General features: G+C 33.3%; 5 protein-coding genes across 7 annotated transcripts; all 5 read left to right on the top strand.

Annotated features, from left to right (window-relative positions):
- The first annotated feature begins 23,886 nt into the window (after positions 1-23,886).
- Positions 23,887-28,811, top strand: LOC146940242 (protein STICHEL-like 2). 2 transcript variants are annotated; one of them, XM_085753919.1, is made up of 7 exons: positions 23,887-24,376; positions 24,469-24,577; positions 24,978-26,492; positions 26,583-26,802; positions 26,949-27,143; positions 27,232-27,426; positions 27,928-28,811. In XM_085753919.1, exons 3-7 carry the CDS (start codon positions 24,990-24,992, stop codon positions 28,527-28,529), a joined length of 2,715 nt encoding a protein of 904 aa, XP_085610045.1. In that variant the 5' UTR covers positions 23,887-24,376; positions 24,469-24,577; positions 24,978-24,989; the 3' UTR covers positions 28,530-28,811. The 2 variants fall into 2 exon arrangements, with proteins under 2 accessions (XP_085610045.1, XP_085610044.1); XM_085753918.1 differs by having other exon boundaries at positions 24,144-24,577; positions 24,939-26,492.
- A 2,244-nt stretch (positions 28,812-31,055) lies between these two features.
- LOC146940241 (Peptidase C78, ubiquitin fold modifier-specific peptidase 1/ 2) lies at positions 31,056-38,822 on the top strand. Of its 2 annotated transcripts, none has more exons than XM_085753924.1 (12): positions 31,056-31,651; positions 32,759-33,018; positions 33,295-33,382; positions 33,472-33,647; positions 34,415-34,505; positions 34,695-34,817; positions 34,977-35,018; positions 35,105-35,181; positions 37,005-37,093; positions 37,386-37,497; positions 38,104-38,206; positions 38,314-38,822. In XM_085753924.1, exons 1-12 carry the CDS (start codon positions 31,111-31,113, stop codon positions 38,541-38,543), a joined length of 1,932 nt encoding a protein of 643 aa, XP_085610050.1. In that variant the 5' UTR covers positions 31,056-31,110; the 3' UTR covers positions 38,544-38,822. The 2 variants fall into 2 exon arrangements, with proteins under 2 accessions (XP_085610050.1, XP_085610049.1); XM_085753923.1 differs by having other exon boundaries at positions 34,971-35,018.
- Positions 38,823-40,680: 1,858 nt separating this feature from the next.
- Positions 40,681-45,607, top strand: LOC146940240 (tetratricopeptide repeat (TPR)-containing protein). Its single transcript, XM_085753922.1, has 11 exons — positions 40,681-40,872; positions 41,917-42,133; positions 42,387-42,479; positions 42,555-42,656; positions 42,732-42,899; positions 43,033-43,121; positions 43,497-43,618; positions 43,745-43,926; positions 44,244-44,528; positions 44,717-44,864; positions 45,040-45,607. Exons 1-11 carry the CDS (start codon positions 40,712-40,714, stop codon positions 45,411-45,413), a joined length of 1,941 nt encoding a protein of 646 aa, XP_085610048.1. The 5' UTR covers positions 40,681-40,711; the 3' UTR covers positions 45,414-45,607.
- A 659-nt stretch (positions 45,608-46,266) lies between these two features.
- Positions 46,267-49,273, top strand: LOC146940239 (Haloacid dehalogenase-like hydrolase (HAD) superfamily protein). The gene is made up of 8 exons (XM_085753921.1): positions 46,267-46,622; positions 47,067-47,137; positions 47,217-47,375; positions 47,796-47,862; positions 48,042-48,137; positions 48,313-48,359; positions 48,654-48,734; positions 48,898-49,273. The coding sequence occupies exons 1-8, from the start codon at positions 46,275-46,277 to the stop codon at positions 49,019-49,021; spliced, it is 993 nt and encodes a 330-aa protein (XP_085610047.1). The 5' UTR covers positions 46,267-46,274; the 3' UTR covers positions 49,022-49,273.
- A 1,254-nt stretch (positions 49,274-50,527) lies between these two features.
- Positions 50,528-58,938, top strand: LOC146940238 (DNAse I-like superfamily protein). Its single transcript, XM_085753917.1, has 8 exons — positions 50,528-50,975; positions 52,185-52,329; positions 52,793-52,994; positions 53,397-53,475; positions 53,824-53,885; positions 55,028-55,114; positions 57,617-57,720; positions 58,663-58,938. Exons 1-8 carry the CDS (start codon positions 50,637-50,639, stop codon positions 58,740-58,742), a joined length of 1,098 nt encoding a protein of 365 aa, XP_085610043.1. The 5' UTR covers positions 50,528-50,636; the 3' UTR covers positions 58,743-58,938.
- Positions 58,939-64,514: the final 5,576 nt, after the last annotated feature.

The raw sequence follows: 64,514 nt of genomic DNA, 5'->3' as shown, positions 1-64,514 counted from the left end.
ATTTCACATAAGTATCATTATCAAAGCATATCATTTATCGAAAACAACTTCATAATTAAGTTCGTAATCAACTTCTTAAACAAACATCATCATTAAATCATCATCAACTATAAGTTATGACGACTCTACAATGCAACAACATCTTCAACAACAACTTAGTCAACTTCAACAACAACTTAGACAACTTCAATATGCATGTGGTACCACCAGGGCATTAAGCCCCCTTCGCTAAGGTCATATTTGGACCTGTCGGGCATTAAGCCCCCATCGCTAAGGTCATAAAGAACCTGTCGGGCATTAAGCCCCCATCACTGACTATGCAACGACACAACGCTAAATGCAACAACATAACTTTCGTACAACAACTTGAATGGCATAACATCATAATATTATGCATCATACAATACTCACATAATATATTCCAACATATCAAAACCATTAACAACATATAAATTAATCAATTACATTCATATCAGAGTTCAAAACATTCTTCAAGAGCAATTCAAGTTTGATCAATAAGACGTAAGCCAAATGCTCATAAAACACCTCAACTAAATCCCTAATACTTAAGCTAAAGTTGGGAAAACCAACCATAAGTTTTTTAGTCTAACTTGGGATTAGTTATGCTAAGTTTTCTTAAAGTTTTCTGAAGACCCACTTCGACTATTTTCATCATAACTCAAAAACTATGAACCATTTTCATGTCAAACCAAAAACATTAGAAAGCTAACTCAAATATCTACAACTTTTATGTTTACACCGAAAGCTAATTCAACACGGAAAGGGGTGAAAAAGACACAAGAACGCAACAATTGAAGTTCTGACAGCACGCAACGAAAACACAACAAGCAGTCACCCATGAGGGGCTGCCTTGCTGCGCCCAGGCGTGGGAAGGCAGTAGCCCACCTGCGACGCAGCTCTGTGCATTCCCATTTTTTTTGGTTTCACCGTTTCGTCCGTAAAAACCTAACCGTTACTCCGAATCCGATTCCGTTTTCGCCTACGCGTTCTATTCGACAAATCCTATCATATTTTACTGAAAAATCATATTTTTAAATCTCCAAAACAGCTTATCCTAGAATCACTTATTTCTTAAAAAAACACTTAAAATCACTTTTTCTCAGAATCTCAACTTTTCATCCATTCTCATGTTTCTAACCATCAAACTACTTCTAATAACATTCCTATAGGATATCTAAGGTTTGTTCATGATTCTCTCATCAATTCTACGGTTCTTCATCATCTAACCATCAAAATCGCTCATAAACCCTAATTTTTAAACTCACCGACTTCTCATCTAATCATATGTTTTAAACCTCAAAACTATTCCAATAATCATTCTACGGATTATCTAAGGACTGTTCACAGTTTCTACATCAATCTAACAATTTTCATCCATTAATCCTCAATTCTTCACTCAAACCCTAATCCTCTTAATCTCACAAACTCTCCCCAACTTTGTTAGATGTAATCTAATGATTTACAACTTAATATTAAAGCAAGATAGTCTCACCCTCACCTTAGATTAATTCCTGAATCAGCAGCAGCGTTCTTCTTTCCTAAGGTATTCTCCTCTTCTCTTGACTTTTCTCTTCTCTTCTCTTCTTTCTTGTTCTCCTCTTTTCCAAAAAAGCGGTTTTAGGGTAAACTCTTTCTAACCTACGCTTCTCTATTTATAATACTAAAATATTCTTCCTAAATCTATTTAGGCCCAACAACTTACTCTTCTTTCTATTCTAACCCCCAATTCCACTCACACTAATAATCCTCATATTCTAATAAATAATATTTCTCTACTAAATATATAATAATACACCGAATAACAAATATATACCTATAACAATTAACAAATATATTATGCTAGTAAATACCAACATATAACATAACAAAATATCACTCAACAAAATATATTAACTAAATTATAAAAAGACATCTAATCTCAACAAATCATATATCCCTCATATACATCATATAAATATATAAATATATTCTAAAACTAATTAAAATAATTAAATAAAAAGGAGGGCGTTACAACTCTCCCCAACTTAAAAGAATTTCGTCCTCGAAATTCAAGCACAATAGAAAATAAATTTAGTCATTACTTCTTCAAACAAAACACAAAAACCACATCAAGTTAGTCAGTTAAACATGATCACATAGAAAACATAACTACTAACTAGAAAACATGACGACACGACACAACGACTCATCTACTTGGCCGGACGGACCGACCTGCTCTGATACCAATTGTAACACCCCGTTTTCCCAACGTAAAAATTTCATAAATAAATCAGAGTTTTTCAACTTTAAACGGAATGGTACACTTCTTAAAAATTCATAAACTGAATAAATAACAATTTATTCTTCAAAATCATTTAACATATCTTATACTCCATTAACTAGCATCATTAATCTCCTACATTAGTTATACACTTCATCTTATATCATCTTAATTATAGACGTAAGCATCATCATATAACATCAATTACTAATTCATAAACATCAGCATACATCATCAAATATTAATTACAAACATCAACACATATATTAATCACAAACATCAACACATATAATGATCATAAGCATCAACATCTAACACCAAATATAATCATAAGCATCATCATGTATTTCACATAAGTATCATTATCAAAGCATATCATTTATCGAAAACAACTTCATAATTAAGTTCGTAATCAACTTCTTAAACAAACATCATCATTAAATCATCATCAACTATAAGTTATGACGACTCTACAATGCAACAACATCTTCGACAACAACTTAGTCAACTTCAACAACAACTTAGACAACTTCAATATGCATGTGGTACCACCAGGGCATTAAGCCCCCTTCGCTAAGGTCATATTTGGACCTGTCGGGCATTAAGCCCCCATCGCTAAGGTCATAAAGAACCTGTCGGGCATTAAGCCCCCATCACTGACTATGCAACGACACAACGCTAAATGCAACAACATAACTTTCGTACAACAACTTGAATGGCATAACATCATAATATTATGCATCATACAATACTCACATAATATATTCCAACATATCAAAACCATTAACAACATATAAATTAATCAATTACATTCATATCAGAGTTCAAAACATTCTTCAAGAGCAATTCAAGTTTGATCAATAAGACGTAAGCCAAATGCTCATAAAACACCTCAACTAAATCCCTAATACTTAAGCTAAAGTTGGGAAAACCAACCATAAGTTTTTTAGTCTAACTTGGGATTAGTTATGCTAAGTTTTCTTAAAGTTTTCTGAAGACCCACTTCGACTATTTTCATCATAACTCAAAAACTATGAACCATTTTCATGTCAAACCAAAAACATTAGAAAGCTAACTCAAATATCTACAACTTTTATGTTTACACCGAAAGCTAATTCAACACGGAAAGGGGTGAAAAAGACACAAGAACGCAACAATTGAAGTTCTGACAGCACGCAACGAAAACACAACAAGCAGTCACCCATGAGGGGCTGCCTTGCTGCGCCCAGGCGTGGGAAGGCAGTAGCCCACCTGCGACGCAGCTCTGTGCATTCCCATTTTTTTTGGTTTCACCGTTTCGTCCGTAAAAACCTAACCGTTACTCCGAATCCGATTCCGTTTTCGCCTACGCGTTCTATTCGACAAATCCTATCATATTTTACTGAAAAATCATATTTTTAAATCTCCAAAACAGCTTATCCTAGAATCACTTATTTCTTAAAAAAACACTTAAAATCACTTTTTCTCAGAATCTCAACTTTTCATCCATTCTCATGTTTCTAACCATCAAACTACTTCTAATAACATTCCTATAGGATATCTAAGGTTTGTTCATGATTCTCTCATCAATTCTACGGTTCTTCATCATCTAACCATCAAAATCGCTCATAAACCCTAATTTTTAAACTCACCGACTTCTCATCTAATCATATGTTTTAAACCTCAAAACTATTCCAATAATCATTCTACGGATTATCTAAGGACTGTTCACAGTTTCTACATCAATCTAACAATTTTCATCCATTAATCCTCAATTCTTCACTCAAACCCTAATCCTCTTAATCTCACAAACTCTCCCCAACTTTGTTAGATGTAATCTAATGATTTACAACTTAATATTAAAGCAAGATAGTCTCACCCTCACCTTAGATTAATTCCTGAATCAGCAGCAGCGTTCTTCTTTCCTAAGGTATTCTCCTCTTCTCTTGACTTTTCTCTTCTCTTCTCTTCTTTCTTGTTCTCCTCTTTTCCAAAAAAGCGGTTTTAGGGTAAACTCTTTCTAACCTACGCTTCTCTATTTATAATACTAAAATATTCTTCCTAAATCTATTTAGGCCCAACAACTTACTCTTCTTTCTATTCTAACCCCCAATTCCACTCACACTAATAATCCTCATATTCTAATAAATAATATTTCTCTACTAAATATATAATAATACACCGAATAACAAATATATACCTATAACAATTAACAAATATATTATGCTAGTAAATACCAACATATAACATAACAAAATATCACTCAACAAAATATATTAACTAAATTATAAAAAGACATCTAATCTCAACAAATCATATATCCCTCATATACATCATATAAATATATAAATATATTCTAAAACTAATTAAAATAATTAAATAAAAAGGAGGGCGTTACAACTCTCCCCAACTTAAAAGAATTTCGTCCTCGAAATTCAAGCACAATAGAAAATAAATTTAGTCATTACTTCTTCAAACAAAACACAAAAACCACATCAAGTTAGTCAGTTAAACATGATCACATAGAAAACATAACTACTAACTAGAAAACATGACGACACGACACAACGACTCATCTACTTGGCCGGACGGACCGACCTGCTCTGATACCAATTGTAACACCCCGTTTTCCCAACGTAAAAATTTCATAAATAAATCAGAGTTTTTCAACTTTAAACGGAATGGTACACTTCTTAAAAATTCATAAACTGAATAAATAACAATTTATTCTTCAAAATCATTTAACATATCTTATACTCCATTAACTAGCATCATTAATCTCCTACATTAGTTATACACTTCATCTTATATCATCTTAATTATAGACGTAAGCATCATCATATAACATCAATTACTAATTCATAAACATCAGCATACATCATCAAATATTAATTACAAACATCAACACATATATTAATCACAAACATCAACACATATAATGATCATAAGCATCAACATCTAACACCAAATATAATCATAAGCATCATCATGTATTTCACATAAGTATCATTATCAAAGCATATCATTTATCGAAAACAACTTCATAATTAAGTTCGTAATCAACTTCTTAAACAAACATCATCATTAAATCATCATCAACTATAAGTTATGACGACTCTACAATGCAACAACATCTTCAACAACAACTTAGTCAACTTCAACAACAACTTAGACAACTTCAATATGCATGTGGTACCACCAGGGCATTAAGCCCCCTTCGCTAAGGTCATATTTGGACCTGTCGGGCATTAAGCCCCCATCGCTAAGGTCATAAAGAACCTGTCGGGCATTAAGCCCCCATCACTGACTATGCAACGACACAACGCTAAATGCAACAACATAACTTTCGTACAACAACTTGAATGGCATAACATCATAATATTATGCATCATACAATACTCACATAATATATTCCAACATATCAAAACCATTAACAACATATAAATTAATCAATTACATTCATATCAGAGTTCAAAACATTCTTCAAGAGCAATTCAAGTTTGATCAATAAGACGTAAGCCAAATGCTCATAAAACACCTCAACTAAATCCCTAATACTTAAGCTAAAGTTGGGAAAACCAACCATAAGTTTTTTAGTCTAACTTGGGATTAGTTATGCTAAGTTTTCTTAAAGTTTTCTGAAGACCCACTTCGACTATTTTCATCATAACTCAAAAACTATGAACCATTTTCATGTCAAACCAAAAACATTAGAAAGCTAACTCAAATATCTACAACTTTTATGTTTACACCGAAAGCTAATTCAACACGGAAAGGGGTGAAAAAGACACAAGAACGCAACAATTGAAGTTCTGACAGCACGCAACGAAAACACAACAAGCAGTCACCCATGAGGGGCTGCCTTGCTGCGCCCAGGCGTGGGAAGGCAGTAGCCCACCTGCGACGCAGCTCTGTGCATTCCCATTTTTTTTGGTATCACCGTTTCGTCCGTAAAAACCTAACCGTTACTCCGAATCCGATTCCGTTTTCGCCTACGCGTTCTATTCGACAAATCCTATCATATTTTACTGAAAAATCATATTTTTAAATCTCCAAAACAGCTTATCCTAGAATCACTTATTTCTTAAAAAAACACCTAAAATCACTTTTTCTCAGAATCTCAACTTTTCATCCATTCTCATGTTTCTAACCATCAAACTACTTCTAATAACATTCCTATAGGATATCTAAGGTTTGTTCATGATTCTCTCATCAATTCTACGGTTCTTCATCATCTAACCATCAAAATCGCTCATAAACCCTAATTTTTAAACTCACCGACTTCTCATCTAATCATATGTTTTAAACCTCAAAACTATTCCAATAATCATTCTACGGATTATCTAAGGACTGTTCACAGTTTCTACATCAATCTAACAATTTTCATCCATTAATCCTCAATTCTTCACTCAAACCCTAATCCTCTTAATCTCACAAACTCTCCCCAACTTTGTTAGATGTAATCTAATGATTTACAACTTAATATTAAAGCAAGATAGTCTCACCCTCACCTTAGATTAATTCCTGAATCAGCAGCAGCGTTCTTCTTTCCTAAGGTATTCTCCTCTTCTCTTGACTTTTCTCTTCTCTTCTCTTCTTTCTTGTTCTCCTCTTTTCCAAAAAAGCGGTTTTAGGGTAAACTCTTTCTAACCTACGCTTCTCTATTTATAATACTAAAATATTCTTCCTAAATCTATTTAGGCCCAACAACTTACTCTTCTTTCTATTCTAACCCCCAATTCCACTCACACTAATAATCCTCATATTCTAATAAATAATATTTCTCTACTAAATATATAATAATACACCGAATAACAAATATATACCTATAACAATTAACAAATATATTATGCTAGTAAATACCAACATATAACATAACAAAATATCACTCAACAAAATATATTAACTAAATTATAAAAAGACATCTAATCTCAACAAATCATATATCCCTCATATACATCATATAAATATATAAATATATTCTAAAACTAATTAAAATAATTAAATAAAAAGGAGGGCGTTACAACTCTCCCCAACTTAAAAGAATTTCGTCCTCGAAATTCAAGCACAATAGAAAATAAATTTAGTCATTACTTCTTCAAACAAAACACAAAAACCACATCAAGTTAGTCAGTTAAACATGATCACATAGAAAACATAACTACTAACTAGAAAACATGACGACACGACACAACGACTCATCTACTTGGCCGGACGGACCGACCTGCTCTGATACCAATTGTAACACCCCGTTTTCCCAACGTAAAAATTTCATAAATAAATCAGAGTTTTTCAACTTTAAACGGAATGGTACACTTCTTAAAAATTCATAAACTGAATAAATAACAATTTATTCTTCAAAATCATTTAACATATCTTATACTCCATTAACTAGCATCATTAATCTCCTACATTAGTTATACACTTCATCTTATATCATCTTAATTATAGACGTAAGCATCATCATATAACATCAATTACTAATTCATAAACATCAGCATACATCATCAAATATTAATTACAAACATCAACACATATATTAATCACAAACATCAACACATATAATGATCATAAGCATCGACATCTAACACCAAATATAATCATAAGCATCATCATGTATTTCACATAAGTATCATTATCAAAGCATATCATTTATCGAAAACAACTTCATAATTAAGTTCGTAATCAACTTCTTAAACAAACATCATCATTAAATCATCATCAACTATAAGTTATGACGACTCTACAATGCAACAACATCTTCAACAACAACTTAGTCAACTTCAACAACAACTTAGACAACTTCAATATGCATGTGGTACCACCAGGGCATTAAGCCCCCTTCGCTAAGGTCATATTTGGACCTGTCGGGCATTAAGCCCCCATCGCTAAGATCATAAAGAACCTGTCGGGCATTAAGCCCCTATCGCTAAGGTCATAAAGAATCTGTCGGACATTAAGCCCCCATCACTGACTATGCAACGACACAACGCTAAATGCAACAACATAACTTTCGTACAACAACTTGAATGGCATAACATCATAATATTATGCATCATACAATACTCACATAATATATTCCAACATATCAACAACATTAACAACATATAAATTAATCAATTACATTCATATCAGAGTTCAAAACATTCTTCAAGAGCAATTCAAGTTTGATCAATAAGACATAAGCCAAATACTCATAAAACACCTCAACTAAATCCCTAATACTTAAGCTAAAGTTGGGAAAACCAACCATAAGTTTTTTAGTCTAACTTGGGATTAGTTATGCTAAGTTTTCTTAAAGTTTTCTAAAGACCCACTTGGACTATTTTCATCATAACTCAAAAACTATGAATCATTTTCATGTCAAACCAAAACCATTAGAAAGCTAACTCAAATATCTACAACTTTTATGTTTACACCGAAAGCTAATTCAACACAGAAAGGGGTGAAAAAGACACAAGAACGCAACAATCGAAGTTCTGACAGCACGCAACGAAAACACAACAAGCAGTCACCCATGAGGGGCTGCCTTGCTGCGCACAGGCGTGGAAAACTGCGCCCAGGCATGGGAAGGCAGTAGCCCACCTGCGACGCAGCTCTGTGCATTCCCATTTTTTTCGGTTTCACCGTTTCGTCCGTAAAAACCTAACCGTTACTCCGAATCCGATTCCGTTTTCGCCTACGCGTTCTATTCGACAAATCCTATCATATTTTACTGAAAAATCATATTTTTAAATCTCCAAAACAGCTTATCCTAGAATCACTTATTTCTTAAAAAAACACTTAAAATCACTTTTTCTCAGAATCTCAACTTTTCATCCATTCTCATGTTTCTAACCATCAAACTACTTCTAATAACATTCCTATAGGATATCTAAGGTTTGTTCATGATTCTCTCATCAATTCTACGGTTCTTCATCATCTAACCATCAAAATCGCTCATAAACCCTAATTCTTAAACTCACCGACTTCTCATCTAATCATATGTTTTAAACCTCAAAACTATTCCAATAACCATTCTACGGATTATCTAAGGACTGTTCACAGTTTCTACATCAATCTAACAATTTTCATCCATTAATCCTCAATTCTTCACTCAAACCCTAATCCTCTCAATCTCACAAACTCTCCCCAACTTTGTTAGATGTAATCTAATGATTTACAACTTAATATTAAAGCAAGATAGTCTCACCCTCACCTTAGATTAATTCCTGAATCAGCAGCAGCGTTCTTCTTTCCTAAGGTATTCTCCTCTTCTCTTGATTTTTCTCTTCTCTTCTCTTCTTTCTTGTTCTTCTCTTTTCCAAAAAAGCGGTTTTAGGGTAAACTCTTTCTAACCTAAGCTTCTCTATTTATAATACTAAACTATTCTTCCCAAATCTATTTAGGCCCAACAACTTACTCTTCTTTCTATTCTAACCCCCAAATCCACTCACACTAATAATCCTCATATTCTAATAATTAATATTTCTCTACTAAATATATAATAATACACCAAATAACAAATATATATCTATAACAATTAACAAATATATTATGCTAGTAAATACCAACATATAACATAACAAAATATCACTCAACAAAATATATTAACCAAATTATAAAAAGACATCTAATCTCAACAAATCATATATCCCTCATATACATCATATAAATATATAAATATATTCTAAAACTAATTAAAATAATTAAATAAAAAGGAGGGCGTTACAACTCTCCCCAACTTAAAAGAATTTCGTCCTCGAAATTCAAGCACAATAGAAAATAAATTTAGTCATTACTTCTTCAAACAAAACACAAAAACCACATCAAGTTAGTCAGTTAAACATGATCACATAGAAAACATAACTACTAACTAGAAAACATGACGACACGACACAACGACTCATCTACTTGGCCGGACGGACCGACATGCTCTGATACCAATTGTAACACCCCGTTTTCCCAACGTAAAAATTTCATAAATAAATCAGAGTTTTTCAACTTTAAACGGAATGGTACACTTCTTAAAAATTCATAAACTGAATAAATAACAATTTATTCTTCAAAATCATTTAACATATCTTATACTCCATTAACTAGCATCATTAATCTCCTACATTAGTTATACACTTCATCTTATATCATCTTAATTATAGACGTAAGCATCATCATATAACATCAATTACTAATTCATAAACATCAGCATACATCATCAAATATTAATTACAAACATCAACACATATATTAATCACAAACATCAACACATATAATGATCATAAGCATCAACATCTAACACCAAATATAATCATAAGCATCATCATGTATTTCACATAAGTATCATTATCAAAGCATATCATTTATCGAAAACAACTTCATAATTAAGTTCGTAATCAACTTCTTAAACAAACATCATCATTAAATCATCATCAACTATAAGTTATGACGACTCTACAATGCAACAACATCTTCAACAACAACTTAGTCAACTTCAACAACAACTTAGACAACTTCAATATGCATGTGGTACCACCAGGGCATTAAGCCCCCTTCGCTAAGGTCATATTTGGACCTGTCGGGCATTAAGCCCCCATCGCTAAGGCCATAAAGAATCTGTCGGGCATTAAGCCCCCATCACTGACTATGCAACGACACAACGCTAAATGCAACAACATAACTTTCGTACAACAACTTGAATGGCATAACATCATAATATTATGCATCATACAATACTCACATAATATATTCCAACATATCAACAACATTAACAACATATAAATTAATCAATTACATTCATATCAGAGTTCAAAACATTCTTCAAGAGCAATTCAAGTTTGATCAATAAGACATAAGCCAAATTCTCATAAAACACCTCAACTAAATCCCTAATACTTAAGCTAAAGTTGGGAAAACCAACCATAAGTTTTTTAGTCTAACTTGGGATTAGTTATGTTAAGTTTTCTTAAAGTTTTCTAAAGACCCACTTGGACTATTCTCATCATAACTCAAAAACTATGAATCATTTTCATGTCAAACAAAAACCAATAGAAAGCTAACTCAAATATCTACAACTTTTATGTTTACACCGAAAGCTAATTCAACACGGAAAGGGGTGAAAAAGACACAAGAACGCAACAATCGAAGTTCTGACAGCACGCAACGAAAACACAACAAGCAGTCACCCATGAGGGGCTGCCTTGCTGCGCACAGGCGTGGAAAACTGCGCCCAGGCGTGGGAAGGCAGTAGCCCACCTGCGACGCAGCTCTGTGCATTCCCATTTTTTTCGGTTTCACCGTTTCGTCCGTAAAAACCTAACCGTTACTCCGAATCCGATTCCGTTTTCGCCTACGCGTTCTATTCGACAAATCCTATCATATTTTACTGAAAAATCATATTTTTAAATCTCCAAAACAGCTTATCCTAGAATCACTTATTTCTTAAAAAAACACTTAAAATCACTTTTTCTCAGAATCTCAACTTTTCATCCATTCTCATGTTTCTAACCATCAAACTACTTCTAATAACATTCCTATAGGATATCTAAGGTTTGTTCATGATTCTCTCATCAATTCTACGGTTCTTCATCATCTAACCATCAAAATCGCTCATAAACCCTAATTCTTAAACTCACCGACTTCTCATCTAATCATATGTTTTAAACCTCAAAACTATTCCAATAACCATTCTACGGATTATCTAAGGACTGTTCACAGTTTCTACATCAATCTAACAATTTTCATCCATTAATCCTCAATTCTTCACTCAAACCCTAATCCTCTCAATCTCACAAACTCTCCCCAACTTTGTTAGATGTAATCTAATGATTTACAACTTAATATTAAAGCAAGATAGTCTCACCCTCACCTTAGATTAATTCCTGAATCAGCAGCAGCGTTATTCTTTCCTAAGGTATCCTCCTCTTCTCTTGATTTTTCTCTTCTCTTCTCTTCTTTCTTGTTCTTCTCTTTTCCAAAAAAGCGGTTTTAGGGTAAACTCTTTCTAACCTAAGCTTCTCTATTTATAATACTAAACTATTCTTCCCAAATCTATTTAGGCCCAACAACTTACTCTTCTTTCTATTCTAACCCCCAAATCCACTCACACTAATAATCCTCATATTCTAATAAATAATATTTCTCTACTAAATATATAATAATACACCAAATAACAAATATATATCTATAACAATTAACAAATATATTATGCTAGTAAATACCAACATATAACATAACAAAATATCACTCAACAAAATATATTAACCAAATTATAAAAAGACATCTAATCTCAACAAATCATATATCCCTCATATACATCATATAAATATATAAATATATTCTAAAACTAATTAAAATAATTAAATAAAAAGGAGGGCGTTACAACTCTCCCCAACTTAAAAGAATTTCGTCCTCGAAATTCAAGCACAATAGAAAATAAATTTAGTCATTACTTCTTCAAACAAAACACAAAAACCACATCAAGTTAGTCAGTTAAACATGATCACATAGAAAACATAACTACTAACTAGAAAACATGACGACACGACACAACGACTCATCTACTTGGCCGGACGGACCGACCTGCTCTGATACCAATTGTAACACCCCGTTTTCCCAACGTAAAAATTTCATAAATAAATCAGAGTTTTTCAACTTTAAACGGAATGGTACACTTCTTAAAAATTCATAAACTGAATAAATAACAATTTATTCTTCAAAATCATTTAACATATCTTATACTCCATTAACTAGCATCATTAATCTCCTACATTAGTTATACACTTCATCTTATATCATCTTAATTATAGACGTAAGCTTCATCATATAACATCAATTACTAATTCATAAACATCAGCATACATCATCAAATATTAATTACAAACATCAACACATATATTAATCACAAACATCAACACATATAATGATCATAAGCATCAACATCTAACACCAAATATAATCATAAGCATCATCATGTATTTCACATAAGTATCATTATCAAAGCATATCATTTATCGAAAACAACTTCATAATTAAGTTCGTAATCAACTTCTTAAACAAACATCATCATTAAATCATCATCAACTATAAGTTATGACGACTCTACAATGCAACAACATCTTCAACAACAACTTAGTCAACTTCAACAACAACTTAGACAACTTCAATATGCATGTGGTACCACCAGGGCATTAAGCCCCCTTCGCTAAGGTCATATTTGGACCTGTCGGGCATTAAGCCCCCATCGCTAAGGTCATAAAGAACCTGTCGGGCATTAAGCTCCCATCGCTAAGGTCATAAAGAATCTGTCGGGCATTAAGCCCCCATCACTGACTATGCAACGACACAACGCTAAATGCAACAACATAACTTTCGTACAACAACTTGAATGGCATAACATCATAATATTATGCATCATACAATACTCACATAATATATTCCAACATATCAACAACATTAACAACATATAAATTAATCAATTACATTCATATCAGAGTTCAAAACATTCTTCAAGAGCAATTCAAGTTTGATCAATAAGACATAAGCCAAATACTCATAAAACACCTCAACTAAATCCCTAATACTTAAGCTAAAGTTGGGAAAACCAACCATAAGTTTTTTAGTCTAACTTGGGATTAGTTATGCTAAGTTTTCTTAAAGTTTTCTAAAGACCCACTTGGACTATTTTCATCATAACTCAAAAACTATGAATCATTTTCATGTCAAACTAAAACCATTAGAAAGCTAACTCAAATATCTACAACTTTTATGTTTACACCGAAAGCTAATTCAACACGGAAAGGGGTGAAAAAGACACAAGAACGCAACAATCGAAGTTCTGACAGCACGCAACGAAAACACAACAAGCAGTCACCCATGAGGGGCTGCCTTGCTGCGCACAGGCGTGGAAAACTGCGCCCAGGCGTGGGAAGGCAGTAGCCCACCTGCGACGCAGCTCTGTGCATTCCCATTTTTTTCGGTTTCACCGTTTCGTCCGTAAAAACCTAACCGTTACTCCGAATCCGATTCCGTTTTCGCCTACGCGTTCTATTCGACAAATCCTATCATATTTTACTGAAAAATCATATTTTTAAATCTCCAAAACAGCTTATCCTAGAATCACTTATTTCTTAAAAAAACACTTAAAATCACTTTTTCTCAGAATCTCAACTTTTCATCCATTCTCATGTTTCTAACCATCAAACTACTTCTAATAACATTCCTATAGGATATCTAAGGTTTGTTCATGATTCTCTCATCAATTCTACGGTTCTTCATCATCTAACCATCAAAATCGCTCATAAACCCTAATTCTTAAACCCACCGACTTCTCATCTAATCGTATGTTTTAAACCTCAAAACTATTCCAATAACCATTCTACGGATTATCTAAGGACTGTTCACAGTTTCTACATCAATCTAACAATTTTCATCCATTAATCCTCAATTCTTCACTCAAACCCTAATCCTCTCAATCTCACAAACTCTCCCCAACTTTGTTAGATGTAATCTAATGATTTACAACTTAATATTAAAGCAAGATAGTCTCACCCTCACCTTAGATTAATTCCTGAATCAGCAGCAGCGTTCTTCTTTCCTAAGGTATTCTCCTCTTCTCTTGATTTTTCTCTTCTCTTCTCTTCTTTCTTGTTCTTCTCTTTTCCAAAAAAGCGGTTTTAGGGTAAACTCTTTCTAACCTAAGCTTCTCTATTTATAATACTAAACTATTCTTCCCAAATCTATTTAGGCCCAACAACTTACTCTTCTTTCTATTCTAACCCCCAAATCCACTCACACTAATAATCTTCATATTCTAATAAATAATATTTCTCTACTAAATATATAATAATACACCAAATAACAAATATATATCTATAACAATTAACAAATATATTATGCTAGTAAATACCAACATATAACATAACAAAATATCACTCAACAAAATATATTAACCAAATTATAAAAAGACATCTAATCTCAACAAATCATATATCCCTCATATACATCATATAAATATATAAATATATTCTAAAACTAATTAAAATAATTAAATAAAAAGGAGGGCGTTACATCATTTGTTAGCAAAACCCTTATTTCAAAGGGATAATGATTTGAGTTTTTGACCCCATTGACATCCACCAAACAAAAATTGGCTATTATTACCTTTGACCCTAATTATAAGATTCTTTTGAGAATTTTTTCCCCTTTTTATAAGACCTTTTTTGGTATTTTTAATTACATTAATTATTTCTTTATCAACATACCCTTATTTATTTTGCATATTTTCCTTCAATCGACAATAAACATTATGCTGAAAACATAAACTAACTCTCTATTCTCTCAAAAAAAATAAACTAACTCTCTATCTTAAGAATAAAATTGTAAAAACAACAGTTACTAACTGAACTAAGTTCACATGAATAATTATATACAAATTTAATAATAATACCGACTTTCTTAATTTCCGTGGTTTTGGCAAAATGGTCCTATATTTAAGGACGGATGTAGTACTATATATCATTTTGGTACAAGCACCATCTACGGGGAAAACGCTTGAGACAAAGGAAGAAATCAAGGATAAAAACAAAGTCAGAGAGGGCAGAAAGTTGCAGAGAGAGAAATTCAAAGAACCTGTTAGAAGTTATTTATTTATTTTGTATAAAAGAATGTGTGTTTTCTAAATCTGCTGAACCAGTTACCCTGTAAATTGTTCTAAAATAATGATGATGTCGACCAATGATAGAGAGCGTGTTTAATAGAGTGTGTTAGAGAGTTTGTCAATAGTATTTCTCCTATACGCAAATACAACTCCCACATCTCATGTAAGGCATCATAAGCTCCAATCTTCTTAGTGTAACCTTTAATCCATTTACCATCTGAATCACGAATAAGACCGCCACAACTGAAAATGTGACCCCTCTCCTTGCATGCACCATCGTTGCTGAGCTTGATCCAATCTTCTTGTAATCGTTTCTATATATTCTACATCAACAATGTCATTCAACGTAGGTCCACTGTGAAGATGCTCCAAATTGTAATCTTCAATATCTCCGACGAATCTATCAATTTTTTTCCACATTATTCCCTCAATTTTTTTTCCCAATTGAGAGAATACACCCGCCAAGACATAGAGCACAAGTAATGTTTAAAAGTATCATCAGGGTTCATGAACAAGAAAGCAGGGTTGATATACACTAGTAATAGCATGCAACAACCCAAATTAAACTCAAAGAAGAAATGCAAACCAAAGTAAACAAAGGCAGCCGCAACAAGAAATATAACTTTTGTTTTTCTTTTCTTTTCTTTTCTGGAACAACACAGGGCCACAGGCCCACAACAAATAGCTCTATTAATTTCGTTGAAAATGAAATGTTCTTGCATCACGTGTATAGATTGGTAGCAAATTAAACTATGCTACTTGTTTTGGAATTAAAATGTCAGATAGTGAATTAGTTGAATGAATAGTCATGGAAATTGGAAAAATCTCTGCTGGCAAGGTGACCACACAAAATTCTTGTCTTACTCATAACTGTATTTCGTTTAATAAAATCACATTTTTGTTGGCAACCATAGTTTCCTAAAATGAAGAGCCGTATACTGCGATGTTTGGCTAAATTAGTGTCAAAATAAATGGGAAACCAATTTCTTCTATCAAGTTGCAACAAATGCAGGGTGAAGGATCACATGGGAAGGTTGAATCTCTTCCCACAATGGGAAAGTTTTTTTTAACTGTTAGATTGAAAGGGAACATTGATCTTACAATAAGCTGCCCACACTATATCTTACTTCTCATTGTCTTCAACCTTCCACCACCATTCTCTCTCCTTCCTCCCCTCCACCACTGCCATCCTCCCACCACCACCAACATCAAACAACCTGTAATATCCCCAATCAGATATCTGAATATCCCCAATTCCATTAGCAACCTTATCAACCGCCTTCTCCGACGCGGATTTCGATGAAGTGGCAGCAACAACTACCTTCCCACATCTCTTTGAGGCGGCGACAACCTTCTTCTGAGCCCTTTTTTTCTTGGTTAAAAATGTATATTTTGGTCTGAGGAAGAGAATTTGCAGATTGGGTTTACTCTGTACAAGGAAGCTTTGCGAAATTGTAGGGAATTTGTGCAAATATTCAGCCAACGGAGTGCCGCACAGTTGACTGCCATAAATCATTTCTACCATGGCAACAATGGTCATTCATTCAAATACAGTCAAAAGAGGGGTTGTTGGAATTGAATGTTATTTTTCCTTTGATTTTATTATGATTTATGGAGGAAGCAAAAATATTAAATTTGGGTAAACCCATGAGTTATTCTTTAAGATACTGAAAGAATGCATGAACACCAAGATTTTTGATTTGATTTTTGTTTAAGAAGTATGTTTTTATTGGGTTGTTATGGTTGAGAGGTTGAAGATGAAGTGAACACGGTTGAGGAACAGATCCTGAGAAATGGAGTGCCACCCCACATGGTAAGGGGGAGAGAAACCGTTGGTGGGGATGGTGGACGGATGGCTGTACGGTGGTTTTAACGGTGCTGTAGTGTTGCTGGTGGTGGGTTGGTGGAGATGAGGGAGAGAGGTGGAGATGAGGGAGAGAGTTGATGATGAAGACAATGACAAGAAAAATTATAGTGTGTACAGCCTATAGTAAGATCAGTGTTCCCTTCCAATCTCATGGTTAAAAAAAACTTTCCCATGGTGGGAAAGGATTCCCTGGTACCATGTGAAACGCCACCCAAATGCAGCGTATTAATTCATTGCTTTCCTTGCTTAGGTATGATGAAGTACACGAAGATAGCATGAAAAGATTAGAAGAAGAAAGGAGAGTGGATTATGCAAAATATAACATTCATTCAATGGTACAACCACTGCATATCCAAGTAGGACCGTGGCCTAACCTATCCTTCCTAATAATCCCATTAAATATTTAATTCTCTTACCTTACCTACCATAGTCCAAAGCCATGTCTCATTTCCAGAAAGTTAGTACTGATAAATGATACTGATATATGATGTAACTGTTCTAACCTCTAATAGTACTATTGTCTATGGATTTATTTTTTCCAATATGTAGTGTAGGTCTGCCCTTGCAGGTTAGCAGCCGCGAGCTACGACATTAATACATTACTATTGATTATAGTGTTTGTGATCAATGGTTAATTTGGGGAACATGATTTAAAGGTCAATGGTACAAACAAAATGTGATATAAATGATTAATTTGGGAAGAAAAAATATAATTAGAACCATGAATCTAAATTAAGAGTCAAACTTAAAAACTCATTTGGGTTGGTATGATAGGGTTGACTTCGACTTTAAAGTGTATTTCTTGTAAGATCTTAAATTCGATTATTCGTAATGCCAATTTGGTGGAATAGTTTAGTTGTTTCTTAAAAATAAGTCAAACTTAAAGACTTGCATGTGTAATTTTACATTGTATTTGTTTTGAATATAAGCATTTTTTTTTTGTGGTGTTCAGGGTTCGAACCCCAGACATGCATTGTCCATATCAACTAAGTTAAGCTATAACAAAATATTTCAAGTAAACTACGAAATTAATCTCTAACTTTACAAAACACTCTCAAATAAGTCTTTGAGGTTATGAATATTTTAAAAAGATCTATAACTATGTTAAATCTTTCTTATATTAGTGCTTCTGAAAACATGTTAATGACTTAATTGATATTAAGTCAGATAAATAGTCTTTTTGAATCTTAAATGCGTAACATGTAGCTATGATAGTCATTCAATTTCTTAAATTTTTAAAATAGTCTTTGATTGTGCATTATGTTAGTCAAAATAGTCATTGCGTTAATTTGTTTTGTTAATATTATCATATCAGTCATTCAATATATTAATTAGGAAAATGTTAACGAGTGCCCCCGGGGCACTCGTTAAGGAAACTAAAAGAAGAAAGTGAAAGTCAAAAAAGACACTTTTTAATCTTTTAATGTATTGATTACACAGCTTTCAAAACAAATATTACTATATTTGCTTCCTTAACCAGTGTCCCGGGGGCACTGGTTAACAAGACCCATTTACTTATTGTCATATCAGTCTCTAAAAAAACTCAGTTAGTGTCATATCAATCATTATATGAAAAGAGTTACCGTCGGCATAGATTTTTTACAGTTTAATTTATATACATTGTTAATGAAATAAGTTTGTACATACACATATAATGATTTGTCATTTGTTGTCGCATCATTTTAAAAATATACTACCTCCGTCCCAATTTAATTGACACAATTTTGTTTTTCACACATATTAAGAAAAATGTACTCCCTCCGGTCTCAAATATAAGAAAATATTCCTTTTTTAGGTTCATTGAGTAGTTAACGTATCTGGTCTACATTGTAAAGCAGATACATTAATTATTCAATGAATCTAAAAAAAGAATTTTTTCTTATATTTGAGACCAGAGGGAGTATAAATAAAGGGTAAAGTGGAATATATTGTATTGGGAATGATAAAAGTAGTATTATTTAGTGTTATATTGTATTGGGAATGATGAAAGTTGTATTGAAAATTGAAATGGGTCAGTTATTTTGGGACACTTTTTTTTAGAAAATGGGTCAGTTATTCCGGGACGGAGGGAGTATACATTAAGGGTATGTTTGGTTCAAAGGAAAGAAAGGTTGAGGAAAGAAACACTTTCCATTGTTTGGAAACACTCTAAAAAGGGATGGAAAGAAAGAATCTGGTGGGCCCCACACAAAAAATCCTTCCACACCAAAACGTGCATAAAGGTTGAGGAAACTCACCATTTTACTTAAAAAGTCCAAAACACCCGTACCATTATTGTTTTTTTTATTTATGTTACTATTCTTTCCTTTTTTGAACAAATGGGTGTTTATGTCAATTACTTAAAATAGATCATTCTTTCCTCAAACTTTCTAATCCACTTTCTCTTAAACCAAACAACTAAAACAATCCTCTCACTTTCCACTCCCTTTCTTTCTTTATACAATCTTTCTTTTCACTATTTTTCCTTACACTTTCTTTTTGCAACCAAACAGACCCTAAGTTTTCTTTTAAAGAAAAAAAGTGATTCAATTGTCAAATAAAAAAAATGCCAACCAATGCCTAGGCGATACTTTTCAAAAACTTTTAATAATATTAAAATTTGTAATATTTAACTTTTTAAATAAATAATTTTTAAATTTGAAATACACAAGGAAAGAAAATTGGTAACCAAGATCCAATAAAAAAACTGCACGTGACATGTATTAAAAACAAGGGCATTTTTGTCGTTTTCCCATATAACATCTCCTTTCCCTTGTCATCGGACGGAAAGTGAGACCCACCTTGAAAGCTTGAACCTTCTCTCCTTCTTGTATGACACTAGTTTTTTTTTTTTTTTTTTTCTGCTAAAAAATAAATTTATTCACTTAAATTGGTAAAGTACATCAATACAATGCAAATTCGTTAAAAACAAAAATAATGATTTACGAACAAACTTACATCATTTATGTTAATAGTAAAAAATGGTAAAGTACAAAAGCCTACACATGACTATATTCAAGTCTTCGGAATATCCATGTATCCGGATCCGCAACGTTGATGACGCCAAAATCATTGATTGAATCTGCACTGAATTGAAGTTGATCTGACAATCTAAACTGAACAAATATCTGAACGAAATAAGAAAGACCAACAAAGTTGCCCAAAGACGACGAATAAAACAACGTCGCATTAAGACGACGAAATCACAGAAGAAAAACAAAATAGATGTGAAAATCACTTATTTCAATAAAATGGAAAGAGAAAAATGAGTTAAACTATGAGAGTATGCATCTCGGATATGTATCTACTTTTTTTTATGGGTTAAATATGTTTTTGGTCCCTATAAATATGTCAATTTTTAGTTTTAGTCCCTCTAAAATTTTCCTTCAACTTTTTGTCCCTATAAAATTTTCAATTTTCACTTTTGGTCCATCTTTTAAAGTAAACTCATATGTAGAATTCATATTATTTAATAAAATTTTCCAGAAAAATTCAAAATATTATAAGAATCACTCCAAAAAAAATTCAGAATTTTTTAACAAAACATGAATTTAATATGAATTTTTATATGTTTTACGGTTAAAAATTCATTATTAATTTTTGTTTTGTTAAAAAATTCTAATTTTTTTTAGGAAATTTTTTTAGAATATTTTACACATTTCTGCACATTTTCATTAAAAAATACAAAAAATAAATTAAAAATAGGGACCAAAAGTAGTGATTGAAAATTTTAGAGGGATTAAAAGTCGAAGAAAAATTTTAGAGGGACTAAAATGAAAAGTTGTGATATTTATGGGGACTAAAAACATATTTAACCCTTTTTTTATTTACTCTTTTTTTTGTGTGCATACTTTTATTAATTTACTTTCTATTTACGAGAAATATAAATTTAAGTAGAAGATTTTTTTATGCAAAAATATAAGTAGAAAGATTAAAAAATCTACTAGTGAGTCCAATTATTAACGAGTCGCGTTAATTTATGCTCAAGTCTATTTCCATTATAAATTGAAGGTAAATGTTCAATAAATAAATTGGCCAAACTCCATATGAACTTCAAATTGTGGAAGAGTGAAGACACAATTTTAATATAGTTTACCTTAGATAGCTTTCCGTCGCCATTCTCTGCGATCATTGTATAAGAGAGAGGGAAGTATAATTCAAACATCCATTATATAAGGCTTTAAAGAATGCTCCGAACATTCGTTAGCATTTTCCAAAATAATTAAGTACGCTGAGATAAATACAAAAAAAAAAGTAAGTGTGAAAAGGATTAATACTCTCGACTCTTCAGTCTCTGTTACACTCTAAAGAAAATTTATACCTTTCAATAAATTATACTATTTAATCTCTAGTACACACTATCCCTAAAAGAAAAATCTCTGGTATAGACTAAATACACTATTTATTGAATAAATCTAAAAAGTAAAGTTTCTCTTATAATAGAGACTGACGTAGTATTAAATAATGTGACTAATTTTTTTATTTGAAGAAATAATATTTGTATAATTATTTTGTAATAATTTTATTGAACAACTCTCTCTCTCATCTATACTATAGATAAAGAAAACTACCATTTTCAGTACTTTTAGGCTGACTTTTTCCTTTTCAAGAATACTCTCAATTTTCAATACAAATAACATAATCCCTCCGTCCCAAATTTTAAGCAAAAAAAAAAAATCACACTTATTAAGAAAACTAAAACATAAGAATTTGGAATATAGTTTTTTGTGTTTTCTTTGGAAAAAGTTTCATAGGAAGATGTAAAATCAATTTTCATTGGCAATTGGTTATGGTAAAAATGAAAGAGAGAGAAAATTGAATGTAATTTGCATTTAATTTTATGAGAATAAACAAAAGTTTTTCTTGGAAAAGAGATTTTTTAGAAAAACAAGATTAAATAGGATAAAAACGTGTCTTTTTTGCTTATATTTTGGGACAAAGAAAATGATTTTTTTTTTGCTTGTATTATGAGACGGAGGGAGTATGTAGCAAATATATAAGAATAAATTTAAATATTAAAATAAATGTAACAAGCACGATATGAATATTTATATGTTTGATTTTTTTTTTATCACTTAAAAAGTGTAACAAACTAGATGAGTATATTTATATTTACTTTTTCATTATTCCAATTATATATTTAAACAACTTTTTCTATAATAAAGATTGTTGTTGATGTCATTAAAAAAGAATTTAGATTATATTTTTTTGTTATAATGTTGATGTCATTGAAATAGATCATCATGGTTAATTCAGTTTGTTATAACTTGAAAGCAACAAACATTTATATTTTTAATTTTAATCAAAATAAAAAATTCATAAAAAACATCATTCATAATTTTTAAACATTTCGTGTCTGTCTTTTCGCTAGTACTTATAACGCGTTCTTACTTTTTTTTGTTTTAATTTTCACCTCGATACAACAATTACTTTATGGGTCTTGTTAACTTGTGCCATAAGGGCACAAGATAAGAAACTAAATAAAGAAATTTAACCTTGGAAATTGTGCATTCATAATCTTAAAAGCTTAAAAGTTTATATATTCAATACAATATTTATTATTTGATTCTATTTTAAGATCCTTATCTTGTGCCTTAAGGGTACAAATTAACATTTCCCATACTTTATATATTTTGTGCTGTCTAATAAATTATCCTAAAAATAATTCTATGTCTTCGCTGCTGTTCCCATCTAATATTACTTGCAGCAGAGCTGCAACCCTACTTTTTTTGGTTTAAAAAGAAGTGCATGTTCAGTGTAGGTTAGATGAAGTAGTATCTTGTCTTGATAAAGAACATAAAGTAGCATTGGAAAGTGGAACATGGAGAGCTAACAGTAACAGTACTGCTAGCGCTTGAAAGTGGACAATTTGCCCACACACTGCAGAAGCCGACCGCAGTCATAGTCACAGACTCACAACTTTTCTTCCCCGCCCCCCATCAACTAAATTAACCGTAACATCTCCCAACTAAAATGACAGAAAACCCCCTCATTTCATTTGTAACAAAAAACTTCTTTAGATTCAAGTGGTCAATGAACTTATTAAAACGAATTATTCAATATATAATCTAATTTTAATTTTTAGATGGAATAATTACTTAATTTCTGACCGAATTCTATATTATCGGTGTCATTTTCACTAGAATCGGGGAAAATATTCACTGGCCAAGACAAAAGCTTGTCTCTCACTCACCCCCACCAACCTAACCTGTCACATAGAGACTCTTCCTCACGCCACAACACTAATCATCAAATCAAACTCAGAACCAAACAAAACTCTAAATTCCCCAACCAAAGTTATGTAATTATGTCCCCTAACTCATTTTGGCTCCATTCACAAGCCATGGCGTGTCTAACACCCCATTGCATTTATTATAACATTTACTATTTTGCCACTTAAACTCAACAACACTCCTCTTGGCTCTTCAGTTCTTACCCGCTAGTTCCTCACTAGTCTCACACGCTTGTTCATTCATTTCAACACCCGCTTTCTACGCTATCCTGTTTTATATATTTCTTCTCATTTTCCCAATTGATTTTTGCACTTTTCTATTACCACCTTTCCGTGTCTTTTTCCTTTTTTTTCAAACTTTGTCAAACAATATTTTATTCTCCGGAATCTCTCATTACTATACTAGTATGATCCTATTTTTTATTCATTTTGTTTATTTTAATCCTTAAGTTAATATTTTTTTATAATAATGTTGAATGAAATGTCAATGGAAACAGAATAGCTACCACATGGTTTGTTCTATATAGGAGAGAAGAAACCTTGATGCTACAGTTGGATTACTCGCTCATTGCTCTCTCTGTTCTTCTCTTTTGTTAAGGACCTAAGGTACTGCATTTTCTACTCTTGTTCAGTAAGAAACAAGTTACATTTCTAACTTATATAGCTATGAAACCATTCATGCAATTTTATTTCCATATCACTATAATTTTTAAGCTCAAAAATACAATGAGCTGCATATTTTATTTTATTTTATTTATAGCATTTGGTTTGAATTTGACCATGTTGCATTTGTATGTTTTTTTTGAATAATGTGTATTATAGGTTTAAATGAATGTGATTTTAATGCTTTGTTGTTTTGTTTTATGCCTCCAACCATTTTTGTGTTGCAAGTTCAAACAAGCACTGTGTGTTTTTTTTTTTTTTGGGTTTACATTTATGTTGTGTTCATGTTATACTTCTCTTCTAGGTTGAGGTTTTAACTGTTTTTAGTGGAGTCTGATTATAGGAGTGTAATATAATGATGATGGATGGACGGCGGCATTCTGTCGATATACCGATTTCTAAGGCTCTTGTAGCATTGAGGAGAGTCAGGTCATTGAAGGATCCATCAACTAATTCTGTGACCAATCACTCCCCTTTGATTGACAACTTACACTGGGAAAACGGTTCTGGCAATGGGATTTCTCTGATGTTTCCGGATGCTTTTGATTCTGATGATAACCTTGCTAGTTCAAGGAATTTAGGATTTAAAGGGGGAAGAGAGCTGGATGCTACCAGTTTGGAGTTGAATCATGGACTGTTGAATTCAAGACCCAATCGACGGAGTGTTTATGGAAATAAATCACCTAGTGAAAGCTGCGGTAGCAATCATGGTGGTAAAGGATTGGATATTAATGATTTCAAGGAAGGGGGGTTATATTATCGAGAAATTGGAAGATCGACTAAATTAAGGAGAATGGATCACACTAAGCCAGCTAGAAAACTTCTACGCAAGAATCAGGTTAAACCATCTGATGTGGTGGGAGATATTGCTAGTAATTTGAGCAGTCCGTGCCTTTGTGTCCGTGATGCTTTATCACCCCAAGGTTCGTTGGCACTTCTAAATCAAGATTTTGGTGTTCTAGATAGTAGGGAAAATGGATGTGGAAAAAACTGTTGTTTGTCAAATTCTCCGAGGTTTAGAGAATCAAATCATTGTTTTGAGAAAGAAGACCGTTCCTTGATATTGCACTGCGTTGATGACACGGATCTTCATCGACTTAGAAATGTGAGACACAATGGTGGTGAAATTAGTCCAAATTTGGAAACTCCTAGAATGTTATCTATGAAATTCAGACCTCTATCATTTGATGATTTGGTGGGACAACATATGGTAGTTAAGTCTCTTTTGGGTGCACTCTCTAGTAGAAGGATAACATCATTTTATCTCTTCCATGGTCCACGTGGTACCGGCAAGACCTCTGCCTCAAAGATATTTGCTTGTGCACTGAATTGCCTCTCTAATAAGAAGCAAAGACCATGTGGCCTGTGTAGAGAATGTGTTTTATTCTTTTCTGGAAGAAGTAAAGATGTAAAGGAAGTGGATTCTGTGAGAATCAATCATACAGACCAGGTTAAATCCCTCGTTAAGAATGCCTGTACACCTCCTGTTTCCTCTCGTTATAAGGTTTTCATTATTGACGAGTGCCAGTTATTGAACCCTGAGACATGGGCGTGCCTTTCAAATAACCAAGATAACATTTCTCAACATGCAGTTTTTGTGATGATAACTCCTGAATTGGATAAGCTTCCACAAAGTGCAGTTTCCCGGGCTCAGAAGTATTACTTTCCGAAGGTTCAAGATGCTGACATTGCTTGCAAATTAGAAAAAATTTGTGCAGAAGAAGGTATTGATTTTGAACAGGCTGCTTTGGACCTTATTGCTGCAAGATCCTGTGGTTCTGTTAGGGATGCAGAAATTATGCTTGATCAGCTGAGTTTGCTTGGTAAAAAGATCAAAATTTCCTTAGTTTATGAGCTTGTAAGTATAATGCTTTAGTTCCACACTTGTTTTTCTTCAACTTTCTTCATGTTTTCCTAGTGATTAACCTTGCCCTTTGTTGTTATGCAGACGGGGATTGTTTCTGACAATGAATTGCTTGATTTGCTTGATCTGGCTTTGTCACCTGACACAGCAAATACTGTTATAAGAGCTCGTGAGCTGATGAGATCAAGGATCGATCCTTTACAACTTGTGTCACAGTTGGTGAATCTCATAATGGACATCCTTGCGGGGAATCATGAAAATGGCGGTGATGAAGTCAGAAGTAAATTTTCTAATAGATATACTTGTAAGTGCTTAAACGATAATTTAGCATATTCTGTTTAGCTTTAACTGAATAAACAGTCTGTTTAATATTCTGCAGTCCATGAGTGTTGTTTAATATTCAGTTTCTATCTTACGTCTGTTTCTGACCGGTTATTTTCTCTACCATAGCGAAAGCAGACCTTCAAAAACTAAGCCATGCATTGAGAATATTTACTGAAGCCGAGAAACAGTTAAGAATTTCGATAAATCAATCAACATGGTTCACTGTAGCTCTTCTACAGTTAAGCTCTGCTGATTATCCTCCCACAGATGCAGATGGTACCAAGTTGTCTCTGGGAAGTGCACGCAATGGAGATGAGCTTGGTTATTATTTTTCCTTAAATTATTACTTTTTTCCCCCTTAATCCTTAAATGGACGTGGACGGTGATTTCCGTAATGTATCATGTACAGGGAAGAGCATGGAACATTTTGATGCAGGTAGTTGTGAAAACAAATCATTTAGACTAGTGGCGCAGGAGGATCATGAAGGAACACTGGATGCCATATGGTATAAAGCTACCGGGCTATGTCAATCTAGTCAGCTCAAAGCTTTTCTCAGAAAGAAGGGAAAGTTGTCTTCACTTCAAGTTGATCAATCTACATCTTGTAATTTCTTCCTCTTTATGTTATTTATGTCCTGCTACTCATTTTCCATTTATTTTAATTTACAGTTATTGCATCATATTTTTTAATTTGAAGTTATTGCATCATATTGTATAATCACTTTTCCTAAAATCACTTTGATGTTGTAGTTATATTTGTGATTAGTTTTTTTTTCTTTCAAAAAACATTTTTAATAGAATAGAGAGAAAAACATCGTTTATAGTGTGTATTTTCAACCATATTAATGAAAAACTATTTTAACATGCATATCTTTTCAACTGTAGTGTATGTTTTTTCCTTAAAAATCTCTAAAGAATGATCTCCAAATTATTTATAACAAAATCAATTTTATTTTAATCAATAACAAACAACTCATTAGGTGTTTTGCCAAACTTTCTCTCTTGGAGAAATTTGCTTGTTATTGTTTAAACCGATTTCTTTTCTAGCAACTTTATGTATCTATTCTGTAGTTTGAATTGTTGGTACTAATACTATACTTTTCAGCTCTTGCTATTGTGGAGTTGGAGTTTGGTCGTCGCCACCATGTATCGAAGGCTGAGAAATCATGGAAATTGATAGCAAGTTCCTTGCAGCGCTTATTGGGTTGTAACATTGAGTTGAGGATTATTTATGTTCCTCTTTGTACTTCTAATTCACCAAAGAGGTCATCTTTCAACATCTTCAGTTGTTCGCGCAGAATACAACAGACATCCAATGAACAAGAAAGTGAAATAGACTATGCTGATTACACCTCTGAAAATCCCATTATGAAGAATAAAACACCATCATGTTCTTCCTCCTATTGTGGATCTCAGCTTCCGCCACAAAATTCTTATAACAGAACGGATCCTGTATCGAGTCTGAGGAGTTGTGAAGGGAACTTGCTCAGCTCACGGGAAATATTTTTGAACACGTCTATGCAAGAGATTATGGGAGCATCTTGTTCTGGAGTTGATTCTTCCAAGGAAGAGGGACACAATGGTGTACATTTAGTTCCATCAATCCCCAATTCAGATAATCGGTCTAACTGTTTTCCTCAATCTCTCTGGTTTCAAAAGAAGTTTCGTTCTTCATATTCATCCAACTTGTCTTTTCAGGGCATCTAACCATAGAAAGATTATTTTTTCTTTCTACTGGAGTTGTACATGTTCTGAGACACATATACCTGTGCTAATGTTGTTGATTTTTTGTGCACCTTTCTGCTACTGTTTGCATTATTAAAATTATTGATGATGCTTCAGTTATTATTTAGTAACAACCTATTATAATAGCCTATTATTATAGAATAGAATCAACTCAATTTGCAATCAAGTGTTTAATTCAAATACATGGAGATTGATATCAAATTTTGAAAATTTATTAAGCAACTAGGATTCATCTTAGTGTGTTAATCTACTTGCAAGGTCAAGCATTATTGGACCACAGGTCAATAGCACTTATTTCATGCACAACATTTTTTTTTTGGAGTACATTTCATGGACAACATTGTAACTGCCTGTCTGATTGGTGTATACGGATGAACGTGCTTCCTTCCTGACTTGGAGCAAGAATAATTGTTTTTCTTTTTTGGTACAAAACTTGTATTATTAAAAAGATAATTTGTCTTGTCCCCTACTAGGGAGGATAGTGACCTTGCATAAATTGTGGTAGTTGAATTGGTGTTTATACTCATTTTCTGACTTGAATTTATGTTACTATCATAAATTAAAGTCTTCCTTCGATATCTTGAGAGGTTGGATCCTAACTTTCAGCCTTGCTCTCGACTTCAACAATTACTTTCTTTTAACCTACTTCAACGGTGTTGGTTTGAAACCTTAATGTGTGTTCTTCTCAATATATCAGTTTGATTCCCCTGATGTCAATTTAGGTAGGCTATTATCAATGGTCGTTGGCCACCATCACCACTATACCGAGCACCATTAGTCACTATTTCGACAACAATTAGTCTCTATTTCGACAATCGTTGGACACCATTCCATCCTTCTCGGACCAGTACTTTGACCAACACTGTGACCCCACCTCTGACTATTGTGGCTGATTGTTTGTTGACCACCACTCTAACCACCGTCAACCACCACTTTGATTAATGTGGTTACTTGTTCGTCGACCGTCACTCTAACTATTGTCGACTACCACTCCAATTTTTGTTGGCCACTACCACCCGTAACTACTCTAAACACAACTCAATCATTGTGGAACACCACTCTAGCCACCTTTGACCACCATGAAACAACACTATAACCACTGCTCCAACCATCACCGCGATAACTGTCAATCACCACTCAAGTCACCTATTTGATGATTAGATAGTTGGGACACCTTCTATTCTCTTTAATATCATTGTGCTCTTAATTTATTAAAAAAAAAAGTTTTTTTTTGTTAAACAATTAAAGGGAATCCCAATACTTAATGACTTGTATTTAATGGTTAATTAAAGGGCAATGTTATTTGAACAACCCTTTCTTGTGACAACTAGTTTGACAGCCAAATTATACAAAGAAATTTAGGCAGTGACACAAAAATCAAAGCAATAAAGAGAGAAAGTAGAAGGGCAATATGAGTATGAGAGAGAAAGTTGTCAAGAAATGGTTGTTCAAATATCATTTCTCTTAATTAAATGAATGTTTGATATCACGATAGATATACCACCAAATTACGATGTAATTTTAGTGGTTAATGCATTTGTATACTTAATTAATTAGAATAGACTGTCAGAGTAAATTAATTTTACAACGTCAACCAATTAAAATGAGTAATTTTGACACATCAACACAAGTGAATTAAAAATGGAAAAATCCAAATAAAATCTCTACTTACTATATTAGTTCACTGTTCCACCGCTTTTGGTTTTGATTGATCACATGATTTTGTCTTATGTCACCATCTACCATGATACATAACCTTATGTTACTGCCTCCTTTCACCCTCTCAAACCTTTTTTTTTTTTAGGGATCCTCTCAAACCTAGTTTTCATTGTTATTCAAACTGCAATTTAATTAAGAAATTTCTCGTGAAATTTCTTCAATTAGTGAAGAATTATTGATTCATTTTTATTCAACCTGCAAGTTAATTAAGGATTGTCTCATTTGTTTCATTTCTTCGGTTTTAATGAATGGTTTCATTATTTGTTTGAATTTCAATGACTAATATGAGAGCTGATAAGAACATGAGCAATTAGAACATGATAACCATTCTCTAAACAATCTCTTATACCAAGTACACCTAATAAGAATTAAGAACATGAGAAATGATTTTGAGTGGTTTCATTCTCATTGTCAGTTATTCAAACATGAGTTAACAATGAAGAACATGAGCAATAACAACAAATAAATGGCAAAGAACAAAATGGATCAATCAAAGCCGAAAACAATGGCACGTGAACAAAAGTATTAAGTAGAGATTTTATTTGGATTTTTCCATTTTTAATTCACTTGTGTTGATGTGTCAAAACTACTCATTTTAATTGGTTGACGTTGTAAAATTGATTTACTCTGACAGTCTATTCTAATTAATCTCTTGCTCAAAAAAAAAAAAAAGTGGTTAATAAGAAGTGGCAGGATAAAAGTGCTATAAAAAAAAAGACAAAAAAAAAGGTCTGAATGGTAAAAAAGAAACTGTTTCAGTGTGAGTCCATCGTTACCTGTTGAATTGAACTGAAAGAGCAAAGAGTGTAATCACAGAACTCCAATGGCGGACGATAGCAACCGCATCGTTCGACTACTCTGCCGCCCAAACCATCTCCACAAAGGATCCGACCCGGGAATCCACCACTGGCTAATCGGATCCCCATTCTTACCACCACTCACCATCGGCTCCATCCTCCGATGCACCCACACCACCCCCTCCTCCTCTTCTCCCGATCTTCAAAAAGAATCAAACGATCTCAAAACCTTAATTCCCAAAGGCTTTCATTTAATAGGAGCCCTAGCTTCCGGCGACGATACCAGTGCTCATGCCGCAATCGAAGCTGCTCGTGAATTGAGGAAGATTCTATACGGTGAAGGAATGAGGGAAGATCAACCGTTGATTGGAGGTGTTGAAAGTTTGGATTCTGGCGAGGTTCGGTTTTTTGTGTGTGAGACTGGAAATGTGAATAGCGGAATTGAATCTGTTACGTCGGTTATTCAAGAAGAAGATCCTGAGAAGTTTGTGTGGGAGAATGGTTGCTTGCTTCGTTGCGAGCTTCCGATTAAGTTGCCAATCTATTACCCTCTCAAAAATCCATCCGGTGAGTGTTTTCTAGAAGCATAATCAATGATGCAATGTAGCAATGTTTTTGTTTGATTTTTGTTCATTTGTACTCTCCAAATGTTAATTAGAATTGGGTATGTAGGTTTACACACATTGCAATTAAGTTACTTTAATGTTTACATTCAATTTATGGCTGTTCTATAGTTCAAAAAAATAGGGATTAGGATTCGTGACACATTGAAGTAGTGATTTGGAAGGATACTATGTTCAACTTCCATTCTAGTTCTAGTATTTATTGTATTGACTGTTTGGATGAACTACTTAATTGAGTGCATAAGCGCTTATTATATAAGTGCTTATATATAGTATAAGCTATTTCTGTAGCAAATGATAAAATAAAGTCAAATTGTTTTTATATTAGCTATAGACTATTTTCATAAGCTATTCTGGAGAACTTATGTAAATAAGCTGAAAGTAGCTTATGGATATGTCATAAACTGTTTGCATAAGCTCTTCCAAACAGCTTCGGATATGCTTATATTGACTGAACAGTACCTTAGTTAACAGTAGTTGTTGACCACAAGCCTCAAGTAGCAGCAGTGAGTTGCACTGAAAGCTCTCGCTGAGAGCACTTTAATTTGAGTTCAAGATGATATACAAATACTACATATGAGGTAGACAAAAAAATTTGGGTCATGAAGGATAGTTGCCTGTAAACTAAGGGAAATTAATTCCATGCAGTCACAAAAACACACTGTCATTTGTCGAAACTGTGAGATGAAGATCAAGCAGTTGACATTTTGAGTTATTGGTTTGAATCTAATTTGAGAAGTCGTCATATCTTATTCCGATGGTTCCGACGTGTTGGCTGCAGTGGATGCGTGCTTTTGTAAGTGCATGGAATCTGAGTGCACTGCATACAAATTTAGAACTTTTTCTTTTTGAGGGGAACAAATTTGAACTTGACATGAATTTTTGCAGTCAATTAGATGAAATTCATGTATTTGATTTCAATGTTAAATAAGCTGGGTACATCTTAGTGTTTAGCTGCACAGGATAATATCTAGATGTCAGTGAATCATCTAAGATGCATGTTTCACTATGTTCTAAATGCAGTAAACTCTGGACAAATTTTGTTCCACAGATGTTGAGAAAGCATATAAGCAGGCAACTGAAGCTGTTATTGCCAAGTTAAAAGACCCTCAGGTCGTGTACATGTTAGAAACATTGAGCAAAACCTCTTCGGATAAACCTCCACCTGCTGTAATTCGAGGTGTACAATTAGACTTTCACACAGACCTCTCCAAAACCAAGCATTTGGTTGAGGGTGATGCGGGCTATGATGCAAGCTCACTATCTTGTTCATACTTTTCCATCAACAGTAAAACCGCTTTTTCCATGGAGGTAACATAAAACATTATGATATTCTTTTTATTTATTTATTTATCTTTCCCCCCGTTTTCTTTTTAACTGTTTAGTTTTTGCTATATTACAACAACAACAGCAACAACAACCAAGCCCTATCCCACTAAATCGGGTCGGCTTCATGGATTAAATCTTTGCTATATTATCTTATATTATTTTGATTTCATTTATATCTCGGTCTTTTTTTTTTCTTGATCCTTTGTGAATAGTCAAATGACGATTATCGTCCATTTTGTGAAAATTTACTTTGCTTAGAATGCAGATACTATCCAAGTGAGTGTTCTATTTAATAGCTCAGGGCCATCATCAGCATCTGCCGCGCCTACTGCAGAATATTTTCCAGGTCAGGATTTGAGGGTCATACTCGGTGTTGAATTACTTTAATTTTTGTGTTTATAGCATTCTTAATTGAGATTGATTTATTGATTGCAGTCCTGGAAGAAGCCAGACTCGTTGTTGTGGATATTAAGCTAGATGTACTCTGCTATGCTTCCAGGGATCTTCCACTGAGACATGCTGTTTCATGTTTAATCATCCCTGGCTTAATTGACCAGTTAAATATCCTGCAGAAATTTATGTTGCCTAACCTTTTGGCAAAACATCCTCAGGTGAGACAATGAGTTAATCTTTCTAGTTACATAAGTTTTCCATGGTTCTACTGTTCCACCATGATTCCAAGTCACAATATCATTTTCCTCTAGTTAATGGATGTTTTATTATTTATTGGCATTCTTTTATCCATTCATTGCACAATTTCAGTTGGATTTTTGGTATTTGTCTTGCAAATACAGAATTCTATTTCTATACATTATTTCTCAATCATGTAAAATAGTTCACAGATAAAGTGACACTGTCCATTTGATACGAGCTGTAATACATGCACCATGATGACTAATAGTTCACAGATGAAGTGGCACTTTCCATTTGGAGATCTGTATTATACTTGTAGAATAGTTCAATTCAAGCTTAATTGATTTAAAGAATTAGACCTATTTCTGCCTTCTTTGATGGGTAATATGAATCGGGCCTTATGAATGTGCGATTACAAAGATATATGCATGTTGTGAGAGGCTAATGCTCCAAATTTTATCTGAACCTATTTTTCTACTTATCATCTCATAGTAAAATTAGATGTGGGGGAAATGATTATCCTTTATTTTACAAAACACCCTGATGATTATTATTTGTAATCGACCAGGTGAAATTTATAAAATGGTTTTATTTGTGTGAACAGTATACAGTACTTTCTGTTTTATTTGTTTTTTTAATCATTTGTTTCATTAATCTATAAAGTTTCAAAGTGAATATTTATACTGACACATGTATTCAATACTTATTGTTCTTTTGATTGACTAACAATTAATACAATTTTCAGCTAAAACCTTACCACTTTAGTCCTCCTGGGGTTCTGCATCCAATAACTGTTTTCTATGAGCTGAGTTTTGGGGAGACAGAAATGAAGCAAGGTATGCTGTTGAACTTTTGCATAGGTCATGGATAAGATTCTTCTTTTACCTTGTATACTATGTACCATTGCTAAATTTCAGATGGGAACATATCTATTGAATCTGTAGGGCTTTCCACTTTTCTGTATCATTTTCATTTATGATCTCAGCATATGTTGGTAATTTATAAATTCTTCATTCTTTCTGCAGTTGATTATAGGAGATCCTTGCACTCAAGGTTGGAGCTACCTTATGATCGCCCCCTTCTAAGAATTGCTAATGCCTTGGATTTTTCAAAATTGAAAAACAGTGGTACTGTCTCTCATCAGAAAGGTAGTACGCACATCTCGATTGAAAGTTCATATAAGGGCTAAAAATCACAATTGCATTTACCTCTTTCCATTTTGTATTTGTATTTTCCAATACCATGCCCTTCAAAGTTTGTATATCATGTACAAACTTTTTAATACTTGGTGGCAATGTTAGGTTCAGCTTTGCTAAGAGATGTACACACTGGGATTCCAAGCAGTGGGGGTTAGTTACTGTTATGGCCTTTGCTTGTTCTTGATGTTATTCTTCTTTGTCTCATCGTCTCATTTAAGGTTTCATGGTTTATGCAGTTATTGGGGGAGCTGTTTCCCTTGTTCAAGGTTCCTATGAATACCATCATTATCTTCAGGATGGTTTCAACGATTCGGTAATTGCAATTCTTCTGCTTCGTAACAGTTGTTACATGTTCTTGAAACTGTGTTTTTTTAGCCTTGATCAAAATGTCCTAGTCGTGGATATTTTAAATTCAAACACAAACACACCATAGTGGCTATTATCTTATTGATGACTAGTTTTAGATTATCAAGAACACGGTCTTATTGTGAGTTGGCACCGTCCCTGCCCTTGTGTTTGACCCGGGCTGCGGGGGTAATAGCTGGCATGGTTCAGGGGTATTGTAATCTGAATCGTAGTACTATATATAAGGCTTGTAACACTAAAACCCTAATTCATCAAAGAAATATATGTGTAACTATAGCTGCTCTATTGTCACAGAGGTAGGCACCATTGGCTGAACTGCATGAACGAAGATCGTGTCATAAACATGTCCTTTTTCGTCTTTCCTCGAGTTGCCAAATCCTTTCTGCTATTTTAAAAATTAAAAATATTCTATCCCGGCTACTGTTGCTCATATGAGTTTCACTACAACAACAACCAAGCCTTATCCCACTAAGTGGGGTCTGCTACATGGATCAAATGATGCCATAGTGTTCTATCATAAACCATATTTGGATCCAACTCATTGACCTCTAAATCCTTTCTAATGGTTTCTCTAATAGTTTTCCTAGGTCTTCCTCTACCTCTTTTAACTTGACTCTCCTCCATTTGATCTACTCTTCTTATGACGGCATCTACGGGTCTTCTCTCTACATGTGCAAACCATCTAAGCCTATTTTCTACCAACTTTTCTACTATAAGTGCTACCCCCACTCTCTCTCTAATGGTGTCATTCCTAATCCTATCATGTCATTTTTAATTTGTTTTACACTGCTTTATATAATATTTCAATGCACTTTAGGGTTGGGCTATCATTCCGGCTTTAAAATACCAGAAATGTAATGGAACCTCCCTTAGAAAGGAACTTTGGTGGTCATTTTTCCAGGGCTTCCTCCAGGCCATTTTTATCAAGCTGATGTTTGAACTTTTGCAAATACATTATAAATTATTTAAAATAAACCTCAATGATTTTATTTTGCACTAAAAACCGGTTTCAGGGCATCAAATTCAGGCCAATTACTTTTTATTGGAAATTCCGCCTTAATTGCGGTCGGCCCCTAGCCGCCTAATTGCGACTTTTGGGTTGCCTTCATTGCAGCCTCCAACACCTTAATTGTGTTGGGTTTTAAGGGGTGAATTTTGTCCAACATTGCTTCGAGATATTGATTGTTTAGTGTTGATAAAGCTTGGGAAACCCTCGCCTTACAAGCCGGTTTTGTAAGGATGAGTTAGGGCCAATATAAAAAAAAGCCTAAAAAAAATTAGGCTTTTTATTCGCTTTCAATTGAAGCCTCTTTATATGTTGTTCTTACTCCTTACTATTACTTCTGGGATGAGTTGTTAGTCTTGTAGATATTGTTAGTCTTGAAAGCGAATAAAAAAAATGAGACTTTTTATTCGCATTCAATTGAAGCTTCTTTATATGTTGTCCTCACTCCTTTCTATTACTTCTGGGATGAGTTGTTAGTCTTGTAGATATTGTTTGTCTTGAAAGCGAATAAAAAAATGAGACTTTTTATTCGCTTTCAATTGAAGCTTCTTTATATGTCGTCCTCACTCCTTGCTATTACTAGTTATTAACTTTTTGACCTTCTATCGCTAAACAAATCCCATCTCTTGTTTCGATTTTCTTTTATTCCCCGTTCTGTTAGGTTCTTGTGGTTTACCCATTGTGGTGTCAAGCGCATATCTTAAAACAAAATGGCGCAGTTTTCTTGCAGTTTCAGGAACTAATTATTTATATCTGTTTTCTAGGGATGGGGCTGTGCTTATCGTTCTCTCCAGACTATCATTTCATGGTTCAGACTCCAAAACTACTCGTCTATAGAAGTTCCTTCTCATAGGTATTTATAGTTTACCTCATCCAATGATGGATTTTGTTTTACTGGGAGATATAATTTCTTAATTCGTATCTGACTTGTCATCAGGTTTTAAAATATTGCTGTGATTTGATTTTTCCCATGTGCAATGGATTATTAAATTGGTCTTCTAAATAGTTGTTAGTTTTTAATTTGAATGGAATAAATAATTCAATCAATCAGTCTGGCTGATGTTTACTTCTATAAAACAAAATCTTGCTTGTCATTTTCATGTATATGATTTAGTTTCAGCCTGACAAACCTACAAATTTCTCAGAGAAATACAGCAGGCACTTGTCGAGATTGGTGATAAAGATCCTTCCTTTATTGGGTCACGAGACTGGATTGGTGCAATTGAGTTGAGCTTTGTTTTGGACAAACTTCTGGGTGTAAGTATTCTGTTCATTTTAATATTTGTTGATGTTTGTGATTGTTAAAGAGTGAAAGAATTTCGAGAGAAACTGTCAATGTGATGAATCTGAAGTTTGTGTAATATTGACGTTCTGAATCTCTGAAGCAGGGACCAGTATCTATTTTATTGTACTGGGTGTTAAGGCAGTTTAGTAACTGCTGCTAACAAAATGGCACAGCTGGCATAACTAACGGCTAACTATTTTAACACTGCTGCTAACAAACTGGCACCGCTGGCATAACTAACGGCTAACTATTTTAACAATACGAGCTGTTGAGCTAATGTTACAAAGCTTACTTAACAATCTCATTAACCTATACTATATCAATAATAAAATGTAGATTCATAGATAACATTTATATTATAGTTGGGTTTTTGGGACAGCTGGATATTGTGCTTGTGTAGTTCTCTGGCTAGAAGCCTAGAATCAAGATACGTTGAGCCTCCCACTCCTAAAGAGGCTATATTCTGGATACTTGATTTAATTCAAATATAGGTGCATGAAAAATGAAATTTATGCTGCTTCTGAGCACAATTGGGTTCTTAATGACTTGACTGGGATTTTGCTTTCTTTCCAAAACAGGTTACTTGCAAAGTCATCAATGTTAGATCCGGAGCTGAGCTTCCGGAAAAATGTCGAGAATTAGCATTGCACTTTGAGACTCAAAGTACACCTGTTATGATTGGTTAGTAGATGCTATATTAATTTCTGCCATTTATTTGCCGTCTCCCAATATGAGGTCACTTGAAATTCTGTGGTATATAGTGATGATGCTTTGGATTCTAAATGCAGGTGGTGGTGTCCTTGCATATACACTATTGGGAGTGGATTACAATGATGCCAGTGGAGATTGCGCTTTTTTAATACTTGATCCACACTACACGGGTACAGATGATTTGAAGAAAATAATCAATGGGGGTTGGGTTGGGTGGAAAAAAGCCGTCGACAGCAAAGGAAAGAATTTCTTCTTGCACGACAAGTTTTATAATCTACTGCTGCCACAGAGGCCCAACATGGTATGATTCCTGGGATACAATGGTGGAACTAACTCCCAATTTCTCGCAATAGAAGACTTTTGTTAGTTACATGTGATTGGGAATAAATGGTTCTTTTAATTCACTCCCTTGCTTTTGGGTTAGTGATGTTCTGTAATTGACTTGCTTTGACTATAACTAAAATTATCGGCCATACCTGTGTCGAGTCACCTGGGCAAAATCCTAGGCAAAGGGTATTTCGAACATGGGAAAGGTGGGATATACTCCATTTTCATTATTTATACTTTTCAAACCATTCGATGCTAATTACACAGGGTGTGTTTAAGATTTTTTATTTTATAAAAAAAAATCATTTTAATCGTTTTGAAGCGTTTGTTTAGGATTTTTAAAAATATCAATTGACTCATAAAAAGTTATTAAGATTAACTTTTTTTCAAAACAAGGAGGTAACAAATAAACTAGTTAGCTTTCTTCAAAATTATAATTTTTTTTCAAAAGTGGTTTTTTTGGGTAGTAAACAAATAGAAGTTGTTCCATTTTTTTTCTTCTCTAAATCTCAAACAATCTTTGGGTATGGACGTATGGTACATGCGTCAATTTGACATATACTACTATATTTGGTCTTTCTAAAAAATTATAATTACTGAATATTATTTATTAAAAGTGTTTGTGAATTTTAAGTAATTAATCAACTAAATATTCCTTAGTGAATTAAAATTTAATTTCTTTTGAATTTTATTATTCATAATAGCGAATAATTTTTTTAATGATAAAATGTAGGAAAATTAGAATATTGCTTTTTTTTTTGTGGTGGTCGGGGTTCGAACCCCAGACTTTACATATTTTATGCATTGTTCCTACCAATTGAGTTAAGCTCACGTAGGAAAATTAGAATATTGCTTTTAAACGATAAACTAAAATCTTAGATGTTTTTCCTTATGAAACAGCCTTCTCTAAAAAAATTAGAAAAAACTAGGGGGGACCACGGCCACCCCTGGCTCCCATGGTCCCTCCGCCCCTATGGCACGGTTAATATCCTTGCTGCTGAATCATGTAACATTACTTTAGAAATTCAATAGCTAGAAACATACATCTAACTCATGACATTGTTGAGACATGTGCCATTCATGTTGTTCTTATTATCTCATCTATTGTATCCAATTTCATCCAATTTCTTATAAAAGAGGTCATCTCTCTTATCTATCTACTTCACATATTAGACCATTCTGATGGTCCAAATATATCAAAAAATGAACACTTGCAATGATGCGTTTACAGGAATTTTTCTTTACATATTTTAGATGTCATTCTTGCTAATATTATTTTATTTCTCAATTCTAACCTAAGGAAGGAGAGGCTCTTTCTTGTGTCATCCCTTGTTCTCTCTCTCTCATTCTAATATAAAAAAGCTATAATATTCTGATGTTTCCAGCTAAAATACAAAATTCTAAATAAACCCTGTAATACAAACTAACATTAATTATCACCGTGAGCTTAGCTCAGTTGGTTGGGATATTGCATATTATATGCAGGGGTCAGGGGTTGAACCCCGGACACCTCCACTTCTCCATATTTAATTGTGTGAGCTTTAGCCACTAGGTTAATTGACCAAACAAACTAACATTAATTATATTTAATATTTTATTGAATGAGTTGATAAATTATTCTCCTTGATCAATACTCTCATCATCTCAAATTATAAGTTGTTTTACAATACCAATTAAACTTTTTCTACCATACTATTAACTATTTATTACACTCCATTCTTTCAATTCTTTAATTTAACTTTTCCATACTATTTATTAAGCACAATTTTGTAAAGCAACGCATCTCCTTCTCATACAAAATTAATTACATTTTTTAATATGTGTGAAATGTCCAAAATATCATATAATTTGAAATGAAAGGAGTATAAAAAAAACCACCAAGATTATAATTAACTAATAATTAATAATCACGATTTATAGGCATGAACATGTTGTTTTGACAAAATGTGTGTTAATAATAATAATAGTTTTACATTTCTTCAATAAAAATAAAAATAATAGTTTTACATGTTATTATTCAATTATGTAAAAAAAAAAAAAAAAAAAAAAAAGAACCAAGAATGAGGGTCCCCCCCGCATAAAAAAGTACATATATGAAGTGAAATGAAACGAAGAATAGAATGCGAAACCTAACTGACTCGAGTTGAAATGGCTGAGAAGTTGGGTTCAGAAGAGAGGTCAGCAGGGATGAAGAGGAAACAATTCGCTGTTTTGGCTGACCTCAACATCGATCCCCCTGAAGCCGATGACGACGAAGACGACAATAATCATTCTTCTTCACTTCTTCCACCACATACTGAAATCACCAGGTATCTTTTTCTTTTTATTTATTTATTTACTTCTGATTAATTAGAACTGAAACAATGAATTCGACTTCATTTATAAACTAGAGCTTGTGCAAATACATTGTGCTCAGAAATATGAATGAACTAGGCAAGCCTGAAGTAACTCATAATTAACTAACAGAATTACTGGCTTACTATCTATGAATATGATGCACCGAACTCGATACCGACACGTAGACTTTCGTAATAATTTGAGAAAATGGAAGTGATTAAGGACCCGTTTGTTTTGGATTTTTTTGGTAAATCACATTTTAGAAGAAATAAATTCATTATAAAATTGTGCAAAGAGTTACAGTTATGAATTATGAAAAAACGAGAAATCAAGTTATATTATATATGCACAAATAATTTAAAAAAGATTTGCACAATGGCATGATTAATTCACATCGTGACGATTGCAATCTATAACTTATCATCCGTAATAGCATAAATCACGAATTCCTTAATGCGACCTCGATCGTTATTTAAAACCTTGGTTATAGCATAACGGAATTTGGGCAAATTGTTTTTGTTCTGCGATACGTTGTTTAATACAAAATGTTGTCAAATATCAGCTATGGCGAAGCTTTAGCACTACTGCGTAGTGAAGTTTTAACAATCTTCTATTTTCCACTATCCACAATTGACAACACTGTGTAACGAGCATTTGGGTCTATAATTTTGTAATTTCATTGAAGATATTGGACCTCGCAACCAAGTCAAACATTGTAATGGATTTCAAGTGATATATTTTTCGGAAAGTTATGAAAGAGAAACGGCCGACAAGCTTGTAGTTGTAAAACAGAATCGTTCCTTTGTAAATGTGCTATAGTATATCATTGTATTTCATTTTGTAAATGTGAATGTAACATTTATGCATGTTATTGATTATTGTCCATTCAATTGACAGCAGGTTTTCTTAAAAAAAATCTTTAGTTATTGCAATAAGAATCGTTTGCATTAATTCTGAATATCTTTTTGTTGGTTTTTGTCATTTATTGATTTATTAATTTTTGAATTAACATATAGGTTGATAAATGACCAAAACAGTCAAGATAAGAGTTTGTTGTCCAAAGACACCAATAGCAACGAAGCTGAAGGTAAATTGTTGAACAAATTGGGGAAATGCCGTTCCAAACCTAGCAAGACGGATTCTTCTATTGACTGTGGAGCTGATGCGGATGGTGATCCACATGTTCAAGGGGCTCCTTCAGCAAGGGAAGAAAAAGTTAGCAGCATGAAGACTGTGAGTTTAATTTGGAATCATCAAATATATTTTTCTTTGATTTAAATCATCCCACTTTTAAACTCTATTAATCAATCAGTCTAATGTGCCTAAGGATTCCAGATAGTCAGATAGCTATCTTTAATAATTCCTACCTAAAACTAGTTAGTCAGTTAGCAAGACGTAATCTTGACATAGTAGTAATTTATTTTTATGAATATTGCCAGTGTTGTTGTTTTTGGTTAGTCAATGACAAAACTAGGTATAATTGTAGGGATTGGTTCATGTTGCGAGGAAGATGCCCAAAAATGCTCATGCTCATTTTATACTTGGCTTGATGTACCAAAGATTAAACCAACCTCAAAAGGTAGTTCTTCCAAATTTACCTGTTACGGTTCCTAGTCTACATACAGGTTACTCATTAGGTCATTAACTTTTTCAGGCTATATTGGCTTATGAGAAGGCAGAAGAGATATTACTCAGGCCAGAGGTTGAGATTGATAGGGCAGAGTTCCTTTCTTTAGTTCAGATTCACCATGCACAGGTATGATAATCTTAATTTGATAGATTATTTATTTTAGTCTTTCTGTTCATTGACATGTTCTTATAATCCTTATAGTGCCTGATAATAGAAAGTTCATCAGAAAATAGTTCAGACAAAGAACTTGAACCTCACGAACTTGAGGAAATTCTTTCTAAACTGAAAGAATCAACGCAATCGGATATCAGGCAGGCAGCTGTATGGAATACACTGGGTTTTATCCTTCTTAAAACTGGCCGTGTGCAGGTACATGCACCTTGTTTTCTCTTTTCCACACACTTGAAAGCTCTCACAGCATGTATGACGTTTTAGTAATTGACGTAACAACATTTTTTTCTTCCATTTCCTGAACCAATGTAAACTTCAAACCCTGGTGTAGAGTGCCATCTCAGTTTTGTCATCCTTGTTAGCCATTGCACCAGAGAACTATGATTGCCTTGGTAATCTTGGGATAGCTTACCTTCAAATGTAAGTTCAAATGGTAATTACCTCTTTTATATATAAAATAAGTAAAATGATATACTTGGGATGTTTTGTATTTTATTTAACTCTTCACGTTAAGTTGTACCCTTTAGTTTGTAACATATGCAAGATTCATTCCCATGTGACATGTGGTGATAATGTCTTTTCATTTTTAGCGAAAAGTTTATCTTCAGTACACCCGCAATGCACCATACAGCAGATCCTGTTCTAAGAAATATTCAAACCTTTTTTCTGTGTAATACTATTGCGTTGAATTGTTTGAGAAATACCGATATTTTTGTGGTTTTAATTGAAAAGAGTTTATGAGATTTTATTCCATATGTCTTTCCTCAGTACTGTTACTAACTAAATTGCCTTCAGTGGAGATTTGGAATTATCTGCGAAGTGTTTCCAAGAGTTGATCCTAAAAGATCAAAACCATCCTGCAGCTTTGGTCAATTATGCTGCTCTCCTTTTGTGTAAAAATGCTTCAGTTGTAGCAGGTACTATACTGATATCTATGCTCTCATAATTTATTACCTTGATTTGTCCTTTAATATGATTATGTAGCGATTGAAGAAAATTTTGTAATATGGTTTTCATTTTGTCATATGGATTTTTAATTCCAGGTGCTGGTGCAAATGCTGCTGATGATGCTTCAGCAGAACAATCCATGGCTGCTAATGTTGCTAAGGAATGTTTGTTAGCTGCAGTTAAAGCAGATGGAAAATCAGCCCATATTTGGGCAAATCTTGCCTATGCATTTGCTATTACTGGGAATCATCGAATTTCCAGCAAGTGCTTGGAAAAGGTGCTCATGGCCCCTTGCTACAATCATTTATAGTGTATTTATTGAGGTTGTTCATTGGTTTCCTGGTCCTTGTTGGTGGAAATGTTTTGACATTTGATTCTCTTGAAACAAATTCAAGCAGATCATTTTTTTTTGGCATTTTTTTCCATGATTAAAGATAGCTGGAGTTACTCATTGATTTTACATGTATTACATTTTGGCTAGTGTTAGCGTCACTTATAGTTTCTCCCTTGTTTTTATTAACCCATCTTCTGAGGATGTTTTGGCCAATGTAGATTGTGATTTAGTGTTTCATTTTTCCTTCCCTTTGTTGCCAGGCAGCAAAACTGGAACCTAATTGCATGTCTGCTCGATATGCCGTTGCTAGCCATCGAATAAAGGAGGCAGAAAGATCTCAAGATCCTAGTGAATTGCTTTCGTCTGCTGGAAATGAGATGGCTTCCATAATAAGAGATGGTGATTCATCCCTGGTTGAGCTTCCAATAGCTTGGGCCGGGCTTGCAATGGTCCACAAGGCTCAGCATGAGATATCAGCAGCATACGAAAGTGAACAGGACGGGCTGAAGGAAATTGAAGAACGTGCTGTTTCCAGCCTAAAGCAGGTAATTTATTGCTTTCTTATAGGTATGTCCCCAGGTTGAGGTGCAGATGGAAAATTTCTATGCCTTATCCTAAGTATACACTTGCTAATTTACGCATTTATGCAGCTTGTCTGATGTTAAATGTTTGGTGTCTCTGTTGGATTTATTATCTCACATAGTTGTTTGGTGTATCATTCTTTTTCTACTAGGCCATAGCGGAAGATCCAGATGATGCAGTTCAGTGGCACCAACTTGGCCTTCACAGTCTTTGTGCCAGGGAATTCAAAACATCACAAAAATACCTCAAAGCTGCTGTTGCCTGTGACAAGGGTTGCAGCTATGCATGGTCTAACCTCGGTATGTGCTTCTTTTCTCTCTTGGCTGTAATGGGAATATCTATCTTCTCAAGTACGATATTCTATGCCTTTGATTGTCAAGTGCCAACTTTAGTCCGGCATTTTGACTCCCTCTTCCATGTCTTTTTCCCGTAAAAGGGTTATTCACTTCATATGGGTTAAAAATGTATGAATAGGTGTCTCACTTCAACTATCAGAAGAACAATCACAAGCTGAAGAAGTATACAAACGGGCTTTGTCTTTGGCAACGAAACAAGAAGCACATGCTATACTATCCAATATGGGAATTCTCTATCGCCAGCAGAAAAAATATGAACTTGCAAAGGCCATGTTTACAAAGTCACTTGAACTTCAGCCTGGATATGCTCCTGCATTCAACAATCTGGGTCTTGTTTTTATTGCAGAGGGTCTGTTAGAAGAGGCCAAGTATTGTTTTGAGAAAGCACTCCAATCAGATTCAATGCTGGATGCAGCCAAGTCTAACTTGATTAAGGTTGCCACAATGTCGAAGATATGCAAAGACCTTTCCTCATGCACTCTTAAAGAATGATATTGTATGTAGTTCCTTTCTTCTGCCGTTCCTTCATTTAGAATAATCAAATCAGAGAGGAATGAACTTGTATCTTTGAAAATTAGCAATTGAGTATATAGTTTGAAATCAAAGAGGAACGGGCTTGTTGTATCTTTACGTGCTTTGAAAATGAGCAATTGGGTATATAGTTTTATTTTTCTTTTTTGAGTTCATTTCAGGCTATGTAATTATATAGTATGCTGTTTAGTTGATTGCTGAGTTCTTTGAACTAAGAAATTATATGAAAATTAAAAGAAAGTAAAAACAAACAACAAACCAGGGGACTGCATGCTTGATATTTTTGTGTTAATCATGCTGTCTGTTTAGGGCTTCCATGATTGAGTCTCAGACACACCTTGTCAATGGAAAACTGTGCACCATTGAACATATCTGCTCATTGCCTCGTGACATAGTGTTGAAGTTGCACTTATCAAAGTAATAAATACATCATTTTCTATAGAAAAGTTACCTCTTTCGATTCTTCAAACTATACCCTGAGATCAATTGGTAACATTTTCTTTATTATACTTCAATGAATATTTATAAATTAATTTATGACTCTAATATATAATATCATTGATAACTATTAGTCATTTAATTTAAGGAAAACTAATAACCATTTAAAAAATTAATAATTTATTGATATTTTTATCAAGTAGAAAAGGGAATGGGCGTGTGGAAAGGAAATGTGAGGTGCGTGTAGTAATGCCACGTGGAGAGTAAGAAAGACAACAGTACCTAATCAAAACGAACCTGTGTTGGAAGTGGAAAACCACAATTAACGGTCCCACTCCATAGGAAGCAGATAAGTAGTAATTGAAATGTGTGTGATGATTTGGTATGCAAGGAAAAACTAAGGCAATGGCCATGGCATCAACAAATAGCATCATCTCCATTTCCTCTGCTTCATTGTTGAATCGAACTCATCAACCAAAAACAACAACACTTATAAGCCTCCTTAAGCACAACAAGAAGGATCATGAACAACACAGTAATTCAACATCCTCTTTCACTGTCAAAGCTCTTAAGATATCAACTTCAACAGCCAGAAGGCGTAGGTTGAGTTGCTCAGCCTCGGCTTCGGCATCTTCTACGCTTCCCTCAGCTCTTCTTTTTGACTGTGATGGAGTCCTTGTAGATACTGAAAAAGATGGTCACCGCATTTCTTTCAATGATACCTTCCAAGAGGTGCCTCATGCTTTTTAATCTTTGTTTTTTCTTTTTCATAAGTAAATATTACTAGTACTTCTTAGTGTGATTATTACTATTTTTAATAGAAGTCATTGATAAGATAAAAGTATAGAAAAGTAAAACTAAAACTATATTGAAAATGAGAGAGAGAATCGTTGATTACATTGAGGGTACAACAAGACTTATATAGCCGATGAAAACAACAAACTAGTTTAGTTAACTAACTAGTGTAACTAATACATCTTTTCACCAAAAAAAAAAAACATTTTACATCTAACGTTAGTAATCAAGTTTGAATCCTATAACATCTTTATACTGGCTCAACCACCAGAGCGGCGCCTTGGAAACGATTATTAGTGTTTGGTGGTATGCAATCAAATGTAGTACGTGAACTAAGATCCTTTTAACCATAACAAGTGTGTCTGTTGTTGAGTTGTGCAGAAAGAACTAGGCGTTACCTGGGACGTGGAATTGTACGGTGAATTGCTCAAAATTGGAGGTGGAAAAGAAAGGTAAGTTGTAATTCAAATACATACAACTTTTTTCATTCTTGTTTTGAATTTGCAGCTACAATTGATGTGTTTATTGTAGGATGACAGCGTACTTTAACAAGACAGGCTGGCCTGCGAATGCACCGACCGGTGAACAAGAAAGAAAAGATTTCATAGCTTCACTTCACAAGCGAAAGACAGAACTATTCATGGAACTTGTTGAGAAAAAACTGTTGCCTCTTCGCCCAGGTGTTGCAAAGTTGGTTACTATCTGTTCTTTATCTTACATCCATACTCATTATTTATAATGTTTTTTGTTAAACATGTAAATAAATTCATTTATTGGGTGTCACCTAATGGCTTGAGTTTTCGATTCTATTCTTCATGATTTAATTTAGTTTCGAAACAGCTAGGAGAAGTTGATACTTACCAATTTAAGTTAACATTCAAAACATGAAACGCTAGAGAAGTTAATTACCTGCTAAGTAGTTGGTTTATAACATGTGGAAATATCCCTTAATAGGCTAATATTATTTATGTTATGATGTTGTTTTGATTTTTGATCTAATTTTCATGTTATGTTTTGCAACATTAACTAAAAAGAGCTGTTTCTTTTATATCAGGACACACGAACTCTGTGCCTTATCTTATTATGTGTATCTTTCTTTCAAACATACAGGCTTGTCGATCAGGCTTTAACTCAAGGAGTCAACGTTGCAGTTTGCAGCACTTCCAATGAGAAGGCGGTATGTATAATCACTTACACAATTTCCTTAAATGAATTTTTCCAACTACAGGGAAAAACGGCCCATTTTATAGAATCAATTCCTATTAGTTACTTGTGTGTACTTTATTCATAACTGCAATATCGGTTCTGTATTTATTTGTATTCCATCTCAGGACCTAAGTCATGAGTTGATTTCAGGTCTCTGCAATAGTATCATGTTTACTGGGACCTGAGCGAGCAGCGAAAATCCAGATATTTGCAGGAGACGTGGTTCCCCGAAAAAAGCCTGATCCAGTAAGATTTTCATCATTGCAATGCTAATTTTTTAGATTTTCAGGACACAATATATGTTTATATGCAGTCTCATTTTATACACTACAGTTAAACAATGGAGCCTTTTTTACTATATGATTGAATGTTCAGTATGGTATGATCTATGTGGCTAACTGTGTTATGCTCTTTGTGACAGGCCATCTATATACTAGCTGCAAGCACTCTCGGTGTTGAACCTTCGAGGTATCTCATAATAGTCATGCCTAACTAGTATATGGAGTACTAATCATGAAAAGTCAATTGTCAAACACTTTAAATTACACAAGACATTGGAAAAGTTAATGGTTCAAAACGATTATATGCCAAATGTATCCATCATAAAATCAAATGTTGTATGAAACCTATCCAGCAACTGTAGAATTGTATGGCGTTTATTTGAACCAAAATTTTAGAGCAAGTTATTATCAATTACTAGTTATTTGTTTTTGAACTGTATGGAGTGTGCAACTTTTGAATGTGAAATATTGTTATTTACAGATGTGTCGTGGTCGAGGACAGTGCAATAGGTCTAGCAGCAGCTAAAGCAGCTGGGATGAAGTGTATAGTAACAAAGAGCGGGTATATTTCTATTTACTAAATGGAAAGCAGCTCTATGTAATTTTTTTTCATAGGCAGAGATGATAGTAAGTTAGTGGTTATGTTAGTTTTTGGGATCGAATTCGGGATCTCATACTAACTCCTTCAATGTGATTTCATTCTTGATCTCAAATGTATCATGCAGGTATACAGCAGATGAAGATTTCTTAAATGCAGATGCTGTATTTGACTTCATTGGTGATCCTCCTGAGGAGAGATTTGATTTGGCATTTTGTGGTAGCCTTCTTGAGAAGCAATATGTCAGCTAGCAAACTGGATTTTGTATGATTATTCAAGTCTCCTTCACTATTTCTATCAGTGCTCAATTCCTCATTTGTTGTCAGGCTTACCCTTTTAAGTCAATGATTAAAAGATCAATGTTTATATCGGTTGTGTAAAGAGGCTTATTTCTTGTTAAGCTTCATTTATGTTTAATTGTATTTTTCTTGTTAACCCTTTGATGATTAAAAATGTCAGAGCCTCAATCTCTTATAAATAAAAAGCTTATGACCAAGTTTTAACATCAAGTCTTTAGATTGGGAGAATAGTAACAATTCTTTCGTACTGTAGTTGAATGCTACTATTGAGTATTGACACCTCCATTTTACACCTACATAAGCATATGATAGGTCCATGAGTTACACCTCCATTTCTACACGTTATAGGTTAAATCATAAGAACCTGATTCATTTCGGAAATAAATCTCTTCAAAGTTAAATAGCAATATAAGTTTATACCAACTTTTTTGTTGTGTAAATCAGGTTTCCATGTGTAGGTCTAGAATTAATTCTTAGAACTAAATATGACGATATTTAGCTGGGGTGAAACTCCTTCAAAAGGTTTAACATTTTTGTATTCACATAACTGAATTCGAACTCAGTACATCTGATTACCTTTATTTTATTTTAATATAGTTTTGCTTCGACAATAATAAAGCAATTGAGGGAAGAATTAAAAAAATATTAGAAATCAATCAAATACTAAATTAGTTAGTAATTTAAAACACTATTTTCAATGAATATCGGGCTAAATTACACTTTTGGCTTCTTAAGCATTTTTATTTTAGTCTTTAATTTTTTTTAAAGTTACAAACATTAAACATTTTTCGTATTTATGTAAATTTTATGTTTGAATCCGTCAAATATTTCATTGTATCCTTCTTTTTTTTATAAATAAGATGTCTGATCACCAAAATGTATCGTCACATGAATAATTTGACATTTTCAAATGAAAAATTAACAAAAAGAATCAAAGTGTCTAACATTGACCATAACTTAAGAGACCAAAATGAAACGAAAAAAAGCTAAATGAGTTTTTCTTAATAACTCATGAGATTTAAATGGAACGAAAATCTTAATAAACCAAACCAAAACCTAAAAATAATTTAAGAGATTCATAGTACAACTTAGTCTAAAAAAAATATTATTTTTAAGACCGTAACAACGGAGTGACCGGTGAGTAGGGGTGGGAGTAAACTTTGTAAAGTTAGACTTAATAAATATGTGAGTCAAATATAAAGCTATGTAAGTCGATCTGACTTATTTTCACCCTTAAGAGTGAGCAACGCTATATTTAAATTAATCTACGCTTATCCTCTAGTGTTTTTTCTTAACAAATTAATTTTTTTTTTTAACAAAAACGAAATTATCTTATAGTCCATTGGTTGGCAAAAAAAAAAGAATTAATTTTTACTGGACCTAAATTTTTTCTTTTGAAAGAATCTAAATTAATTAATTTCTTTTAATAATTTGAAACCAGAAATAAAACATTTCTTTGAGTGCGAGAACTGAGAACTGAGAAAGAAAGCACAGTGTGAGTGTGAGTGTGAGTGTGAGTGTGTAGAAGAAGCAAAGCAAAGCGTTTTCGATAGGTTTGTGAAGAGCAATGAAACGGTTTTTCAAAGTAATAGAGAAAGATTCAGAGAAATGTTCAAAGAAAGCCAAAGAAAACGAAAATGAAGAAGAAAAAAAACAAGACGAAAACGAAGAAGAAACAAAGAAGGAGCCATTGAAATTCATGACATGGAACGCCAACAGTTTACTCCTTCGCGTCAAGAACAACTGGTCTGAATTCAGCAACCTCATCACCACCTTCGATCCCGACGTCATCGCCATTCAAGAAGTTCGTATGCCCGCTGCTTCTTCTTCTTCCAATTCCAAGTCCGCTCCTAAAAATCAAGCTGAAGTTAAAGATGATACTAACGCTTCTAGGGAAGAAAAAAGGGTAACAAACAAACCACATTTCATTTCTCTTCTCATTTTTCATAATCTACATTGCAATGCTTATACTGTTTCAATAATATTTTAACCTAAAACTAAAATAGGCGAGGTTACTCCTATTTAGGCCCTATTTGGATAAACTACTTATTTGTAGCTTATAGTACATGTGCTTATCATGATAAGCTCTTATGTATAAGCTATTTCTATAGCAAAAGATAAAATAAAGTTAAATTGTTTTCGCATAAGCTATCTTGGAGAACTTGTGCAAATGACCTGATAACATCTTATGAATAATGTCATAAGCTGTTTTCATAAGTTCTCTCAAACGGTCTCGCAAAACTTATGTTAGTAGATAAGCTTGCATAAGTCAATACAAACAAGCTCTTAGACAATTGACTTATTTGAGCTTATCTATTGGTTTACACACTTTTGAAAAGCTTATGGAAATAACTTACGACACATCCATAAGTTCTCCATGATAGTTGGTTAAAGTAGCTTATAACTTATATAAAAACAATTTAACTTTATTTTATCTTTTGTTATAGAAATTACTAATGCATAAGCAACTATATGCTAAGCGTTTAATTTAGCTATCTATCTAAATACGGCTTAGGTTAGAGATGTGATGGTAACTTTCACTGAGAAACTGAGGTTACAATGATTTTGTTTGATGACATAAAAGCTTAGAAATTGAGTTTACATTAGACTTTGTGAATATCTTTCTGTCTTTGGTCTTTTTCTCATAAAGAGCTTAACCCGAAGTTCTGTTTTTGGTGTTTCAATCACTTCACTCGGTCTTTCTGTAATGGTATGGATGATCAGTGATCAACTCAATTAAATCTTTTAACTATTACGTGATAACGCATGAATGATTTTGTTGTATCTTGCACACATCCCCTCTCACAAGAGCTTTTTGGACTTGAAATGTGGAGGTGCATTGCATATGCCCATTTTTGTTATTATTTGCTAATTGTTATCTTGTATTTACTAATTATTTGCTAATTATGAACCTTGATACCATGTCAATGGCCAATTCTTTAAAAAAAAAAACTTAGCTATTATTAGGTGAAGATTTGTGAATGACTTTATGGCATCACATGCATTGAAATCACTTCAGCACCGAAAAGTGAACTAAACAATATTATTGCTAAATTGATAAAATCATCATATTCCTCTCTAATATTTTAGAACCAATGTTTGTTCAAACATACAGATATTGATGCGCGCACTTTCAAATCCACCGTTTGGGAACTATCATGTCTGGTGGTCTCTTGCAGAATCAAAGTATGCAGGGACAGCACTATTTGTGAAAAAATGTTTCAAGCCCAAAAGTGTTGTTTTCAATCTTGATAAAATAGGTATTCTACTTCACAGATTTTTGTTTTTGTATTTATGGGATTAGATGTTTTATTTAGGTAAATGTAAATATTTTCAGCTGTCAGATATTAATGATATTTTTTACTGATGAGAATATGAAAACTATTGATCTTAATTTATACTCCTCGACAGTTTGAGCATACTCATGTGTGACTTTAAAAGAATCACAATCTTATGTAGAAAAAATTTGCCTCGAGGAGTATTCAGAATTTTCCTAAATATAATTTTATAATGTTTTGGTTGTTGAAACTTTTTTTCCATTACAAATTTATTATACATCTATTCAAAATTGCAGTTTAACTTTTCAAATTAATTTTACATGTCGTAAAGGCATGCGGCTTAGATATTGTTGCTGAAATAATAATTTTTTAACATATTTGCATTTGATTATATTCAATGTTTGGTTTACTGCTGATGGATCCTCATTCTTGTTTTTGTTTTTAGCTTCAAAGCATGAACCAGATGGCCGAGTAATCTTAGTTGAATTTGAAACACTTCGTTTATTGAATACATATGTACCAAATAATGGGTGGAAAGAGGAGCCAAACTCATTTCAAAGGAGAAGAAAATGGGATAAAAGAATCCTGGAATTTGTTAACCAAAATTCAGACAAGCCTTTGATATGGTGTGGGGATCTGAATGTCAGGTGGCTAATCTTTATTTTTCTTTTGGTTTTGGTGGTTCCGTCCTATTTGTTTGGCATCTTATTTTTATTTATCCATTCTTTTGTCATTAAATAAATTCCAGCTATGAAGTTCTAGATATGAGCTTGTTCAACTGTTGGATGCATATAGTTTGTTACTAGCTGTGCCATCAAGGAAACTGAAATCCGAAAGTTTGAGAGGACCACTAAGATTTATATTTTATTTTAATTTGATGCATCTATATGCATTATATGAAACTAAGTCATTGAGGCTGCATTGCTTCTTATTAGCTTTTAGAATTATTTTTACCTAGTTCGAAAGCATTTATAGTTGTTGTGAACTTTAAAAACTCGTAGAGATGAATAATTTCATCCTTTTAACTCTGATATATCCATCTTGTGCAGTCATGAAGAGATCGATGTGAGTCAACCAGAGTTTTTCAGTACAGCAAAACTCAATGGTTATGTTCCTCCAAATAAAGAGGTCTGGTCAATTTACTTACTCTTGAAGATTCCTCTAAAATAGATTCATCTTTTTTAAATTCATTTGATTTATCTCACAACGGCTTAAGCTATTAGGTAGAGGCCAAGAATAGTTTTATTATCTTTGAGACTTCAACATGCCCACGCTTGTGAATGGTGGCTGCAAGGATTGAAACATTAAATATTTGTTTATGAACACTTCGATATCTTTTTCAAGTACCAATTCTCATTAGCTTAAATTGTTGGGTAGAGGCCCAAGAAAGGATTAATATCTCTAACAATTCAGATCAAGTAGTGTAATATACCTTCCACATAGTTATTAAATATCCAATGATATGGATTTATGCAGGATTATGGGCAACCTGGATTTACCTTGGCTGAAAGAGCACGATTTGGTACCATCTTAAGAGAGTGAGTCATTCATTATTATTTTTGGTTCATTGATTTATGTTACTTATAGCAATAACATGGCCAAACCTCATATCTTGAACTTGCTATCATATGCTTGGATTGGTTAGGAATCCAATAACAACCACAAAGCGGGAATTTTTTTCCATGCAGTTTATCTAACTTGATGAAGAGATAGATTGTCAGGAGAGATTAATGTCTACTGTATTGTAATATGTTAAGGTTTAGGAACTGTGTTTTATATATAGCATTCGGTACAATTTGGAGTATCTGATTTTTAATTAAATTTCATTTTAAAAGTGATTTTAAACAGTCTCTTTTTTTCCTTCCGATATCTATGTTTGAACCACCTATAGTTTGCTAACAGCTGTGTCCGTTGAAATAAGATGCTCTTTAGTTTTAATTTTTGACGTTAAGTTACTCCTGTTGACCTTGCTTCATTGAAAGGGGTGTTAAATTTTTTGTTTTCTTATAATGATTTATGACACCAAGGCTACCATGAGATTTCCGATATGATGATCCTAAGCTTAAGTTAGATAGAGATAGGGGATTGGACTTGCATGATGGGTAAGAAGAGGTACAAAGTACCACGTTGTTTAATGGCATCTTTCAAAGAAAAAGAAACAGAAAAAGAGTGGTGTCATAAAGTATAGGAATACTAGTAGAATTTGGACCTTTCATTTTGACAGGAATCTTGAAGTTACAGAATTAATTATGCAGTACTTATAGAATTAGGTAGGTGGTTATGGTAGTAAGGGCATGGGATTTGCTTAAAAAGTTGGCGGGGATCACACAAGGGATATTCAGTTTGATTTGTTACCTTCGGGGATATCAGCTGTGGCTCAGTTTTGGACAGGGCGTGTCCTTTTTGGAAGGAGATTCTTCTTGGTGGGTTCACATTTGTTCTTTAGATATTAATCTTCTGAGGTCATGGAAAAGTTTATGAAGTATGTATTTTCTGAGTATTACATTGCAACTGAAGACAAAGACAACTGAACTAATAAAAAAGTTATCTTCCACCATTATTGAATCTTTTTTTTTTTCCTTTCTGACTGTAAGGTTTACCCATCATTTCCTTTTACCTTTGAATTACTTACTCGTTTATTTTTAAGTCTAGATAACTGATATCACGGAGTGTGCTTTAGGGGGAAGCTGGTAGATGCCTACAGATTTCTGCACAAGGATAAGGACATGGAGCAGGGCTTCTCATGGTCTGGAAACCCAATAGGGAGGTAAGAAATTTATTTTATTGATCTTTATACCATAAGGATTGACTGTACAATAGTGTTAACTATATGTTGAGGCAATGCGCTTTGAAGAATTCAAATCATGCTTTTGGTTTTTGTCTATACCATTTTTTTTGCACTTCTTCCTTTTACGCCTAGAAAGGAAGGCTTCCTCTGTAATGACTGTTAAAATGTGTGGTGAGTTGCAAATATAAGGAACTAGTATCGTGAACTTGTGCAACACACGGGGAGAAAATCGTATATAGCATGCACGATAGCAGGAAGTACATATATTTTGTTATAATTAATGAGCAGTAACATCATTTAAGATTTAATCAAAATATGATCATATTAGACATTGATCAAAATTGTGTACTACTACTAACTGTTACTCATGATATATCAAAATATAACAATACAATATACATGAATAATATTTTTTAAGGCACTATGAATCCATAATAGGAACTTTCAGTCTCCCTCATTTTTCTTTTTTAGTAAAATCAATCTCCTTCATTCATAGGACAAACAAAAGTTGATCATTTGTTTATGGAGTATTGTAAAATTCAAAAGTAACGAACCTTGTTGCTGTTCCCGACGGTCAATTGAATATTATATGTATATTTTATTACAAATGTAATATATGTAAACAAAATCTTTGATGAATCTATACTATATATAAAGAGAATACATGGTTTTCGGATGACTTTTTTGGTGTCATTCAAAAAGATAAGAATTTATATTATATTTGGTCTCATTAAAAAAAAAATATATAGTTTGTTACAGTATGAAAGTGCAAAATATCCATGCCTATAATTTTAATCAAAACCAGAATAATGTTAATCAAAATTTCATAAAACTAATTATCGTAATTTATACGTATTAACGCAATAAAAGATCAGACATACGGGCACAAAGTGTCCGTCTGAACGCTAGTTTAAATTATGTTTTTGGTTTTTTATCTAAACCATTTTTCTTTCTGTTAGATATCTTATTAGAATTGTGTCAGTTTTATTATAATTATAGTAGTTAATTATGCAGTTATGGTTTATTAATATATAATGATTAATAATTAATTAAGTCAGTAGTGGGAGGTTAAGTTTTAAGAATAAATAGGGGAGAGAAGGGAAGATTGAGGGGCATCTGAGGATTTGACTGGGAAGGGGCCATTTTGGCATTAGGGAGGTGCAGACCCTCGAAGTTCTGCAATATTATTCTGTAATCAAAAGGGATTTTCCCTATTTTATTCTTCTATATCAGTTGGTTTCTATCAACTGGTATCAGAGCAACGATCTCGGAACCGTGGTACCATTATGGCAGAAATGGAGTTCCGAGTGTTTGATGGCAAAGAAGATGCATACTGGTGGCTGCTATGCATTGAGGAACATTTCAAAAAGAGAGATACACCAGATGAAGAGAAACTGACAGATGCGTTGATGTTACTCAGAGGTCGTGCTCGCTAATGGTCACACTGGTGGAATCGACGCCATCAACAGGTTAGTTGGCATATGTTCTCGCTTGCATTTATTTGGCGTTTTAAACCGGAATATCGGGATATCATGCCTATGTCTGATGAAGAAGAGGAACCTGAAACTGAATTGGACCGGTTGACGACTCAAGGTTCATTCAATATTCAACCACAAGATAGTGACCAGGGAAATCCAAATCCCACCGCGATAGGAAAAGAGAAAGGTTTGGAAGATGTAGAAATGGGGAAAATAGAGAGATATGTAGAAAATGCCCATATGCATGTCATGATTGTGGAAATGGAACAGGAGAACAAAACGGATTTGTGCAAACTTATTTGCAATAAAGAAATGAGTATGGGGTCAGAGATAAGGGGAACTACTATGGGCACCACGACATCAATCATCCTGTATTTTTTTCTCAAAAATATCATTACAAACAGAGTATATGATCAAGGCATAAGTTTGCATGATTCACACATCGCTCTGTCATTATACTTCAAGTTATGGGACCCAGGTGGACACTTATGATATCCTCCACCTTGAGGACAAGGTGAATCTTTAGGGGGGGAGTATTGTTAGATATCTTATTAGAATTGTGTCAGTTTTATTATAATTATAGTAGTTAATTATGCAGTTATGGTTTATTAATATATAATGATTAATAATTAATTAAGTCAGTAGTGGGAGGTTAAGTTTTAAGAATAAATAGGGGAGAGAAGGGAAGATTGAGGGGCATCTGAGGATTTGACTGGGAAGGGGCCATTTTGGCATTAGGGAGGTGCAGACCCTCGAAGTTCTGCAATATTATTCTGTAATCAAAAGGGATTTTCCCTATTTTATTCTTCTATATCAGTTGGTTTCTATAACTTTCACACTTCTTCCTGCTGAGTTGCAAATATAAGGAATGGGATTCTTTTAAATTTAGTTGCTGATTTAAGTAAGACCCAGTAATAGATTAAAAAAACAAAGAGTAAGAATCTGTAATTGAAAAATTTAATTGAGGTTTTGGCTTCTTGATTTTTGAGTGTTTTCTTTGAAGGTACCGCGGAAAACGGATGAGAATAGACTATTTCATAGTTTCAGAAAAACTTAAAGAAAAGATTGTTGCATGTGAAATGCATGGAAAAGGGATAGAGTTACAAGGTAAGTTTCTTTTCGTGTGATGATACTGGTTGCTTACTCAACAAAATTTGATATTCGTTTTTAGGGGTGGCAAAAATACCCATGCCCACGGGTATCCGTGGGTAAAATCCATCACGGGCACGGGGCGGGTAGCTAAACGGGTATCCACGGGTATAATAAATGGGTATTTGACTACCCATTATTATATGGATACGGACACGGATTTGATTGTACTCATACCCACGGGTACTCATACCCGATAATAAATTAATTAAATTACTAAAATATCCTTAGACATCTTATTACTTAAATTGTTACCTTATTGAAGCAAATTTTACCGCCCACCTAAGATTCTTCATTGATAACCTATTTTTATTTAGAATTTTTTTAATTCATCTTATTAAGTTCACCGTTTCCACTTCATTCACATCATAAAACATATCCTATGGATTATGTATGATTTATGAAATTTTGAATGGATGATGTATGGATGTTTAAAAGTTGAAGTTTTTTGGTAATTAAAAAAGTTATTATTTGTACCAAAAAAATAAATAAATTAAAAAATTCATGGGTACCCTGGGATACCTCAATACCCGCGGGTACCCGTATAGTGGATACCACGAGGGTACGGGGCGGACACGGGTATCATATTTATCCAACGGGGCGGGGACTGGTATCATGCTATCCGTACCCATGGGTACCCATTGACATCCCTCCTTTTATGTATATGGTTCCTCCTTTAGCTTATCTAAGTTAAAAAACTGAATCCAGAGTGCAACTTTGTGGTAATTGGTGTTGTTGGGTTGTATCTAACCTGTTTAATGGCTACCCCAAAAATTAGGCTTTGCTGTCATTTTCATATGCATGGGTTTCTTGTGCATATCTCTCCATTGTTATTATCATTTTCAATAACTTTTCATTAGCTTATGTTTCAGAAGTATGACCTTGTTGTTGTCTCCTCAGGTTTCTATGGAAGTGATCATTGTCCTGTTACCTTGGAGCTCTCTCCTAGTTCCAACTCTCAAAATGAGGATCCAGTATAAGTACTTATTAATGTCTCTATTGTCTAGATGCTTACTGTTTCGTTAACGAGAACTGAGAAGCTATTTCTTACTGTGTTTCTCTTGCATGGACTAGCTGCGTGCAGATACGGTCGTTGTTGTGTAAATTTTCCCATGAACTTCAAAAAAAAAAAAATTGTAGCACATATTATGCCTAGTTTTCTCCCTTGCACTTTTACTTCCATTGCAGTAAATGTTATTCACTCAGTCAGCATTAGAAGTAAAACAAAATAAGTATTTGGAGTCATCGATTCCATCGTTACATCAAATTGAAATGATGTGGTGTTTGTGGTAGCCTGCATGAATTCTAACTTGCATGAAGCCGGGCTAATTTTGTTCTGTCACCCAGTCACTATGATTTTTTCGCGTCTGTTTTTACTTTTTACACCTCAAGAGCTCTAGCATTTATTTTGCTTGGGATCTACTTGACATTCACTTGCATTTTTTCTGTATAATAAAATGTTAATTTTATTCCAAAAATAGTGATTTCATCATCTGACCTTTGAATCATGTCAATCAGGTGGCAAGCTATGTAGGCTTGTGCCTGCACTAAGTTCTTAATTTCTTATTTTTTTAGTAGTATAAATAGTAAAAAAAAAATGATATTTTGACTATATAGCCCACACATATTATAAATCTTTTCTCTCTTGACCCACACATACAATCACTTGGCACAACAAGTAACAACACAACCTTCATGTTTCTAAAAAAAAAAAACAATAACTTGTTAGTATGAAATAAAATTATCACAAATCATTCAATGTTTTTGAGAATATCAACAATTATAAAGCACAATTATGATTTATATTTCTTTTTCCGGTCAAGTAAACTAGTAACGAAAAATTCATGTCACAATGTCCCTACCAACTAAGATATGTTCACGGGTGCTACCAATTTTTATATAAAGTGCCCCCACTATTCAAAATTTATGGATCCGTCACTGTGTGCTACATTATAAATTCTAAACAAATTGATTGCAAAGTCATTAGCTTGGTTAAAGATTATACTGACCTGATCATCTTGTATTCTATTTTCTTCTTTTGACAGGTCATCTTGTATTCTATGATAAAATCATAAATTATCAATGGCCTAAATGGTCGGGAAATTAATTTTAATTTAAATAGGATTGTTTGTTTAATAGCATCTTCAATGGTCTTTTTTTAAGGAACCTATTTAGAGTTTTTAACATTACTAATAAGCAGTCCCCTGCAATACTAAGTCGTATTAATGTATTCCATACACATTTTGCTCATTTTTCCTGTCAAATTTGAACCAACACAATACATAATAAACGAGTTGCTTTGGGTCATAGATGGAGAAATATCTATTTTTTTTCATTAAATAAAAAAAATATATGATTAACTGACTTTTTATTCATGAAAATTCTAGCACTTAGATTTAGTTAAAATATTTTTTAATCAATATATAGAATTTTGAAATTGTTTTTTAATGAAACAGGTTTGCAAATTTACAAATTTGAAATTGTATACTCCCCCGATCACTATTATAATACTTTTTAGGTTAATTGAATAAATTATGTATGTGGTCTATATTAATGACCGCATACATCCTTCGTTCAATAAATCTAAAAAGTAGTTTTTTACTTATAATAATGACCGGAGGGAGTATTTGTTATCCGAATTAAACCACTTTGTGTTTTTATTTTTGGTAGTGAAACCACTTTGTGTTTAATCAGACTAATTCAATTCATACTGACTCGAATTTATTTTGTTTATGAAAAGATTGACTCGAACTTGAACAGGTAAATTTTGGATTATCGGGCTAAAAGGGTCTTTTGAACCCATGAACACCCCACCCCAGGTTGATCATTGATGTTATCATGTGTTCATTCATTGTGTTTCACTATTGAATTTCCACAAATCGAAAAGATTAATCGAGTACTCGTACTTAATTAACTACCCATATACATACAAAAAAGCTTGATGATTGTGATGGGAGTGTACTTGATTTTGTGTGAGCATGTGATGAGAGTGTACTATACAATGCATTGACGCTGGTAGTGATTTGGTTGCATTGTAGCATGACATTTTTTTCATCCGCGGAATTTAGTTATTTCATTCATGCAATGCAATGCAGTACAGGCAGAACTTGCAGGGGGGCCACGGTAATTAGTCCATGAATCTGCCAATGAAATAAAGACACATGTCTCACATTACAGAGACCCACAATTCTGACGTGTCATCACTTGGTGGGGTCTATAACACATTGACTCTCCTGAAGCATATAGGGACCATTGACGACAAATGAATGAGTACCGATTCCGTAAAATAAAAACAGCACCGATACGGATCGGATTTAACTCAAAACATTATTGGGTGCGTTTGGTTTGCAAAACAGTAAGTACTGGACATAACAGTACAAGACAGAACAGCACAATACAAGGTAGAACAGCATAGGACAAATTTTTATGGCATTGAATAATTTTTTGTTTTATATGATTTTTGGGGGACGAAATGCTATTTTGGTATTTAAAACAACTTGTACGTGGGACAAAAAGTTGTGATGTGGTTTGGTGAGGGACAAAAATATCAGTTTTTGTCCTGTCCTTTGCCTCCAGTTTGTCTTGTACCTGAAACAGTTTTACAAATCAAACACTGGACAACTGAAGTTGTTCTGTCCTGTCCTTCATTTTTTAGCAAATCAAACGCACATGTATAGACTATTGTTGTACTCCTTCCGTCCTATATTATAAGCAAAAACAAAAAAAAAAATCACACTTATTAAGAAAACTAAAACATAATAGTTTGCAACATAGATTTTTGTGTTATTCTTGAAATAAGTTTTATAGGAGGCATCGGCGAAGCTAGAGAAATTTTTACGAGGGGGCCAAATACAAATAATTTTTTTAGGTAAAAAAAAACTTATATACTTATATATTTTAAAATATTATATATTAAATTTAAAAGTTAAGCAACGTATCTTTCTAAAAGAAATTTTTTTTCAACGTAGACAAATAGGTTATTTGCATGAAATTATCGTCTATTATGTTTGACTATTGATAATTTTTACTGCTAAAAATGTTTTCTTTATAGTTGTTGTAGAGAACGAAATGTCAAAATAAGACAAATAAGTTTATTAATCAAGTAATAATTTTTTAACCTTTTAATTTATGCTAATTATTTGCAAATGAATTTGGTTGAGGTAGCTAAAAAAATATTATTGCTAGCCATATTAATATACCTAATGAGTCAATAAAAATAAAAATTTTGGGGTAGTCAAAGCTACCCCATCCTTTCAAAGGGAATCGCCCCTGATAGGAGGATGTAAAAACAATTTTCATTGGTTATTGGTTATTGAAAAAATGAAAGAGAGAGCAAATTGAATGCACTTTGCATTTAATTTTTCTTTGGAAAAGATAATTTTTTGAAACAATATAATTAAATATGATAAAAGTTGGTTTTTTTTACTTATAATTTGGGTCAAAGAAAATGAGTGTTTTTTCTTATAATTTGGGATGGAGGAAGTATATATCAACAGAGTATACTAATTAAACTCTAAAATTAATTCAAACGAAGGGAATCTATGAAAAATAATGTAGCTTGGGACGGAGGAAGTATATCAACAGAATATACTAATTAAACTCTAAAATTAATTCAAACGAAGGGAATCTATGAAAAATAATGTAGCTAGCTGTCATGTTGGACAAAGAATTTGTAGCTAACGCCCCTAGACACCGATTAATGACACTAAAAAAAGAAGTTATATAATAGCTATTGCATTTAAAATTGTGTAATCAATTTATAAAAAGTCAAAAAAAATATATCTTTTTTAATTGAGAATTGATATTTGAACAACTATTTTTTTGACAACTTTTGTGTGACAATTTTCTCTCTCATACCTATGCTGTGTTTTTATTTTCTCTCTCTATTGCTTTGATTTTTGTGTCAACATATCATTTTCTTTGTAAAATTTTGGCTGTCTAAAAAATTATCATATAAAATAATATTCAAATTTTTTTAGTATCCTTAATGACTGTCCATGAGATACCGGTAGCATGACCCAACAAATTTTTGTATGATTTTTAAACCTGTGCTTGAAAAGGATCTTTAATATAACACAATTTAAACCTTAATTTCTTGAGTTTTTCACCATATCTAATGTAGATGTATGTTTTGTTTCATGTTCTTTTTAAACTCTTTATCCCTCAACTCCTTACCTTTCACTCCAATTACAACACTAACATTTAAGCGAAATATTTTGAAAGTCAAATGTTTATGGTTTTAAATCTGAACAGGTACATTTGACATTTTTAAATTTTTTTATCAAGATTTTTTATTGTTATTATTTCATTAAGGAGAGAATATATCTCGTGACGTTAATTAATAACTTGATGCAAATTAAATCATATCTTATGGAGAGTGCATATCCCATATTGCTAAGATTTGATTGGACCAAATAAATTGTTTGGCCAAAACCTAGTTGTCAAAGCCAAAAAAAGTGCGCAAAAAATAAATTATATCTAATAAATTTTCTATTTTAAGTCCCGTGAGCATAACTCAGTTGGTAGGACAATGCATTATTATATGCAGGGGCCGGGGTTCGAACCCCGGACATCCCACTTATTCACCTTATAATAAGGTGGATTCTAGCCACTAGACTACTGACAAAAAAAAAAAATTCTATCTTTAAGTCCCTTTGAACTTAGTTCAATATTTGATAAAGATGTTGTATAATATATATAGAGGTTATTGTTCGAAACAGGGACACCCTATTTTTTTTTTTTTTGTGGTGGCCTGGGTTTGAACCCCGCACCTTGCATATTTTATGCATTGTTCATACCAACTGAGCTAAGCTCACGAGGACCAGGGACACCCTATTTATTATCCTTAAAAATGTGAATTTTTAACCATTAGACCGTTTAACTATTTTTTTATCTTTAAAAGTATTTTATTCATTCAAAAATACAAAACACCATAAGAAAAGATGATTAAATATTAAATTATAGACAAATGTTAAATGGACGTAAAAGTTGATGGCATGCACCTTATTTATACATAATTTGTAATTGCTATCACATTTTTTTTTATATTTTTCTCTCTTTGTTTTAATCACATCAATTATAAATGATTCTCCTCAGAAGAAAAAAATATATTACAAATAATAATTTACTAGATTGTTTGTAGTTGAATCTAACACAATCCTATAAAACCGACTTTGTAAGGTGAGTACCAACTCCTCTACTAAACATTTATTCATTCCAACTCTCATGAAGTTTTAACACACTCTTTTGAAGGTGAGAAAAACACAAGAAGAGGGGGTTGAATTGTGTTAGCTTTTTCTTCGTTTTCTCATACTAAAATCACTGGTCAGAAGCAGATTGAGTTCAGCTTCTGAAGTGATGTTCAAATTCTAAATGCAGCGGATAAAAACAGAGAGAGAGAGAGAGAGAGAGACAAAGCAATTATACAGGTTCCTTCCACAAACCAGAAGTAGTCCTGTCCCCCTTGCACTTCCAAGGAAAGTTCACTAAAATGTAATATCTGATTACAACTGCTCACTGCTAAAACTAGCAAGAGACTTCAAACTACTAAAGCACAACTGCAAGAGATTTGCTATGCTCCTGAACATAATCAAGAGACATCCTATGCTCAAGCACAACTGCAAGAGACTTATATTCAAACAGAATTACAAAGAAAATTGTTTAAGGTTGAACACTTGATATACAATCAGTGGTGTTCACAATACAAATCAGATACAAACTCTTAAGACTCTAGAATTTCTAAGATATGAACT

This window comes from Medicago sativa, chromosome 3 (genome assembly GCF_051527215.1).
Source record: "Medicago sativa cultivar Bolivia chromosome 3, Bolivia_mono, whole genome shotgun sequence".
Classification (NCBI taxonomy): Eukaryota; Viridiplantae; Streptophyta; class Magnoliopsida; order Fabales; family Fabaceae; genus Medicago; species Medicago sativa.
The sequence above is the reverse complement of the archived record's forward strand: the minus strand, read 5'-3'. Positions and strand labels throughout refer to the sequence as shown.

What these genes read in the sequence shown, in the direction of transcription:
- LOC146940238 (XM_085753917.1), top strand. Translation starts at nt 50,637, where the DNA reads ATGAAACGGTTTTTCAAAGTAATAGAGAAAGATTCAGAGAAATGTTCA. An exon ending in TTTCAATCTTGATAAAATAG is followed by an intron (nt 52,330 to 52,792) that starts GTATTCTACTTC and finishes TTTTGTTTTTAG; the next exon opens with CTTCAAAGCATGAACCAGAT. An exon ending in AAAAGGGATAGAGTTACAAG is followed by an intron (nt 57,721 to 58,662) that starts GTAAGTTTCTTT and finishes TTGTCTCCTCAG; the next exon opens with GTTTCTATGGAAGTGATCAT.
- LOC146940239 (XM_085753921.1), top strand. Translation starts at nt 46,275, where the DNA reads ATGCAAGGAAAAACTAAGGCAATGGCCATGGCATCAACAAATAGCATC. An exon ending in CTTCGCCCAGGTGTTGCAAA is followed by an intron (nt 47,376 to 47,795) that starts GTTGGTTACTAT and finishes TCAAACATACAG; the next exon opens with GCTTGTCGATCAGGCTTTAA. An exon ending in CCCGAAAAAAGCCTGATCCA is followed by an intron (nt 48,138 to 48,312) that starts GTAAGATTTTCA and finishes TCTTTGTGACAG; the next exon opens with GCCATCTATATACTAGCTGC.
- LOC146940241 (XM_085753923.1), top strand. Translation starts at nt 31,111, where the DNA reads ATGGCGGACGATAGCAACCGCATCGTTCGACTACTCTGCCGCCCAAAC. An exon ending in GGAGACAGAAATGAAGCAAG is followed by an intron (nt 34,506 to 34,694) that starts GTATGCTGTTGA and finishes TTCTTTCTGCAG; the next exon opens with TTGATTATAGGAGATCCTTG. An exon ending in ATAGAAGTTCCTTCTCATAG is followed by an intron (nt 37,094 to 37,385) that starts GTATTTATAGTT and finishes CAAATTTCTCAG; the next exon opens with AGAAATACAGCAGGCACTTG.
- LOC146940240 (XM_085753922.1), top strand. Translation starts at nt 40,712, where the DNA reads ATGGCTGAGAAGTTGGGTTCAGAAGAGAGGTCAGCAGGGATGAAGAGG. An exon ending in AAATGCTTCAGTTGTAGCAG is followed by an intron (nt 43,619 to 43,744) that starts GTACTATACTGA and finishes TTTTAATTCCAG; the next exon opens with GTGCTGGTGCAAATGCTGCT. An exon ending in CTATGCATGGTCTAACCTCG is followed by an intron (nt 44,865 to 45,039) that starts GTATGTGCTTCT and finishes ATGTATGAATAG; the next exon opens with GTGTCTCACTTCAACTATCA.
- LOC146940242 (XM_085753919.1), top strand. Translation starts at nt 24,990, where the DNA reads ATGATGATGGATGGACGGCGGCATTCTGTCGATATACCGATTTCTAAG. An exon ending in TTTCCTTAGTTTATGAGCTT is followed by an intron (nt 26,493 to 26,582) that starts GTAAGTATAATG and finishes GTTGTTATGCAG; the next exon opens with ACGGGGATTGTTTCTGACAA. An exon ending in ACGCAATGGAGATGAGCTTG is followed by an intron (nt 27,144 to 27,231) that starts GTTATTATTTTT and finishes TATCATGTACAG; the next exon opens with GGAAGAGCATGGAACATTTT.